Source organism: Stylophora pistillata, chromosome 9 (assembly GCF_964205215.1).
Source record: "Stylophora pistillata chromosome 9, jaStyPist1.2, whole genome shotgun sequence".
Classification (NCBI taxonomy): domain Eukaryota; kingdom Metazoa; phylum Cnidaria; class Anthozoa; order Scleractinia; family Pocilloporidae; genus Stylophora; species Stylophora pistillata.
In genome coordinates, this window is record NC_142527.1 from 10657701 (window position 1) to 10717700 (window position 60000).

At 38.6% G+C, this 60000-nt stretch overlaps 2 protein-coding genes, 1 long non-coding RNA gene and 4 pseudogenes across 9 annotated transcripts; 2 read left to right on the forward strand and 5 right to left on the reverse strand.

The window, feature by feature from the left end:
• Nucleotides 1-4439: 4439 nt before the first annotated feature.
• Nucleotides 4440-10072, forward strand: LOC111342085 (procollagen C-endopeptidase enhancer 2). The gene is made up of 6 exons (XM_022949124.2): nt 4440-4639; nt 6254-6292; nt 6938-7082; nt 8078-8313; nt 9030-9410; nt 9660-10072. Exons 1-6 carry the CDS (start codon nt 4591-4593, stop codon nt 9740-9742), a joined length of 933 nt encoding a protein of 310 aa, XP_022804859.2. The 5' UTR covers nt 4440-4590; the 3' UTR covers nt 9743-10072.
• A 5354-nt stretch (nt 10073-15426) lies between these two features.
• LOC148723247 (uncharacterized) lies at nt 15427-17016 on the reverse strand (annotated as a pseudogene).
• Nucleotides 17017-17479: 463 nt separating this feature from the next.
• LOC148723248 (uncharacterized) lies at nt 17480-20997 on the reverse strand (annotated as a pseudogene).
• Nucleotides 20998-24979: 3982 nt separating this feature from the next.
• On the reverse strand, nt 24980-43121 carry LOC111342082 (dorsal-ventral patterning tolloid-like protein 1). 7 transcript variants are annotated; one of them, XM_088733358.1, is made up of 13 exons: nt 42967-43110; nt 35844-36061; nt 35219-35296; nt 34254-34286; nt 33391-33771; nt 32446-32820; nt 31737-32171; nt 30398-30778; nt 29453-29827; nt 28760-29179; nt 28007-28471; nt 26718-26921; nt 24980-26249 (listed from the first exon to the last, which is right to left on the reverse strand). In XM_088733358.1, exons 2-13 carry the CDS (start codon nt 35953-35955, stop codon nt 26137-26139), a joined length of 3372 nt encoding a protein of 1123 aa, XP_088589484.1. In that variant the 5' UTR covers nt 35956-36061; nt 42967-43110; the 3' UTR covers nt 24980-26136. The 7 variants fall into 7 exon arrangements, with proteins under 7 accessions (XP_088589484.1, XP_088589483.1, XP_088589486.1 ...); XM_088733357.1 differs by lacking the exon at nt 42967-43110 and adding an exon at nt 37394-40583 and having other exon boundaries at nt 35844-36309; XM_088733360.1 differs by lacking the exon at nt 35844-36061 and having other exon boundaries at nt 42967-43113.
• LOC148723249 (uncharacterized) lies at nt 40645-43780 on the forward strand. Its single transcript, XR_015991762.1, has 2 exons — nt 40645-41679; nt 42388-43780. It is a non-coding gene; the product is annotated as an uncharacterized LOC148723249 (long non-coding RNA).
• Nucleotides 43781-44943: 1163 nt separating this feature from the next.
• Nucleotides 44944-48247, reverse strand: LOC148723250 (uncharacterized protein KIAA1958-like; annotated as a pseudogene).
• Nucleotides 48248-54945: 6698 nt separating this feature from the next.
• LOC148723251 (tolloid-like protein 2) overlaps nt 54946-60000 on the reverse strand; it is a 14922-nt pseudogene continuing 9867 nt past the window's right edge.

Sequence of the window (60000 nt, forward strand, 5' to 3'; positions counted from 1 at the left end):
CTTCGAGCGCCGGGACCTGTTATTTACCAATGAATTAAACTTTTATGAACTTTACGAAACAAAAAAGATGACGCTTAAGGTTCAATTGGCATGCAAGACACGTGCTCTGTCATGATATACTTTACAATTACATGCAGAATGCGAACAATGTCCTATTATTCCTCGAATCTGTCTACTGATAACCGCTGAAAGACGTACGTTTCGCTAAATCTCAAGTTTTTCTAGAAATAGACAATGATAAAAAAAAAATGGTTTGCTCGACACAGAGGCCGAACCTTTTTTAATTTTTTCGATCTTGAGCCTTTTGTAGAACATTTATAATTTGAATATATCAACAAAGTTGATATATTCAAATTATAAATCGAATTATAAAACGTCAGCTTTTATAATCGTAACGGTGGCCAATTTACCATTTCAACTTTGTTGATATGTTCAAACTCTGAATCAAATTATTTCGTTACCACCACCGACGCAAATTATAAATCAAATTATAAAACGTCAGCTTTTATAATCGTAACGGTGGCCAATTTACCATTTCAACTTTGTTGATATGTTCAAACTCTGAATCAAATTATTTCGTTACCACCACCGACGCAGCCCCATACAGTTTCTTTAGAAACTATCAGCCTTTATTCTTTTGTAGAACATTGTTCGACCATATGATGTATTCATAGAGAATTTTTGCTCTGTCGAGATGTACGCCGAATCCTTTTTCAATCTTTTCGATCTTAAGCCGTTTGTAGAACATTGTTCAATTAAATGATGTATTCATACAGATTTTTTTAGACTGTTGAATAAATAAAGTATGTATGTAATCAAAGACCAACTACAGCTGGGTCAGTGTTGCAGACGACAATCGACTGACCACACTTTGTTTCTTTTCCTTTTTGTTTGGTCTTATATTCCTGATTAAAAAAGTTAACAATGTAAAGATTAACTGCTCTATTGCGCAGCTCTATTGCGGCCCACCGACCAATTACCGTTACCATGTGAGCATATCTAAATCTAAATCTAAATATCGTTATGTCGGCAAAATCGTTTAGGACATCACGCCAACTCTAAGATAATAATAAGTGAAGCTATACTAAATATACAACACTATTAAAAACTATTGAAAATTATTAAAAACTATTTAAAACTACCGATAAATAAATTTAAGTTAGTTTGCTTTTAAATATACGGAGGGATTGGCTGGAGACAGTTTCTTTTGGGAGTTTGTTCCATTCAGTTATTGTCCTGGGAAAAAAAGAAAATCTAAAAATGTCTTTATGTCCTTTCGGTACAATAAATTTAAAATCATGGCTTCCTCGGGTTCTCCTTTCTTTGTTTGTTATCAAATAATCCCCCCAATCCCCATCTAGGAGGCCGTGGCACATCTTGTACATAGTGGAGAGCCTTGCATGTCTTCTCATTGTTTCAAGTGTGTCCCAATGTAGGTCTTGCAGCATTTCCGTCACGCTCGTTGTTCGATCGTAATTTCCAGTGACAAAGCGGGCTGCTTTCCGCTGTACCCTTTCAAGAGCGGCTCTATCTTTCTGGTAATGTGGGTCCCATGCGCTACAGGCATACTGGAGTTTTGGCCTCACAAGTGTCATATACACGGTTTCTTTCACTGACTTTGGACAATTCCACAGGTTTCGTTTGATAAGTCCCAGGACCTTATTTGCCCTAGATGTGATTGTTTCAATGTGTGGTGACCACCTCATTTTGTTATCGAGCATTACCCCCAGATAAGGGTGAGATTCCACTTCTTCTAGGATTTGTCCACAGAATACGTATTCTCGCTTTGGTGGATCTCTCTTGGTTGTAAAACACATGATCTTACACTTTGAAGGATTAAATTGCATCTTCCACGTTTGTTGCCAGTCTTCTAATCTAAACAAGTCCTCTTGGAGATCGGCTGTGTCTTCATCACAACAAATTGTCCCATATAACAATGCATCATCAGCAAAAAGTCTAACAGTAGATTTAGGAGTATCAGGTAAGTCATTTATATACATTAAGAACAGTAGCGGTCCTAAGACAGTTCCTTGGGGAACACCAGATGTCGTAACTACAGGGACAGATGATGCCCCCTCAATTACCACTGATTGGGTACGCTGTGTTAGGAACGATTCAAACCAGTTAAGTAGTGGGCCACGAATTCCGTAATAATCAAGTTTCTTCAAGAGTCTGCGATGGGGAACTTTGTCGAATGCTTTTGAAAAATCAAGGATTGCGGCGTGAATTGTTTTGTTAGACTGGATAGCACTTGCTATGTCATGAATGGTACATATGAGCTGTGTTTCTGTTGATCGTTTCGCTCTAAAGCCATGTTGACAATCAGTGAGCACCCTATATCGTGAAAGATGCTTCATAACATGGCTATGTACAATATGCTCAAGTACCTTTGATGCAATGCAGGTAAGTGACACGGGCCTATAATTTGAAGGATCCGATTTCTTTCCTTTCTTGTGAATAGCGCATACGTTGGCGTGTTTCCATTGGATAGGCACAGTTCCGGTATGAATACAATCTTGATATATGTCAGTAAGGACCTGTGATATTTCATAGGCATTTTCCTTTAAAAACCAGGGTGGAATTCCATCCGGGCCATACGCTTTATCTACCTTCAACTCGCTAAGTTGCTTTTCAACTCCACGGGTTGTGATTTTTATTGTTCCAATAGTCGGGATAGGGCTTTCGCCAAGGTCTGGGATATTCTCTAATTCTTCGATGTTGAAAACACTGGAGAACTGGCTATTTAGCACTTCGGCCTTAGCTCTCGGTTCGATAAACACTTCATTTCTAACTTTGAGGTCCTGGGTATCTGTACCCTCTTTTCCTAGTTTTTCGATGTGTGACCAAAAAGCCTTCGGGTTTTGTTTTATGGAATCCCCGAGAAAGTCAGAAAGATAACTGTTCCTGGACTCATTCAAGTTCTTATGTAATTGTTTCCTGACTAATTTAAATTTATTCCAATCGGATTGGCTTCCAGATTTCTTCGCTCTGTTGTATAGCCTTTGCTTTTTCCTTATCTGTCTTCTCAAGCTACGATTAAACCACGGTAGGTTATAGCGTGAGGTAGTATACTTGTGTGGTATACAAGAATCCATAATTCCTGTGAGTCTTTGTTGAAATATATTCCACTTTGTGTCTACGGATTCGTTCTTCATTTCTACAAAGTCGTTCGCAAAGTCTTGTAATTCTTTCTTTATACGGGTGGTATCTGCCCTTTTCCTCATATAAATCTTGCGTCTCACTGGCTTTTTCTTTCTACATGCCAGGTTCACTTCAAAAAGAACCATATCGTGATCGCTTATTCCCGGGATTACCCTAACATTGTTAATGATTTTGACATTATTTGTCAACACAAGATCGAGAACGTTATCATCTCTAGTAGGTTCCTTTACTAGTTGGGTAAGTCCATGTTCATCGATGATTTCAAGTAACTGTTCAGAATTGAAGGAAGAATTTGTCAGTTTAAGGCCGTTCCATTTAAGGTCCGGGGCGTTGAAATCTCCCGCCACGATTACATTGCTAGTATTTAATCTATCGCCTAATTTGAATAAAGATGAGTCAAATTCATGTAGACTGTTTATATCGGTCTTGTTTGGGCGGTAGAAGGAAGCGAAGAATAGAGATTTTGATCTTTTATTTTGGATCTGACATTGGGTCCAAATAATCTCACAGTCCGTATTCAAATCATCGCGATGAGTAACGATAATGTCTTTCTTCACTGCTTGGAAAACGCCACCATGGTTGTCACATATGCGGTCTTTTCGATAGATGTTATAATTATCTGAGAAGATTTCGCTGTTCTCAATATCTGGGTGTAACCAGGACTCATTGCCGAGAATTATATCTGGTTTGTATTGATCGACGATTGCAGCAATATCGGCGACTTTGTTCTTGATGCTTTGACAATTTACGGCAAGGCAAGTCAATTTGCATTTCGTATGCTTCTGATTTTTCCTTAAGGTCTGCTCACATTCTTGACATTTTTGCGACTTCTTTGGGCCTGGGTTTGCTTCTATGTCTCCACAACGTAGAAGAGAAGGACGACAGCAGGCACAACAATTTATATAATATAAGCAAGGGCGGCGAGATCATTTGCTTCGCTTGGCGTAAATAATGAGACAGGCTTTGTTGTTGTTGTGTTCCTCAGGGACGAAATGAGCTTTGTTGTTTGTTTCTCTGGGAGTGTCGTACACGCTCAAACATATGCAAATATCCCATGTGCTGGAGTTTTGATGATCCCAACTTGAAAGAAAGCACGGCAAGAAACATTCATTCGCAGAGCCATGGCAGAGACCCTCCACCCTCAAGCAATCCAAGTCGAAGCTCCGGGTGCTTACCCACCTTTGTACATCGTCAATTTCCCTAGGAGGTCTTAATATGAGTAGAAAACAGGAAAATAAGACGTAGCGCAAGAGAACGTGACTGGTCGGCATTGTTAATTTATTGTTTATTGTTTATCTGTGCTAGGTAACGGATTGAGATAACAATGTAGCTGTCGTTTTGCCAACTTTGCGGGCATTTGTCCTATTCAACTCAGTGGAACCTGATCTTTTACTGTTGTAGACAAAATTAGCTTGGCGCTGTTGAAGAATGACGGTATCTAAATCCAGCCAACTCGTAACAGCTGTTTTTTCAATTGGTAAGTTGTTTACCCTTCCGTATACTCGGACATTTATGCATGATAATACTAGTTTCCAAATAGCGACGCAATGGCATCACTTTTCTCGCTTTCACGTTCAATTTGAATAGACCTCACTTCTTTGGATTTCCATTCACTTTAGATCTTTTTTGTGTTATCTTGTGAAGAATCAAAAAGATCGTCCTCAGGATTTCATTTCGTGAATGCCCTATTATACAAAAGTGCCCAACCTCGCCAGACCGCGTTCAGCACGGCAAGGAGTTTAAAAAACTTTCGCAAATGTGATGATATTTAAAGTGAAGGATATCCTTTTGATAAATTGCATTTTGATAAGCTGGAGCTAAAAATACGAACTGAATGCAAGAAAGTCAATCGTCAGATGAAATCCTTTCGAGAAAGGAAATTTCAAAGCTTGATTTTGAAACGAGAAACAACTCAACCGAGAAATTGCGGCTCGGGGCGGCTATAATGCGGACAAAGAGCTTTTCATGCGCTGCACCCTATGTCTGTGTTCTATTAAAGGTCCGAGCAAACGGCTTCAACATTTGCTTCAACATCCTTTCGATTTTGTTGAATGGCAATGTTGAAAGCGTTTGCCACCCCCTTCAACCGTGTTGAAATGTGTTGAAACGTGATAAACAAGATATTAAGGCGAAAATAGCGGGCCTTGAGGACGCAACTTGGTCGCGAAATTGCCAAAACAAACCCTTGGAAGTCAGGAAAAGCAACCAGTGAAAAATACAAGCCCTTGTAAGTGTCTCAGGCGTGCAAAGAGCTGGGCCTGAAACTAATTACCAGACCACTCGCTAAGGTTTGTTGAATGAAATGTTGAAAGCGTTTGCTTATCCCACCGTTCAACATCATTCAACAACCTTTCAACAGCGTTGAACAAAATCGAATGGATGTTGAAGCAAATGTTGAAGCTGTTTGCTCGGGCCTTAAGGAACTTAGGTCCCGATACTATTTGAATTTCATGCTATGTAACAACATCCTTTTGGTTTGTCTATACTCTTGCGATAAAAATCCTATCGCTTCCCAATTCCTTCTCGCCTATGTTCTAGCGTCATAAAGAAGTACAGATAGCTAACAGCTGCAGTGTACACGGCCATATCTTGTCTTTTTGTTCTTGTTTTCAGTTGTTTGTTTGTTTATTTGTTTACAATTTAATGACACCTGAGTTTTTTGATTAATTGCATCTTCATATGCTGGATCTAAAAAGCCGAACTGAATGCATGAAAGTCAATCGTCAGATGAAATCCTTTCGAGAAAGGAAATTTCAATGCTTGATTTTGAAACAACGAGAAACAACTCAGCCAAGAAATTCCCGCCTCGAGGCGGCTATTATGCGGACAAAGAGCTTTTCATGCGCTGCGCCTAATGTCTGTGTTCTATTAAGTATTTTCACATCAATTAGGGAACAATCCCTTCTCACCTATGTTCTAGCGTCATAAAGAAGTACAGATAGCTAGCTGTGTACACGGCCATATCTTGCCTTTTTGTTCTTGTTTTCAATTGTTTGTCTGTTTGTCTGTTTGTTGGTTTGTTTTTTTGTTGTTGTTGTTGTTGTTGTTGTTTTTTTCAATTTAATGACACCTGAGTTTTTTCTTGTTTCAGTTTTAGCAGTTTTCCTCAAGAACGGTCAGTGCGATTCAAGTAAGTTTTAAAGGCTAGTGTAAACCCACTTGCCTACTTTAAAAAAATACCGCAGTCTGATTGTATTCGCTATTCACTCGGCTTGTGCGTGATAAGTGGAGAGTAAAGTGAGCAGCCTAACGTCATGTAGTTGTAAAAAATAATAAAAATAGAAATAAGGTAATAAACACGGACCTATTACCCTTTGGTAATACGATGAAATTCTACGCAATAAAAAAAAACTAAGTAGTTGCCAAAAACAATGCGGTGAAATCATACAAATTTTGTGTATATTTCTGAGTATTCTTATAAACTCAACTTTAGATATTCCATTTGGTACACTTGGATAGGTGAGGCTTTAAAGCGCTTATTGCTATGAATCGATATGACAATTTGTCACACGGTTATGTGCGAGCAATCGATGTCTCAACGACTACTTTCTCTGGCGGTGGGTTTACTTATTTTTCATCGCACTTAAAGTTATAATGAACAAGAGCAAAATCGCGAAGTAACGTTCCATCCATTGGTATCGACGTGAATCAGTGTTAATTCGTATACGATCAAATAAGGTACACCTATCAGGAAGGGATTTGTCTCCTCAATTTGCCAAATCACCGGGTGACAAATATAGTCAATATGTAAAAATAATTTTTGTTTTCACTTCAGCATGTCCTAATGGTATGAAAAACATCACAGCTACAAGTGGTAGCTTCAAGTATCCTGAGTCAGGGACTTATGGAAAGAACGAGACCAAATGTTGGAGCATTACGGTTCCCGACACTTATGTTGGCATTTCCTATCGTCACTTAAGGTATGATTACATTTTCCTTTTCTGTACCTTTCAACAGCATACACATTTTATGGCTTAGAGGCGATGCCTTGAGTTGATTTTATGCTGTTGTTAATCGTTATCGTAAAAATAGAAACCCATAAAATGGATGTTCGGTTTTTCTATCACGAGGAAGGTTACAGTCTGAATTGGATGACATGAAATCCTTTTACCAATTAATCACAGCCTTCACAATATCGGGAAAGAAAAAACAAACACATTTCTCAAAGAAAATATCTCTGGTTGGGACATTCTTTAAAGAAAATGAACCTCCACTTTGGAAATTCCCTAGTTTTTCGGGGTATTCAGTTGTTTCTAAGGTTATTTTAATGAATTAAATAAGTGGATTCAGCTGAGTGGACTTTTTAACGATGTTTTAACTGTCCGGTGACACTGTCCAATAACAACTCTATAGAGTAATTAGAGAAAAACAAAGCAGCTAATGCGCCACGCACATGTGAGGAAATAGTAATGGTTATGATCGTTGAGGGTATATGAAATAACAATTCGAACAATTAAACTACCTTAAAATCTCATTGAAATATGTTAGATGCCTTGTGTAATCTTTAGGAGGCGTGTAAAGTCTTTTTTTAAAATAACAAGAAAAATAATAACATTAGTAATCAGGATTATAATCATTTTTAATCGTATCATTTGATCAATGCTGGGGTGGAGCTTGTCAGGCCCAACACGAAAGGCAAAGGAAAAAATATTGCAAGTAAATTTAAAGAGGTAAAGAAATATTTTGGATTTAGACCGGTTTGGCATCATACAAGGCACAGGAAAGGAACTTGTATCAGCTTGAATAGAAGAGGCTACACTATCACAGAAAAAATGTTGCGATTGTTTCATATTGATTTGCTCTTGAAAAACAAAAAACACTGTGACCCTCCATTGCATTTATCTCCAGTTTGCTTTTTACGTTAGTTTGTGGAAGGATAAAGCAGAATTTTTATGCTGCCTATTTTTTTCTCCAGCCTCGACATTGAAGTATGCTCTGGTTGTGGATGCGACTATGTCCTATTTAGTTCCTCTTACTATAATATAAAACAGCAACGAAAATCATGTGGACGACGCAGTTACAATTATTTACAAGGATATCTTAATACGTGGGTCAGTTCTCCTGGATCGACACTCTACTTTCGTTTTGTGTCTGATGATACCGTACATTACAAAGGATTAAACTTCACCTTCATAGCCACGTCCTGGGCATGTAAGTTAAGAATTAAACAAAGTGACCAATATTGTTCATATTATAAAGGTTTACACATGGAAGAAAAAAATTGTGGACGATACCATTACGACTATTTACAAGCCTTAGGATATCTCTTCAACGTTGATTAGGGAGCTTTGTTACTCGGCGGTGTTCCCGGATCGACGCTCTACTTTCGATTCGTGTCAGATGACACCTCACATTACAAGGGATTTAAGTTAACCTTCATAGCTTATTCTTTGCCAGGTAACTGAAGAAAGAACTATGCAAACAATCAAACAAGGAAGCGTAAAAAAAGTCGTCGATCAAACAAGTGAAAGAACTCTCAAAGTTTTTTAAACAGGGGCCTTAAAGCCTGCTCTGGAGATAATATTGTTCATCAAAAATGTTTCTATGTAGGCAGGGAAGCTGGGTCGAGAGAAAAACATGATCAAGGTTGAAAGATAACCTTTCCACGAGAGTTATTGCTGAAATAACGTTGTTTTTATGATGCACTATTTCACAATGAAACGTTTTCTGGTAGAACTTGATTCGAAGTAAAAGCGCCCCGCACTCAGTTCCCTTTCCCCTTACCCCCTTGGGCCCCATTCTTAGGACAATTCTCCCTCAGTTTCGTCGTCATTTAGTGTTGCATGTTAATCACTAAATCGACTCGAGATTAAAGAAAAATTTCTCAGGATATCGAGTGAATGCAAAATACTACTTTTATTTTACAGCGGGTGAAGAAAACTTTCTAAATGCAACCGAAGATGAAACTATTGAGTTTGGCACACCAAAAGTTGGCGTCAAGAACTATCCCTCATACTACGCAGAACAATGGTTATTAATTGTTCCTAAGGGTCGGCAGGTTCAGATAGACTTCGACATATTTGAACTGGAGGACAGTGAGGATTGCAAACATGACTATGTTGAGTTCCGTGAGGCTGACGATCCCACAACAACATCTGGAGTAAACGGTGCAATTCTGACCAATCGCTTGTGTGGAAATTCAAAGCCGAGTTCGATACAGAGTCAAGGGAACATGGTTTGGGTTCAGTTCCGGAGTGATGGAAACTCTTCCACAGTTTACAAGGGATTCAGAGCTTCCTTTAAAGCAGGTGTGTTATAAAAATACGCTGTGTTAAGTTCTCTATAGAAACGCGGAACAGAAGTTCTTTTACACTTGACTCCTTCACCGGTAGGGCAAAATTTTCAAAACTAGTCGCTGGATGTAATGATTTTTTTGTTGTTACTGAGAGAGAGAGTTCACTTTTGTACTTAACCTATTCAACTAGCCGTGGAAATAAATGGTTGACAAATTGTCTTGAAGTCTTTCTTTTCTTTTTTTTTTTTTTTCATTGTTCTAGGTCAAGGAAAATTCTCTGCCAGCTATCCATTGACGCTGCTGTTCCTCTCAGCTCTGATCGTGGAAAAAGTCAACTTGTTATAATCATGTGTTGAGAGTAGTTTTTTCTGCGATGTAATTTTTAAGCTTTATTTTTTGTTTCATTTTGTTACTGCGAAGCGTGAGTTTACAAATATTGCTATCTTCCAGTGGATCTATATTCCTTTTTAATGTTCTGTAGTTACGTTTTTGTCGTCGTTAAGGATTTTTCAACCAGTTTGAAAATTGTATTCATTTTAAAAAAAACCACAGGGGGCACATACAATCTGTTTGTGTAGCCGACCGTTGTTTTATAGTGAATGTACCAGATTTACCGTTTACCTCACCGCAAACTATGTACATAAATCATTGATAAATAAACGTTGAATTACTTTACCTGTGGTGCATAGTCGTCCTTTTGCCTTAAAAATGTCTTTTTTTTTTTTTGAGCGATTTTGAATAAGTCTGACTTCGTCGTTAATGTAATGCATTAAAGAAAGACAAGGGTGGAAGCCTTGTTTTGAAAGGGTTCAAGCGCCTGAACGATTTTGACCCCGAAAATCGCATTGCTCCGCTTTCAAACTTCGTAGCATTAAGGTCAAAAGATGCACGATTCTCCTCGTACCTTCCAAATGAAAATCCATCCAAACGGACCGGAGCTAGCCCTCGAAGAAAATCAAAATCCCACAGTATTTTAGCGTCTGGAATACGTAGCAAGATTCTCACGTGCCAGCCAGAAACCGTCACGTTATTGCCCTTTTCTGATTGGACGACGTTAAACGATGACCAATTCAAAATATCTAACAAGGGTGGGGAACCATTGGGGTTTAGTGACCCCTGAACTGTTTACCCACTGGACTCAGGTCGTGTGTCTTGACGCTCACCGGAAGCAACTTACATTTTCGCCCATTGTTCGCGTCTGCCAATATTCATTGACAGGGAAACAGATTGTTTAGTATTCAAATATTCCAATCCCGGCTGATCGGTTAAAAGACTTTGAATGCACAGACCGAAATTTTCGCAAGGTAGAAGGGGCGGCGCGGAAAAAAATTACAGACAAATGTATGGAAAATTACAAAAATTAATTGAGCGTCTTCTATCCAACCCACATTCTTCAAGCCTGGTGAATACAATCTTCTGCTCAGTGTTTTAACGTTGCGAGTCATAAATTGCGTAAATTCGATTTTGGGAAAAGTTATTTCCCATGGGATTCCCATACAAACACTTTAATTTCTGACCGCTTTGCTTACCCGTAAAAATGGCGCCGTGACAAGGCCTAGCTATTCGTCGCCTGTCTGCCAGAGGTGCGCATGGGAAAGTGCAGCGGTATTTCCTATGCTTTCATCAAAAGCCTGGCTCGGCCTCTTTCAGATGAAATGAAAGAAACAGCGACTCTTATTTTCTTCCGGCGCTTACCAGTACAATTTTTTAGTTCATAGGTGCTGTTTATGTTGCCGGGTGACCTGTTTACTATTGATGCAATTGATGAAGGAGATGCGAACAATGGGCGAAAATGTAAGTTGCTTCCGGTGAGCGTTAAGACACACGACCCTAGTTTGGTGGGTAAACAGTTAAAGGGTCACTAAACGCCAACGGTTCCCCACCCTCGTTAGATATTTTGAATTGGACATCATTTAACGTCGTCCAATCAGAAAAGGGCAATCAACGTGACGGTTTCTGGCTGGCACGTGAGAATCTTGCTACGTATCCCAGACGCTAAAATACTGTGGGATTTTGATTTTCTTCGAGGGCTAGCTTCGGTACGTTTGGATGGATTTTCGATTGGAAGGTACGAGGAGAATCGTGCATCTTTTGACCTTAATGCTGCAAAGTTTGAAAGCGGAGCGATGCGATTTTCGGGGTCAAAATCGCTCGGGCGCTTGAACCCTTTCAAAACAAGGCTTCCACCCTTGTCTTTCTTTAATGCATTACATTAACGACGAAATCAGACTTATTCAAAATCGCTAAATAAAAAACATGGCAAAAGGACGACTATGCACCACAGGTAAAGTAATTCAACGTTTATTTATCAATGATTTATGTACATAGTCAGCAATATATCACTCTAGGTGAGGCAAACGGTAAATCTGGTACATTCACTATAAAACAACGGTCGGCTACACAAACAGATTGTATGGGCCCCCTGTGATAAAACGAGACAAGGAAAATTAAGGTAAAGCTGATTTAAAATATTTTAAAACCATTAGGAAAATAAAGGGCACAAAATTTCTAAAAGAAAATCAAATATTTGGATAAGATCCTCTCTGACTCATGTACATGGTCATACAAACACTGATAAGATCAAAGAAAATTCCTGTCAGTTCCTAATATCAAGTAACAACGCTCTCCTACCTATCATCTGGAGCTACGTTTATAGAATATAGTTACGTAATCTAGAGTATTAAAACGAACAATTTCAGCTGTGATACTGACACTTAAAGTTGTGTAAACATGGCTGAAAAAGGTAGCTATGCAAACCGTAAACTAATCGTTGTCGGTATTTGACAAATAACTTGAAATCGCGCATTCATGACTAAATTTACACACAAGTGACCACAATTAATCATGACCACGAGTGACCATTGGTGACCACAAGGAACCACGATGGACCACGAGTGACTACGACTGACCAAGAGTGACCACGAGTGACTACGAGTGACCACGAGTGACTACGACTGACCGCGAGTGACAACGAGTGACCACGAATGACCACCAGTGACCAAGAGTGATCGTGGGTGACCAAGAGGGATCACGAGTGACTATGAGTGATTACCAGCGATCACGACTTATTACAATGACTACGACAACGACCCCTACTTTTGGAAAAGAAGAAAATAATGTTTTATTTACAGTTTAATCGTGATAATTAGATAGAGAGACTTAATGACACTGTAATCATGACGTCCTCCAAATCTTTTCATGACTTCTTACCCTTCATAGCTTGTGATCACTCTGTGTACTTTTAAACACGACCCTCGATATAGTTGTTGTGGTGCATTGTTAGGTGATGCAACATAAAACGTGTTAAGAATGTTCTGTATTTGACAGTCAGAGCTCTAGAAAAGGAAGGTGCCTTATCTATCTTCCTAATGTTTCCCTCTGACGTCATGGATTTTGCAAAGTTGCGGACGTTTGAGGGGAAACAGTCTCATTTTTTAAGTAATATATATAACCAATGCGAGTGTGCACTGTAAGAAAAAATTCCAGACGCATACCAAACGATTCATTTCATACCTTCTAAAATCAATTTGAGTTTTCACGAATCTCTCGTTTATAGGTTTTGATCTGTATGTTATTTCAGCAAGACATTTCCGTTCAGAATTTTTTGTCGCTGTCTCTGCATATTTTTTATCACGATTCTTTTTTTCCGGGGCGATCATGTTGTTCTAACCATAGATTACAAATGTTATTTCTGGCATTCTAAAATGGTGCTTTGGTTTTTTGCTGACTTGGAGACTTTTGACAGGAAAAAGTCCATTATTAGATGCGATATGATCAAAGAGAGCCTGGGAAAGAAGTCCAACCACTTACGAAACTGATTACTCGGGCTTCCGTAGGAAAGCCCGAGTCTAAAAATGCAAGCCGTTCTTGGTCGCCAAAAGGGAGGTCACGGTCCCAGGCGTTCCTTGCTTAAACCGCGGAAACTGGGGATGAGAGTGCGACAACCTTGTGTCGTCATACACTCGCTCTCTGTATCACATAAGTTACAGAATGCTGTGTTTCGCGAAGATAGCGTTGCAAAGATTCCTGTCTTATACGCTCATCTCACATACAAACGCCAAACAAATGAGCCATATGTGAGTTCAAACGACGAATTTCTGGCAAAACTGGAACAGCCGTTATAACAACAAACTATGATGCTGAGACGAACATCTCACTTGCTGAAAAAATTAGAATGTTCGCGAGCACAACTTCGAAGGTGGAGTTAACAACAGCGAATTGGATTAGGATACTGACAGCAGCAACTTGAAAAGTAAGGTTAAACATTTAAGCTTAGCTCTTCCGTTAAATATCCTGTTTCTCTTATTGGCTTTTATTGGGTTCAATAACCACTATTATTATTATACAAGCGATCGTGAATGTTGGTTTGCTCTTCGCATGGAGTTGTTAGTGCTTAATAGAAGATATGATTACTGTGATTAATAAAAGATATGATTATTATGATTACTGTGATCTACTCGAAAAGTTGTCAACATGACTAATGTACAGGAACATAAAGGCTGATAGTTTCGAAAGAAACTGTTTGGGGCTGCGTCCGTGGGAGTAACGAAATAATTTGGATATATCAACAAAGTTAAAATGGTAAATTGGCCACCGTAACGATTACAAAAGCTGACGTTTCGATCGTTAGCCCTTCGTCGGAGCGAAAGGCTCGTTAAATGCGCTCGTGCACGATGCAAAGCGTGTCCTTTTATTCACAACACTGATAAAATATCGGGACCTAAACGATCCATTAAGATCACCGATCGCTTCACGTGCACCTCCGCCAATGTAATCTATTGCATAACTTGCACTTATTGCAAAAAGATATACATCGGCGAAACAGGCAGAGGACTAGGTGACCGATTCCGAGAACACCTTCGAGACGTGGAGAGGAATGACAAGGACACATCGAAACCAGTCGTTAGACATTTTAATTTACCTAATCATTCTCAGCAACATATGGCAATCTGCGGTCTTTCCTTGCACTTAGGTGGCACGGAAAGCCGTAAAAATCTTGAACAAAAGCTCATCTTTCAAACCGGCAGTCTAAATCCCACAGGGATCAACGAACGCTTTTCATTCCACTAATTTATTCATGTTTTTCTCGTTGCCATGCTCCCACCAATAAAGTAGCTCCATTTTCTGCCTTTAAAAGCACACACAACCTATAATTCCTCTATTCGCTCCGACGAAGGGCTAACGCTCGAAACGACAGCTTTTGTAGTCATCACGGTGGCCAATTTACCATTTCAACTTTGTTGATATATCCAAATGATAATTCAGATACAATGAATATATGAAATTCATATATTTTGAACTGCGGTATTAGATACGTATGATGCACGATCCTCGCAGTAGATAATTAGATTAAAAGATCCTCGCACGATCCTCGCAGTTCAAAATATATGAACTTTATATATTCATTGTATCTCATTTATCACTTTCACGGGTTTATTACGAATCAACTTAACGGCCTGCTCCCAGTTGGCTTGTTAGCTCAATTGGTAGAGGGCTGCACTAGTATCGCAGGGATCAGTGGTTCGAGTCCCGCACAGGCCTGATTTTTTTCAGGTCTGATTTTCGCTATTGCATAAATAGCGCTATCTATTGCGAGGATCGTGCATCATACGTATCTAATACCGCAGTTCAAAATATATGAACTTCATATATTCATTGTATCTCATTTAGCTATCTATGTCTGTTAGCAGACTCAAACAGAAAATCTTCAACAAAAATACTTTTTAATTTGTTGTTAGACACAAGAACTTTCACCACTTGATTGTAGCATTGTATCTGTTAAAATGTGAGGATCATACCTGTGCTATCAAATATAGACAGAGAGTTTCTGTTTTAAGGTACCTGAATAAAGTTAAAGTTAAAGTCATTTTTGATACTGGTGCAATACTGATTTTCTTTGGCAAGTAGGTAGCCATATCACACCCTGTTGCCTGTTCTTGATTAATAATGACACTCAATTGTTAACTTTACTGCCTACACATCTTCCATAGCAATTGAACATGGACACATGATTTAGCAAAAAGGTGTTCTTAACTGTTTTCAACACTCTCTTTTACTATCTGGTGAATGTTAGTGTATATATCTATGCCCATTTGCATCAATGACATGAGTGGATCGATCCGCTTGAGAACCCTGACTTGAACTGACTGGTGTTCAACTGGTAATGTCACGGGAGGAACAACAACATTGTTGCTGCTATCTTCAAATGGAGATGGCCCATCTGGGTCAACACCACAGAACTCCAGTTCATCAGGATCCTCCTCCAATTTCCCATGTACCAAGGGGTTGTCTTCATTTAACATGCCATTGACCCACATCTGATATGGGGACCAATGGTTTGCTGTCCTTACCTTGTGATGGTTGAAGGGCTCCGTATATTCGTGAAGCGCACGATTTACTCTTGGGAGTAATGTCAAATGTAGTGCAAATATATCCGTTGCGTTATCAATGCTAAGCAGGCCTGATATCTTCCATTGCGTAAAACATGTAATAGAAAAGATGACACACACATCTGAAGACGTTCCTCCAGAGTCTTTTAATTCTCTGATTTCTCGTGGAGAGACCAGCAATGAAACTCCCTCTACCTTCACCTCTTGCCTCCACCGTGGCATCACAAACTATTACATTTTCCACACCATAATCCACACGAATACGTGATGGCCACAACCCCTCTTTTTCAATTGCTTTCAGAAAGAGTTCCAGAACAGTTTGTGAAAGATTGTTATTACTACATCTGAGAAACACAACTCTTCTAGAGAAACTGTGCATCCGTGGATTACAAAACCCCAACGAATGAGAGAATGATGACCATCTAAATGCCACAAAGAATTTGGCCATGGGACGAAGTATTGCCTACGAGAAACAACAATTCCCTACCTCAAGGCAGTATTCGCTGGATCCACCCTTGCTAAACACTCGCGAATTCTTCTTCTTTGAATCCTCAGTCCAAGTGACTTAACCCGGCTATGTATGTTCGTCCGGTTGTTAATCCGTGACGACCTGTTCTATTACTCCAAGAATATCCCGTTCTGAGAATTTTACATTTACGTCGAGAAATTGATGAAGGTTTTACTGCTAGAGTTTTGAGATGATTTTCAATAGCCCGTAGTACTTCTGCAAAAGCAGTAGCTAGAGATTCCCACTCACGATCCGATCTTGCTCAATGTCAGGTAAGGCAATAGAACTCAAAAGACTAACGGTTCAATCGAGAACTACAGATTGTGCTTGCAAGTCATTGATATCAGTTTCATTTTTATGTATACACTGCTCTGTTCTTTCGAGCACTGACGATAAAAATTCAGGTAAGTCTTTCCTCACGTCAAATAGGCTCCTTGCACTAAGAAGTCACGTGATCGTTTCCGCCATGTTGGAGGGCAAACAAGTCGGTTGCTACGGGAAACAGTGGCTGCCTCGTGAGATGACGAAGGTTGAGTTACGCAAATATTTGCTCTACTTGCTTCTTTGTTTCGGACCAAAATGATCTTTATCCACTGAGAACTCTCAAAAAGAGCGACTGTAATAGTTGCAGACCTACTGATGTTTTTGATTTGTCGGAAAGCTCCGTATTTGCTTGTGTTTTCGCGTTCGTATAATCCGCACTTTGCCAACTGGTAAGTCATATCATTTTTTTTTTAACTCCCATTCAACGACGGTTTTGTTTATTTTTTAAGTTGATATTGTTAGGTGATGATAGTCGAGTCAATGTAGTTTTCCAGAATGGTAGCGAATAAAACATTTCTGAGTGAAGGTGAGAAAAATAAGTTTGTTTACTTGTATCCTCACTATATACTGGTTCTATTTCAGATAAAGAGATTATAAAGTGTTGTGGAATTTTAGATCTTTTGGAGCCTAATAATAGTGTGATGGCTGATAAGATTTTTAATATTGATGATCTATTATGCAGTAAAGGGGTAAAGGTAAACCTTCCACCATATCCTTTAAATCATGCATGTCATGTATTCGGTTTTTATTTTTGAAAAGCACATGGAATAGATAATGCGCACATGTGCGCATGCTTACGAGAACCAACCGCATACATTACAACAATGCACAGTTTACACCAGAGGAAGTCAAGGAAACAAAAACCATAGCCAAAGTCCGGATTCATGTGGAGAGGGCCATACACCGAATTAAAGGGTATCATCTTTCGACAATGAAATTCCTTTGTCACTTTTGGGCACTGTCAATCAGATGTGGACAGTGGGATGTTTGCTTGTAAATTTTCAGGGAGCATTAATTTTGAAAAATAATTTGTCTTAGCAGGTGTCACAGGGTGTTCTCATTATAAATATTACAGTGATGTAACTGTTCTCACAAAAAATAGTTAAAATAAAACATGTCAACCTTATCCTTACATTCTTGGAAAAAAATACGATCAAATACCACTGTTCTTCGGCAAAAAAACAAATCATCATTGATGTAACGAAAAAAGTAACACCAATCCAGGCCAGAAGTACCTAATTGGCATTGTACTTGTAAATAACATGCATGTTTCTTGTTTAGGGTTAATTCATTTGAAATGGGTTCACGCTTGGGGTAAGCCACATCATCTAAGCTGGTTGTTCCTTCCTGGACAACCCTTTTTCTCAAACAAGCCATAGGGACTTCATGAACCATTTTGAGCTGCCTCAATATCATAAACCTTCCTGTCTGGGGAACTTCCTAGCCAGGAGCATTTTGGATTTATTACCAGACCAATTGAGTACAAGTTTACCACCCCTTTCTTTGCTTTAGTGGCATATATGGATGCTGCTCTTCCCCCCATTTCTATGCCCCACTTCGTAGCAGCTGTGTGTACAAGCCTAGATGGCTGAAGTTGTTTACCAAGAGTATCAAAATTAGAAATTCTCTTTGCCACTGTTCCAAACTTGTTTGCAGTGATTCTTTGTTTTCTTAATGAATGCCAAAGGTCACTTTCATCCTGTTCTCTCATTTTTTCTTATAAAGCATGTGCTATCTCTAAAGTGACTGACAGTGACTCTAACTTTGCTGATTTTGTTGTTGTTCAAACATTGTTCTTAAACCTTTAACCTGCATTTGGAAGGGGTAGCTTGGGGAATGAGGTGTGGGCATAACAATTTATGATATTTTTCTGTGAACCTTTGTTGGTAAGATATTACAGACCCCTTTAGCACCATCCAAATTTGGTTTATACAGAAGGAAGATGTGAGCTTGGGAAGTTTTCTGGATCTGGTAACAAACTCCGCGGCAAAGGCTCAGGATTTAGATTTTTGATTTTAGCTTTTTCATCAGGGCGCAGAATATGATACTGGGATGCAGGTGAGTACAGAGTGGTTTTAATGCATTTATTATAGTTTGCACCCTCCTGAGGCTTCTTCACCATCAAGGTGTCCACACATTGAGGATTTATGTGTTTCCCTCTGGGAACACTCCATCGCTGTGCCATCATAGTACATGTCAGATCATCAGGTAAGCTCTTTAGCCCAAGTTGCTTACAGAGTGACAAGTAAAAAGAAAGGCCCACAACATGGTGACAAATCCTTCCACCACCTGCTACACAAGAACAATTTCCAGACACTGTCGTTTGATCCATACCAGTTATCACTCGAAGGGAATGTGGTGTTTCATTTTTCTTCAGCGGTCTGTAGCATCTGGCCAAAACAAATGCCTCCGAGTCACTATATGTAACTGAAATTTGTAAAATTAATTAGGATCTGTCTTTACCACATTTTAAGGAATGGTGTCTTAACATGAAAGGCGAAAACATCAGCAACTTTCAGGAGACTACACCAATTTATTTACCAGTGCACTTACTTTCGATGTTATGGAGATATCCTGGTTCAGCAAAATATTTGTAAGCTTTTGCAGTGCTTTTGCATCCCGTTGAACGTCTTGCATATTTCTCTACATCGGTGAAGGTTATACTCGGTCAATGTGAGGGTCCACAGTTGGATTACTGAGAAAATCAGTCGAATCAAACAAAGCTAAATAGCGTCAACCTTCGGTAAGTTTCGCGTTTTGTAGACATGCAACTAGACTACAATTCTTGACCATCTTTACCTAACCCAAAGCAAGAGCAGAACTCTTGCGAAATATCGAATAAATGAATCAATCAATCAATCAGTAGATAGGCTTAGCTTAATTATTAAGCTTAAATAAACTTTCGCCTGCCATTCGTTCCTTCCCAACGCGTTAGTAGTAAAAGTGAATACAAATGCTCGATCACAGAAGCTCTTTAGGCATTATGCAAATTTGACGAGTGGATAAAGGTCGTTTTGTTCCAAAATAAAGCCAATAGTGCAAATATTTGTGTAACTGACCTTTCGTGACTGCACGAGGCAGTCACAGTTTCCCGTAGCAACCGATTTGTTTGCCCTTCAACATGGCGAAGATCACGTGACTTCTTAGTGCAAGGAGCCTATTCTGGCTCTACGTCCGCCATGATGCTAGTTAAAACTTACCGCACGAAAATATAAAGCCTGAAAGTTCCCGTATTCTAGTTATCATTTCCGGTCACTAACCGGAAGCAATTTTGAATGTATTTTTTTCATTGAATTGAACTTGAATTTTCATTGAATTGAAATTGAATTTTCATTGAATTGAAATTGAATTTAATTGAACTTGAATTTTCATTGAATTGAACTTGAATTGAAATTGAATTGAAATTGAAAATGAATTGAAATTGAATTGAAATTGAATTTTAGTATTGAATATTGCTACAATTGGCTTGCCATATTCAAGTAGATTTCTCTTATACATGTGAGAATTTTAACAAATGGACATTGCTGTCATATGTGTGGGAATAAAGCCTACAAATGGACAAAGTATGAGCGAAATTGAATTTTGAGCTGTGTCCGCGATTCCTTTGATTTTTAAGGGTGTGGACAAAACCTGGCCTACCCTGTGGCCTACCCTATGGCCTACCGGTGGTCAGATTTTTAAGAGGATAGCATTATTGGAAACCTTTCAACGTTTTCCAGAGTACTGTCTTACCAACGACTTTCTTCTGCTGTTTTGGCGGCCACATTCCGATCAAAATTTCTTAATCTTCTGATAGAATAAGGAAATCGAGGAACAAAAGCCGGTTAACCGCAACTTTTGGGCAAACATCATCATATCAGCTCTCCTTTCAAGTTAGTGCAATACTGGCCCTTTCTTTGGAAAAGCAAGTAAAGTTTGCGAAATGTTTACGACGGCGATGCGTGCGTGTCCCGGGGTGCTCGTTGCAAATTCAATACTCTACAGCACGTAATGTTTACATTTTCTTACCTGGATATGTATGCTCTCCAATATAACGCCGTTCATTACATTTTTACACCAGCACTCCACTATACGTTACCAACTGACAGCCTGCATAAAGCCGCCATTTGTATATCCTCTGCGACCACGCAATATTGGCTCCTCCTCTCCCCTCCCCCTTAACCTACCGTTATGGTTGAGTGCTGTGATATTTGCAGTGTTTCGTTCCCTCGGACGTTGAAAATCGTGTTAGCGACCTCTTAGTATACCCTTTTCAGAGACAGAAAATTGTACACCAGCGTATTCGTTCGACTCTTACTGATTTTATTTTTATGTTCTAAAAAATCTGACCACCGGTAGGCCATGGGGTAGGCCATGGGGTAGGCCATGGGGTAGGCCATAAGGTAGGCCACAGGGGGAGATGACAAAACGCGGAGCCCTACTCCATGGAGTACCCTATGGAGTACCTGAATGGAGTACCCCTAAAAATCATGCATTAGTCAAATAAAATACTTAATGAACATGGTGAATCGTTTAGATGTACACATCCTGATATATTTTGAGCTTGTCAGCTCTCCGATCGTCGCAGTTCGATGTAGTACACGAATCGACCGCCATCTTGAAATTAACATTAAACTGCTGACCACTTCCAACGGATGGCTTTAACGAAGCAAGCATCCATGAACGCTATCGTTAATAGGCTGACTTCCATCTATTTTCATATGATCTTCAAGAGGCCAAAAGGACGGACATCCTTCATTCTGCAACGAGTTTTACGTCTTTCAAAATACCTGTTTAGGGGTGTGGCGCCCCATTTAATAACACAAGGCCTCATTGGTTTCTTAACTGTGCGAAGCGATGAGGATACAAGCTTACATTTCTAGGTTAAGGCTTAAAAAAGGTAATCCATATCTTTAAACTGAGCTTCTCCTCACCCATCTATTTGTAGCGTAATAAAATGGAGGTGTAAACAAACCAAAAAAAAAAAACGGTGACGGGTCGGCAAATAAATCCGACCGGGGCCGTTGATTTGGGAAATGTAGTAAGCTTAAATATTTTACCTTGTGCAGAACTCGAAACAGTGGCTTTTGTTCATCACATGGAGTTTTTTGTCTTCCCATCAAAGGACTCATTACACAGCGGTAAAACCAAAATGGAGGAACCAGTAACACTGAGAGCCCTAGTCACCTGTCCCCCAAAAAACTGGATTGTATCGAACTGTGACATTCGGAGAGCCGGTAAGCTCAAAATATTTTAGGATATGTACATCTAAACGATTTACCATGTTTATAAAATATTTTATTTCACCGATACATGACTTTTAGGGGTACTCCATTAAGGTACTCCATAAGGTACTCCATGGAGTAGGGCTCCGCGTTTTGTCATCTCCCGGCCACAGGGTAGGCCACAGGGTAGGTCACAGGGTAGGTCACAGGGTGGGCCACAGGGTAGGCCACAGGGTAGGCCATGGCCTGGGCCTAGGCCAGGTTTTGTCCACACCCGATTTTTACTGACATTTACTCATAAGGCGCAACTTTTTCTGCATGATTTCGAAAATGGCGGATGTGTCGAATGTGTTAACAATTTGTCTCATCTTTCTACGCTCAAACATACAGACCCACACAACGTTCGCGGTAGACCCTCTCTAAAAGACGGCGTGTATAATGAGCGTATATTTCGAACCAGTCGTCCCGCGAACTTAAAATAGCAAAAGAATCAAATGATTTAGCGAAGGTCTCTCTAGAATCAAACCAGAAATCGAATGAGTCATCAGTGAACAGAAAATATGGAAAGAGTGACAGGAGAACATTTGCTGATAAATACAAGGTGCCTCGTGATCAAACTGTAGGAAACAACAACAAAGATGCCATGTTGGACTTTCATCAGTGAGGATAAACGTAATTGTTATATTTATGTGACCTCTATCATGATTAAAGGCTGATAGTTTCGAAAGAAACTGTTTGGGGCTGCGTCGGTGGGAGTAACGAAATAATTTGGATATATCAACAAAGTTGAAATGGTAAATTGGCCACCGTAATGATTACAAAAGCTGACGTTTCGAGCGTTAGCCCTTCGTCGTCGCTCCGACGAAGGGCTAACGCTCGAAACGTCAGCTTTTGTAATCATTACGGTGGCCAATTTACCATTTCAACTTTGTTGATATATCCAAATTACTCTATCATGATTATTAAGCTTACATAATTTTGTTATGCTTTTGCTCAAACATAGTATATTATCTGTTGTTATTTTTCTGTTCGTTCCACTAGTTATGTCGCTTTTGTGCGAATATTAAATTCACGTATTTGTTATGCAGGAATGTTTGTTTGGTACCAAACAACGCGGTGTCAAATGAATGTGAATAATGTATGATTTGGACAAAGTAGCGCGATACCTACAACAAAAGTGTGACGAATCAGCATTGTGTGCACAACAAAATGATAATGCAAACGAAATAAAGTATGCAAAAGATTGAGATCTCATCATGCGGTGTTTGTTAATCGTTGTGATATTAACACTGTGATTCAATAATTGTGCAATATCAGTACAGTATGTCTACAGAAAGGACTTTTGAATCACTCTTGTCACAAAATTACTCTTCATTTATTCAGACAGTAGAATGTAAATGGTCTCAGTATCTATCATACTGATAATGGATGTTATGAGATACTTGATTCTCATGCAAGAGACGAATATGGTAGAAGCCATCCCTCAGGTACATGTGTACTATTAGAAGTACCATCTGCTCAGGGCTTTGTACAGTATTTCCAGACTATACACTCCCTCAGTGACAATTCTGAAGTCAGAGGAGTGCAGATAAGTACGTATGAAATAACTGCAGTGAACAGTTTGAGAGAACACAACTGCTCTTGAAAACAATGCTCTGCTGTAGGGCTTTATGCAATGCGTTACTGAGTAACAAAGTCTTGTAGTTGTTAGAATTCCAGAACCCTATGTTGCATAGCTGACCGAGGAAATAAATTATATCGTAACATGGGCATCAACAGGCATCTAAAAAGGGAAGATTTATACACGAGTCTTAATATTTGTGGAGTTGAGATATCAGTCCAAATTAAAGCTCAAAGCTATGGGATGTTGTCCTGTGGTTTAAACTATAAAAAAAAAGTTGGAAAACTTAATTTTCAACAACTACAGTGGAAATACAAGGTTTTTAAAGTGGCTTGCAAGTTACTGTTAGGTACTACTTGTATTATTCAACAAACAGTCAGAGCAAAGTAGATGTTCTCCTTATTGACATATGAAGATACTTGTGAACTTGCAATGCAACAAATGAAAATAAGTGGTAAACCATCATTAGAACAAGCTATTTCTAACATTAATATTATCACAAAGAAACTTAAAACAGGTATTGTTCGCTATAAAATACAATTTTTCCCTTGCTCATCTAACATGGACCTTCATCAAATCAAACACATGCAAAAGCACAGACGAAAATATAATTATGATAATTTGGAACCCGCTCCAAAAATGAAAAGACTGCTACAGGTAAATTTTAGAAACTAAAGCAAATCCAAAGTTAGACAACAGCATGAGAGTGAGACAATCCCAACTATTGATATCTGCATTAATTAATTCAAGGAGAAATTCAGGGAAGGTTTTTATTAGGTATATAATTAGGTACATATTAGGTATATAATTGTACAATCAGTTGAGTATAAATAATGATTATTGCTTAATGTAATTTTTATTGCTTAATGTATTAATTTTTATATTCCTTTTTCCCTCTTTTGTAAACCTTAAATATAGTATGCTAGCTTTTAATAAATATTTTCCTTGTGAAATCATGTGGTAGTGACCATCTCAAAAGCAATTGCTACTATGGTCACTACACACTTCTCCTTTTCCTACAATATGTAAAACTCTCTTCTCTCTATTTTCTCCTTTTATTTTATCTCACTTGTAGTGATATAAGATAATGCAAAATAAAGATGATGATGATGAGGTATGCTATGCATACAATGTTTTCACGATGAAATATACCTCCTTGCATTCAGACCACTATGATTACAATTTCATAATATATCTTTTTAACACGTGCACCAATTGGCATGCACTTATCACCCTTGGGAAGGGGGGGGCTCCTTAAATAAAAGGGACTGGGGTGCTCATTGTACCTTTTAGGAGTTAAAAAAGGTGGGTTTAATTACCTCTTAGGCTGTTCAGCCTCAAAAGGTCCACAGTAGTAGTTTCTGTGATACCTTTTAGGGCATTGCACCAAAAATATGAGAGAGTGCGTTGTTGTAGAATTGGTGTCTCTTTGGGGTGAAAAAAAAAATTTTAGGACCTTGGTATCTCCTTAGTATTTCTTTTAGAACCACTTCACACCATGAATGGTCAACACTCAAAACAGCACGTCTCCCTGTAGCCCGACTTACGATCTTGGATCGTCTTGTTTATTTCAAATTATTTTCATATAAGGACCAAACTTTGTGCCAGCATGCAGTTTGACATGATTTCTCACATACCAAGATGCGTTTTGAAGGCTTGAAGTTGCTCGATTTTTCGCTTTTTGGAACAAGTGTTTGAGAGTACTTTGTTAAAAACCATGTAAATTTTACAATTAAACCAAAGCTCCTAAAAGTGCGACAAATAAAAATCGAATGGATTGTATTTGAAGTAAAAACACCCCCGATTTCTTACGAAACATCCTCCTTCAGTACTAGCACACTGAAGCTGCTCAATTTTACTGTATTTTTTGCGTAATTCATTAGATAAAGACCCAAATTTTCGTTTTTCTCCATTTTCTCGGAAACATTTGATTTTTCAGACTTTGAAATATTTTTTTCTAATAATCTCCCTGAAAGGGTTTTCCAGGCAGATAATCAGAATTTTCGATTTTTTTAGCCTGGCCAGCGATTCTCGATATTTACAGTCATGGGCTCTTTAAAAATGCGTCTCATTTTTACTAAGAAAGGTCTAAGACAGTAAATGGTTTGAACCCGGGGGTAACATGTGAAGGTGTAGTCTGATCGTCCGGGTGAGTGTAGTCCTGAGAAGGACTGTTGTCGGTGGTAGTGACTGACGTTTCGACAACCTGTGCGGAAGTCATCATCAGAGTCAACTGATGATGACTTCCGCACAGGTTGACTCTGATGATGACTTCCGCACAGGTTGTCGAAACGTCAGTCACTACCACCGACAACAGTCCTTCTCAGGACTACACTCACCCGGACGATCACACTACACCTTCAAAAGTCTAAGACGTTACCTATAAGAAGACTATGGCGAGATTTTTTGGCTGTAGCGGCAAGTGATCTTCTTTGAACCTACCCTCAACTGTTTTAAATTCCTTATAATTATTCAATGATCTAGCTGGTTCCATTCTCTCAGTTCATGAAAATGAGCGAAAAAGTGAGCGCGCGAAAAACCACAGAAGGTCAGTAGTAAAGCAGCTGCTGCCTTAACAATAAGAACTGTTTGTTGCCGTGCGTTCGTTCTTTTACTCGTTTCTCTGACTGAGCCTGGAACGGGCTATTCATAAACACAGTCTTCAACTCGCTTAACTTCACTCATATCCTTCGTCAGGGAAAGTTTTTTAACTCATGGGACTCACTGGCATTAGAATTGCAGTTGCCTTGGTTCTTTGTGCTTTGTTCATCCCATGTAGCCACCATAAGCCCGGTCTTGTTTTGTCCTATTAAAAAAAGAATGGCGTTATGATAAGGGAAAGAAGTCTGTTTATATTGTTGAGAGAGTACGGGTATCGCTGACCTAGGTATCCAAACAAACGAACGCCCTAAAGTAATTGCTTGCATTACCATCACTTCCTAGCTAGCCACTCTTCCTTTTTTTACTAAAATAGTATTTGCCCCATGTAAATCTCCATTGGTCCCGTCACCCTGTCGGAAAGGTGACATTTTTGGGTCTTTAAGTCGCTTGCTCGCCGCATGTTTAACAAGTGCATCTCAAAACGCTCTCCCGAGGGGCACAGAAAGCGTAGCCTGCCAGTTCTTTTTGCTAAATATATACAGAGAGTAATTTGGCCTCATCTTTCATCTTCGTAATAACAAGTCTCAATACTTATGGTCTTCTCTCCAGTCCATGATACACTGGCGCCGAAGCCACTGCACCACTTTCAAGAAAAGGAAGCGATCGTACTCACCGGGACAGCAAAGACAAAGAGAGCGGTGACAATTACAGCGGTGACAATTGCAGCGGTGACAATGACAGCAGTGACGACGACAGCTGGGACAAAGATAGCACAAAGCCCCAAGGACGATGACCAGAATAATAACACCCACTACCATTGCCAGGACGACGCCTGCCGATAAGACTTCCTTTGATGATAGCGCTCGATTATGATTGACTGATAAGGTGAAAAGATTATGATCAGCTAATGATTTCAATCAATTATGTAATCTGTCAACCCTCAGAGACCACAATAATTCATTACCCATTTCACGCGCCACTAAAATATTTCGAATAACTGATTCTCAGCCTCTTCATCGACATGAATTTCCTTTCATGGGTCAAAAGAATAAGATCAGCTCTTTTATTCAAATAACTCACATTTGCTTTAAAAGCTAACTGCTTTTCATCCCCTTTTATCGATTCTTTCTCCATTTAATTCATTAGTATACACCAGACAAGTGAAAAGTACCTAGCTTTCGTGCGTGCTGATTGGCTAGTTCGCATTCGGAAGTGAATAATAAGTAATATTCCCCTCTGAGAAGCCGATGAGACATGGTGCATCAGGAGTTTAATTTCCGACGATATTTAGGTATTTTGAAAAACATTAAACACGAAAACAGTGAAGCGAAAGAGGTGGATAATTACCTCGCAACTGCGCGGCACATTAAATATCCACCACTACGGAGTCACCTCTAATCCGGTGAATACTTGTTAACTATTTTTAAAAGTATTTGCTATCTTTAACAGACTAACAAGTTGTCTTTTGATTGGAACCAGTCAATAAAAGGGAAAAAAGTACAAACGATGCCTTCAGCGATTAGGAGTCAAGTCGGTCGTAAAAGTTTAATCTATCTCCTAACAAAATAGCATTGATTAATTTTGAATATTCCACACTTAGAAAATTCACAAGGTACTTCAATGGTAATTCAGTTGTCGCTACGATTCACCTATCGGTTTTGTGTCTGTTGAAGGTGGTGATCAACTGTTTGTCCAGGATGTCCCATCATAAACATTTGGCTTCCAGTCGAGAGCTGAGGCTCATTCCGGGGCGACCCCCAACAGAATTGCCTTTGCGAAGGAGAACTTGTTGACCCACCATATTAATCATTGAACATATTAATCATTTAACAGGAAAACCCAATGGATGACTCCAGCGATTGAGAAGCAAGAAAAGTTATAAGAAACGATGGTCAGTGGGGATAAAATTTCTCATAAAGGATTGAAACAGGATATTCAAAGATAATTTTATTGGGTACCTACCACCAGTCGTTGTTGATGCACCAGTCGTTTTCGATATACCGGTGGTTGCGGTCTCCCCTGTTGGTTTTGTTTCTGTTTCAGGTGGTGATGTTGTAGTGAGAGATGACACTGAATATTCCGCCTTAAATCCACGATCAACTGTTTGTCCAGGATGAAACATCACAAACAGTTGGTTCCCAGTCGAGAATTGAGGCTTGTTCCATGACGACCCCTGACAAAATCGCCCCAGCGGAGAAGAACTTGTTGACCCACCATCATAAAGCTCCACATAAGAACAAGAATCCGAACAAGGTTTGGCTGAACACTCACTTAAGGCGAAGTCAGTAAACACAAACATTACAGTCTTGCCAGCTGGGGCGGTAATTTTCCAGGTACAATTCCTGGACGCAGTGTAGTTACTCTTTGGGTAGTTTGTGCTGCTTATTTTCCCACTACCTGAGAGAGGAATTGCTACCTTTGGACAAACTGTAAAAATTAAAAATGCCCATGTGAGTGTAAGAGAATTATGATGGACTGGTGTGGAAAAGATTGGTTGATTCTTCCAGCGTTACTTCTTTGGCAGAGTGGAACATAACTCCCCTATCACTTCGTGATGTATTGATGTGCATGTATCTACTGAGGTATTCAGATGCTGGACCGCTAAGTACAGTAAATACAATGACATCTTTATCATGAACTAATGGTGGATGCATAGCCTAGGCCTTATTTGGAGTGCGAGAAACAAAATAAAAATCAAGTAAAAGTGATAATTACTGGTTTTTGGTGATGGGTCATCTAAAGTCTCAGAGTATTGTACTTCAAAACCAGTGCCACGATCATTGGAAAAGCCAGATTCAAACTCCACAAACACTTGGTTGCCACCTGACACTGTCACTTCCATAGCAGAACCAGGACAGAAACGCCTCAATTTAGAAGAGTTCTTAGAGTCACCATCATAGATGTCCAGATGTGTACATTGAGTCTTCTCTTCACTGGGGCTGCATAGAGTAGAACATTGACCAAAACTGAGAGAAGTAAAATTCAACTTAACACGTTTCCCAGCAGTTACAGTGATTTTCCAGGTACAGGCCTGATTATTAGCCGCATCTAGACCAGGAGGGACATCTTGGGGGTAACCAGGACTGCTGAACTTTCCATTTGAAGCCGTGAACGGGACTGCAGCTTTGGGACAATCTGGAATATATTGAGGAGTTCCATGAGAGAACACACAACAGGAAAACAGTCAAAATGGTAAATTATCAAGATTTACAAAGAACTAGGAAAAATGTTTCATTCAAAATTTGTAACAAGGATTAAAGTACTCTATACAAAAGGAGTGGAAAAAAAAACAGGTGAAAACATCAATCTCAGACTTATGATTCTACAGATGGACACAAGTAACTAAGTTAAAGGTAATGGATACTTAATTTCTATCCCGATGCAAGTAAGTCCATTCCTGACACTTACATCTAGGATTGGTATCCAGTTGGGTGTAAACCGCTCTGAAACCCCTATTCTGGAATTCAGATCTACCATCTGAAGAGAACTGCACCCTGAGGCGATCCTGAAGTGAATAATATGTTAAAGCTGTTGTGAGTGAGCCACAGTTTTTTCCACTTGGATTTCCAGTACTGTCAAAACCAAACTGGATATCCAAATAATCACAAATACATGAGCGACAATTTGGAATGTCCATAGTCTTCTCAATTTCAAGCTTGAGACGCTTTCCGTCACTTGCAATAATTTCCCAAATGCAGTTCTGGTCATTTGGATAAAATCTGGGATAGAATGGAGAGGTAATAACACCTGATGCATCAGTCAAGTTGGCCATCGCTGGGCACACTGGAAGACAAGAATTGACCAAAAACACATTAGTATTACACGTAGCTCAAAACAAATCAAGCATGCACACTGAAATACTAGAGAGGATCCCAGATTTTTAGTTAAACCCCTACAAAATGCACATCTAAGAGTGGCTTAAGGATCTAATTTCCCCTTACAATATCACTCCTGAAGCATACAGTACATTAAGTTAACAACAATAAAGGAAATGATCACCAACTAACGAAGCTCTTGATTGTTAAACAAATTCTCCTTGTCAGCACCGTACAAAATGTATACAGAACAGAATGGAGAATATGCATGCTTGAGTGTTCATGTACATCTGTAGTGGATTAGCAGCAATCAGTAAGAGGTTTCTAGAAAGAGGAGGGAGCTGTAATTCAAAAAGTTATTCAAGTTGAGTATATTATGTCTCCCTCCTTGATAGTTTTCTGCTGCTTGAACGGAAAATTCCAAAATCACTTGAACAGAAAATTCCAAAATCAGTTCCCAACTAAAAAATGGTAGGCATCTAAATATCACAAAAATTGTTTCTAAAAAGAAAAAAATGGCTAATACACCAAAACTTACACACATCAGGTGTGATAGCCTCATAAGATGCATTAAATCCAACAACTCCATGCTGAATTACTGTCCTCAATCTCACTTGAATGGAGTTCGTGGAAGTGTACACAGGATCAGGAATAGACTGTCCACAGAGCTCAAAAAAGTCTCTTGACTGTTCAGTTGATGCAACATTTGAGATGAAAAGGCGGGCCCCTTGTGCATCCCTACAGTCAGTATGTGAGTCACCTGGTGACAGTGAAAACCTGTGGAAAGTTATTTTCAACACAAATCCTGCTGGTACTGTGATATTCCAGAAACAAGTTGAGTCTGCAGCTGTCTCGCTGGGAAAATTAAAGCTTGTAAAAAGCCCAGAACTTCCATTTATGACTTGTGGAGAGGCACAGGCTGCAGAAAAAAAAAAAAAGAGTCAAACCTCAATAGCTGCAATAGCAAGATCTTACATTCATGAGGATATTTACATTGTAACATTTCCTTTGGTGTTGATAAAATAACAGTCAAACCAAGTGAACTGTACCCTTCAAGAATTTTAATCAATCTTAAGGTTTCTTACTACAGACGAAAGAATTCCAGTGATATAAAAATTGAAAATGTGTTTCAAACTTATAACCCTTGTGTTGCCATATCCCTAATAATAAGAAGAATTCCTGTCCACTTAAACACAGACCAAATTTTTTGATTAAAATGTAGAAAGACTATAAGTACTTACGATCACTTGTCACTAGAGTCAGGGAGGCAAATGTAACAAATACAAAGAACGGACATGTGAACACGTTAATTACTTAAGGATCAGACACAGTTCATCCCAAATGCTAACAAGTTCGAGGTCATCTGAGCAAAAAAGGAGAGCAGAGAAAGTTCCCTGAGCTGCGATATTTCTTTTTGTAACTATATGGAATTCTTAGCTCATTTTTTACTAGAGCATTCAACAAAGTATCGCGTATCTTCTCAGAGCTGCCTTAACGCCAAACTAGTCAGAGGCAACCCAATTATATTTTTATGTGCGAGTGTGTGATATCAATTCTCGCAAGATTTTAAACTCGGCTGTTGTTCCTGTAGGGAGAGTGAAAAATAGTTTGTACGTGCTGCGTGACTATAACTGACTATATTTCCAATATGAGTTCCCAAAGTTGATTTTTCCAGCGTTACTTCTTTCGCAGAGTGGAACATAACTCCCCTATCACTTCGTGACGTATTGATGTGCATGTATCTATTGAGGTATTCAGATGCTGGACTGCTAAGCACAGTAAATACAATGACACCTTTATCATGAACTAATGGTGGATGCATAGCCTAGGCCTTGTTTGGAGTGCGAGAAACAAAATAAAAATCAAGTAATAATTACTGGTTGCTGGTGTAGCAATTGTTGGAGATGGGTCATCTAAAGTCTCAGAGTATTGTACTTCAAAACCAGTGCCACGATTATTGGAAAAGCCAGATTCAAACTCCACAAACACTTGGTTACCACCTGACACTGTCACTTCCATAGCAGAACCAGGACAGAAACGCCTCAATTTAGAAGAGTTCTTAGAGTCACCATCATAGATGTCCAGATGTGTACATTGAGTCTTCTCTTCACTGGGGCTGCATAGAGTAGAACATTGACCAAAACTGAGAGAAGTAAAATTCAACTTAACACGTTTCCCAGCAGTTACAGTGATTTTCCAGGTACAGGCCTGATTATTAGCCGCATCTAGACCAGGAGGGACATCTTGTGGGTAACCAGGACTGCTGAACTTTCCATTTGAAGCCGTGAACGGGACTGCAGCTTTGGGACAATCTGGAATATATTGAGGAGTTCCATGAGAGAACACACAACAGGAAAACAGTCAAAATGGTAAATTATCAAGATTTACAAAGAACTAGGAAAAATATTTCATTCAAAATTTGTAACAAGGATTAAAGTACTCTATGCAAAAGGAGTGGAAAAAAAAAACAGGTGAAAACATCAATCTCAGACTTATGATTCTACAGATGGACACAAGTAACTAAGTTAAAGGTAATGGATACTTAATTTCTATCCTGATGCAAGTAAGTCCATTCCTGACACTTACATCTAGGATTGGTATCCAGTTGGGTGTAAACTGCTCTGAAACCCCTATACTGGAATTCAGAACTACCATCTGAAGAGAACTGCACCCTGAGGCGATCCTGAAGTGAATAATATGTTAAAGCTGTTGTGAGTGAGCCACAGTTTTTTCCACTTGGATTTCCAGTACTGTCAAAACCAAACTGGATATCCAAATAATCACAAATACATGAGCGACAATTTGGAATGTCCATAGTCTTCTCAATTTCAAGCTTGAGACGCTTTCCGTCACTTGCAATAATTTCCCAAATGCAGTTCTGGTCATTTGGATAAAATCTGGGATAGAATGGAGAGGTAATAACACCTGATGCATCAGTCAAGTTGGCCATCGCCGGGCACACTGGGAGACAAGAATTGACCAAAAACACATTAGTATTACACATAACTCAAAACAAATCAAGCATGCACACTTAAATACTAGAGAGGATCCCAGACTTTTAGTTTAACCCCTACACAATGCACATCTAAGAGTGGTTTAAGGATCTAGTTTCCCCTTACAATATCACTCCTAAAGCATACAGTACATTAAGTTAACAACAATAAAGGAAATGATCACTAACTAAAGAAGCTCTTGATTGTTAAACAAATTCTCCTTGTCAGCACCATACAAAATGTATACAGAACAGAATGGAGAATATGCATGCTTGAGTGTTCATGTACATCTGTAGTGGATTAGCAGCAATCAGTAAGAGGTTTCTAGAAAGAGGAGGGAGCTGTAATTCAAAAAGTTATTCAAGTTGAGTATATTATGTCTCCCTCCTTGATAGTTTTCTGCTGCTTGAACGGAAAATTCCAAAATCCCTTGAACAGAATATTCCAAAATCAGTTCTCAACTAAAAAATGGTAGGCATCTAAATATCACAAAAATTGTTTCTAAAAAGAAAAAAATGGCTAATACACCAAAACTTACACACATCAGGTGTGATAGCCTCATAAGATGCATTAAATCCAACAACTCCATGCTGAATTACTGTCCTCAATCTAACTTGAATGGAGTTTGTGGAAGTGTACACAGGATTAGGAATAGACTGTCCACAAAGCTCAAAATGGTCTCTTGACTGTTCAGTTGATGCAACATTTGAGATGAAAAGGCGGGCCCCTTGTGCACCCCTACAGTCAGTATGTAAGTCACCTGGTGACAGTGAAAACCTGTGGAAAGTTATTTTCAACACAAATCCTGCTGGTACTGTGATATTCCAGAAACAAGTTGAGTCTGCAGCTGTCTCACTGGGAAAATTAAAGCTTGTAAAAAGCCCAGAACTTCCATTTATGACTTGTGGAGAGGCACATGCTGCAAAAAAAAAAAGAGTCAAACTTCAATAGCGGCAATAGCAAGATCTTACATTTCCTTTGGTGTTGATAAAATAACAGTCAAACCAAGTGAATTGTACCCTTCAAGAATAAATTAATTTTATGAATTGATATTTGGATACTGCATGAACACACTAGTCACTTCAAGAGTTCAATAATGAATTTATTATTTGAATATTGAACCCCAAAAGCCAATTACTGGTTTTGAAAAGGTTCATATCATTGTTCACATCAGAAATCAACTTCTGATGATTTGAACAATGATCGATATGCCTTTTCAAAACAAATATATATAATGGCTATCAATATTCAAATAATCAATTTAATATTGCATTCCTGGAACAACTAACAAGTTCAAATAAAAATTCACTCATGTAATCCTGAGGGGTATCCTTCACTTGGTTTAACAGTAACCAATGCATGAACTTCATAACAATCAATCAATGTGAAAATATCACTTACGATTACATGCAGCATGCTGAACTGTGAAGAAGACTGCAAAAGAAGGAAGACTTATGTCATGACTAAAACTACATAAACATTTAATCTTTTGATATCAAACAAAAAGAAAAAGCTCTAAATCAAGTTTTACTGAATATTATGAGTGCAATAATGTTTCGTCTTGTTCATGCATGTGAAATTAACCAAATTAGCGCAAATAGCATTGTTTTTAGTACAAAAGGAAAGACAACTGTCAGCTTTACACCACAGATGTAACAAAAAACTGATGAGAGCAAAGGGTTGAATACTTTTCCAGCAGCCTCTTCACCACACTTTACACTGTATATTGTCTCAATGTCAAGAAAAACTGATCTAAATTTTTGGATAGAAGATGAATTTCTTGTTGAGTTTTTTTTTTTAAATAATTGTATGGGGGCTTTTCTAAGATTAACAGATTTAAGCTCAAATTTGTTGGATTAGTTGTTTGTTACCAGACTTCCTAGGTTCTAGGACCCCGTTGCAAGTTGGGGGCCATGTGCTTGGAGACCGCCATCTTGTGTGTATGTTAGTTTGCATTAGGAATAAATTCCTTGTTTTGAGGCCTTAATATTACAAAATTAACATAAAAAAAATATTAGTGTAATGGAAAATATTCTCAATTTGTGGTGCTGTAGTTTCTCCTTGATTAGACAAATAGTTTCAAATTGAGCACAATGGCTAAGAACATATTGAAAATTTTTCCTATGAGTAAAAATATTGTGCCCAGTTTTCAACTGTTTTCATAAACAGTATCATGTCTTGGCATCTAAATCAACTGTAAATTTAGTGGCATCATAATTTTGAAAGGATTTAATTTATTCAAATTCACTCAGCAGTGAGGCCTTATCCCAAAAACAAAATCTTGAGGTTATAGGAAAGTTATAATGTCAAGGAATTTCGGAGACTGTCCCCAAACTCAGTTCAACAAGATTTCCCCATAACATTACCATTATAATAGTGATCACCATGCCATGCCACTATTTGAAACTTCAATCTTTTGTTCAACATGAGAGAAATTGGTTCAACTGCAAAGAATGAAAGTTGGTTTTCAAGTGCTTTGAATGCAGTCAAAAAGATGTCTTGAAAAACTGTTTCCAGCTACACTAACTGCTGTGGCAATCGAACATGTTCATGTACCAAACTTTATGGAAGATCCCTCTTCAACATTAAATTAAAATTTTGACATTAGCAGGCAAATACTGACCCTAAATAAACTGTTATGTGCGAGCTTTATTTGAAGTGAAGTAGAAGCTCGGTAAATTGAATAAAGGTAGGAATATTGAACTACAAAACAAACAGTAGCAAACAATACAGCAGCAAAAATATCACATCTATGTGCATGATGAACAAATGTTTTCATAACAACCAACAACCGAAGTAACCAATCAATAGGTCCCCCCCCTGGCCTTCTAGTGAATGTCAGGGAGGTGCAGGACTCTTTATCAAGCCTGAATATCAGGAAAGCAATTGGCCCTGACATGACACCTAACAGGGTCTGAAAAGAATTCGCACCTGAACTTGCCCCACTAATGATGGACATTTATAACTGCTCACTCAGGGAGGGCTATGTACCTGATCTACTGAAGCAATCCATAATCAACCTCCTGCCCAAGGTTTCCCCGCCACAAGAAATCCAAATGGATGTGAGACCTATCTCCCTGACCTGCACCCTTGCCAAAGTCATGGAAGGGTTTGCGCGCAGCAAACTTGTAGCGCAAATTTCGGAAAAACTTGACTCACGCCAGTACACAAGGGAGGGGCACTCCACCACGGACGCCTTGATTTATATCCTACAGAAGATACACGAGGAAACAGATAGCGGGAACTGTGGAGTTAGAATGTTCTTTGCTATTACTCAAAGGGCTTTGACTTGATTGACCATTCCATTCTTCTCAGGGAGGTAGCATCTTTTGATATAGATACTGTGTTGATTAACTGGATTAGGGCCTTCTTGACTGAGAGATCGCAAGCTGTAAGGATTGGGAACTCTCTGTCTGATTGGAAATCACCCAGGGGAGGTATCCCACATGGGACGAAACTGGGTGTGATTTTGTTCGCTGTGATGACCAACAATCTTTTACCTGACTGGCATTTGAGAATTAAATTCGTTGATGATACCACAGCATTGGAAATTTTACCAAGGAATGGTATTAGCTTACTAAATGTAGCTGCCAATGACATCCACAAGTTTTCCATAGAACACAATGTGAAATTAAATCCGAAAAAGTGTAAAGAAATGTTAATTAACTTCATGCAAAATGATAATTTTACTACAAGACCAATTGTCCTAGGTAACAACACAGTTGAACATGTGACAACTTATAAATTACTCGGTATTATCATCATTAATGATTTAAAGTGGAGTGAGCATATTGATTACATTTCGAAAAAGCCTCGAAGCGCCTGTATTCCCAAAGGATTCTAAAAAGAGTTGGTGTTAATAGAGGTGGAATTCTTAAGGCTTACCTGACAACAATAAGACTTATATTAGAATACAGCATGCAAGCCTGGCAAGATATTCCTGAATTTCTTTCTAATAAGCTGGAATCAATTCAAAAGAGGGCTCTACATATTATCTATCCATGCACATGCCATAGTTATTTAGATGCCCTTAATATTACTAACCTTGACAGCCTGAAAGAAAGACGAACTCAGCTCTGCTGTAAATATGTTCAGAAGATGTCTAAATAATCCCACCCCATAAACTTTCTTATACCGAGAACAGCAACGAGTGGTCATAGTTACAACCTTCGATCTTCGACAACAACAGAAGTATTGTTTATGCTCATAGGAGTCGTTGCCGGACCCAGCATTCAGGTTCCTTTATCTCTTTCAATAGTGAATATGCAAACATGTAAATAGTTAATTAAGATATTTTTATTGTTCTTGTAGTTTTAACTAATTATTGATTGTAAATTTAGCCCTTTAATTCAGTTAATTCTGCAATGTGGCAAATAAACGGTATATTATATCATTATTATAATATGGGAGACAACAATTGATGATGATGTCAGGGGAATTATGGGAATTGCTATCTTGAATATTTACAAAGTTTAACATAAACTCAGGAAAAAGTTAGTTATTTTTCAATTCAATTAAACATTGTCAGTAAATTACTACACTCAGGGCTTTTTGGAACATTTAAATAAATAAGAAAAAACATCAACAAAACATGGTGTTTAAGTTAAAACTACTGTATAACTGTATTGACTTGCCAGAAACAAACTGTACCTGATTAAAATGATCATAACTTTGCCGGGCTTTTACACCACAAATGTTAGATCAAGACATACAGTACACAAATTCAATGTACAGGGATAAACCACAGCATTTATTGATCGAAGGGTAAACTGTCTGCAAAGAAGTTCAACTTTCGACAATCAATGAAAAGTACATGTAAGCCTCCTTATTACATACGTACTCCATAAAATATCTGGTTCAATTCACTTGTGCCCTTAGATCACGAAGTGCACTTGCATTCACACAATTTCCTGTGCATGTTGAAACCTAAGGGAGTTGTTTATAATGTGCCTTTCACTAGATTTCAATCTTTTTTCAACAAAATTGCTACTCTTTATTCACGATCAACTTTTTTGTGGTGGAATGGCGGAAAATGACCCCAAATCCTAAAACATGGAACGGCGGAAGAAGACCCCAAATCCTAAGACACAGAAAGGCGGAAAATGACCTCAAATTCTAAAACAGAGAACGGATGTCAGGGCATGTTGCACAAATTTTGAACAAAGACACTCAAGCGTTGGCTCATTCATCCCCACGACGATAACGCACGTGACTAAAATTAAGTGTTATTTTTTTTTCTTTTACTGAATGGTAGGAATAGTAATGAACCCCTATACATGAAAGATAGCTGCATTTTTGCATTGTAAACCTGTTTAGTTACCTTTTGTTATGCTAAATTTGCCATGAGTTTTAGTCGCGGCATAAAAAGTCGCACAGCATGTGAAAACTAACTTGACATACCACATTACAATAAATGATTGTAACATATGTTTCCTGGTCACGTCTGCATTGATTTAATGAAACAATAATATCTCATATGCTTGTAAGTGTGAGAAGATCACAGGAACGTTTTCAGGCTTCTCAAAATATAACAGTGTTCTGCACCAGCTCCAAACTTAGACTAGTGTGAGAGCAAGCCCTCATTACGAGCCCTTCAATACGAGTGTTTCGTTGTCCACGAATAAGTTTTAGGTCTTGAGTAATATGTGCTAGGTAAAGAGAGGTTGCATGGGGTCATGCACTTGGAAATTTCTCATGGCACGAAAAGAAAAAAGAAAGTTAGCAGAAGGAACCCGTCAAGAAGAATTTGAAGAATTTCTTCACACTGGGTTTGCCTGAGTACAATAGCTACTAGTCCTAGAACTGTCAAGGTGTGTGACAGCTTATATCAAAACGTAAGCACAGTTTCCATTGATCATTCATGTCGCATGCTGTTGTATACTGTTCTACAGTCACTTTTTCTAACAAAAGAGAGCAAAAGCAAACAAAGTCAAATGACGGTGGTTTGTTTGCACTGGCATTTGCCACAGATTTATGCTATGGCTTAGACCCCACAGTGCAGTCATATGACCAAGATAACATGCACAAACATTACATCAACTGCCTGGACTCACATAATGATATGGTTCCTTTCTCAAGAACGTCAAGACGGGTACCATATCATGCAATCAACAAAAGAAAAGCAGTAACAACCTACTGTGTGTAGAATGCCATATGACAAAAAGAGTCTATGTGTAAAGCGTTGCCAGTGTAAACGCTGGTATCAGCCAACATGTGTGACAATTCCAGCATGGGCAATCAACGCTAATCGGAAATGGAGATGCAACAAGTGTAGAAGTTTGCCTGCTACAAAAGCAAATCTATACATACACTGTACAGCTAGTCATGTAAAGAACAAAAATATATATTGGGAGGTCAGTAAACACATCTGGACACTTAAAGACAACAACATCGACTATTCCATCACCTGGCGCATTGTATCTTCACACCTGCCCAACAACAGCTCAAGCAAACGATGCAACCTATGCCTTAAAGAGAAATTCCTGATCATCTGCCGACTCGACCTATCTACACTCCACAAGCATAACGAACTCGTCTCTTCCTGCCAACACAGAAACAAAGCCCTCCTATGCAACAGCTGACTTGACACTTTTCGCACCAAATCAATTATATTAATTAGTATAGTATATAAGCAACGGTACTGCGTTCTTCTGTCATAAAAATCCCCTGATGAGTGGGCAAGTGATTTTTTCTGCCTTTCACACATTATACTCGCTCTACAAAATGTATCAAGCACTTTTTAAAGGAAAGCAAGTCTAACCCTTCTATTAGAAGGTCACATGTTTTGCAACAATAAGTGCAACAATAACACAATTGCAAAGTTATTAAAATGTATCCAAAAATCACTTTCATCGTGTTTTCTCGATCAGAATTTTAGGAGTTCATTTATGAGCTTAAAATTCAATATACTAATAAAATTAATATAATTGTAGTTGATTCCAACCACACCAATGTATTTTCTAAACAGTCAAGTTTGATCATCAGCAGTAACCACACAAATAGTAGCAATGGTCTGAACGAGTGTAATTCAAAACTATTCGCATCCTGCAAAACAATGAATTTCTCCGTCACTTTTTGTCTGTGTAACTTACTTTTCCTTGTTCTTGAAATTGTGGTGCTTCAATGTCATGATGAAAATTGCCTGTAAGAATTTCGTGGATGATACTTATAGACCCACATATAATTCATAGGTTATAGGCTACAAGTTCAAATTGAAATACTTAACATTTAGGAGGAGCATCAAGCTGAATATTCAAAGGTTGACAGTCGGTGTACTGTCATCACACAATCATCTTAAAACTGTGAAATATGTACATCAATTTATTTAAGACAAGTTTGAGCGCTTATCATTTTACAAACTTCTGATTACGTACTTGAGAAGTTTCTGTACATATAAGTTCAACGCAAATGCAACTAAAATTAATACTTATCCTTCCCGAGTATTCTGATGTTATTGTTCTTCTGCTCACTAGGCAGCTCTGAGGTTTAGATCGATGATGTGTAGGATTTCCAAGGTGTTGCCACGCAATCAGATCGACCGAAACCAGGCCGACAGCTTACGAACCCGCCAAACATTTCGTTAACAGCGTCTTCGATCAAAATATCATTACAGTCCAACAAAGGACCTGTTTTTCTGTTCAAGTCTGCCAGAAACTGGCTCAAACGCACTACGCAAACTTCATAATTCATGAGTACACTGTGAATTCGTTTCGAAAAGAATAAGCGGAAGTCAGATTATAACCTGCGGATTCTCATAAAAGATGCCGCTGATATATCATGGGCTCATCTGGTTTAGGACGATGATACGTACGTATGTATGTTATCGTCCATTAAGGAGAAAAAGCGCTCGATCTTTTGTCTAAAAGACGCAAATTGAAATCCTAAGTAGTCCTTATTAAAGCACTGAAGGCTTTCTCAATGTTAAGTCTTGCCAATCAGTGCTTATCTGTTGTTCAAAGTGAGTAATGTTTTATTTGTGGCTTTCCTGAAATTGTAGTTTCTAGTATTGTAAACCAGAATAGTTTGCATGCAAACTGTTTCTCTGGAGTAAGTTTGACTTTTAAGGTTGTTTGAGATAGATGTAAACATTGAAATAACCAGTACATCAGAGCATACCCATCGAAGCACTGAAAGCTTTCTCGATGGCACATCGAAGGTTGGCAGCTGGCAAAATGGCACATTTTGCCAGTCAGTGCTTCTCTGGTGTTCGGAAGTGAGTAATGTTTCATTTGTGGCTTTCCCGAAATTTAACTTTCTAGTATGGGAAACAAGAATAGTTTGACTTTTAAGGTTAATTGAGATAGATAAACCTTGAAATTACTAGCTAATTGGAGCATATACCCATGGAAGCACATTGCATTGCAGTTTGGTGGGGACTTCTATACAAGTCAATGCATATTGGAATTAAAAAATTATATACCTTTGGCAGGGAGTGAGCCCTGCCCCTCTTGTATCTGGTTTATTTCATTTTCAGGGCAGAATTTTTTGTACCAGAATATCACCTATTTTGTTTTCTATTTGGGGTTGTGTTTCCTTGCATATCCCATAAATATCAATGCACTGATTGTGTACTTTACTGAAAAATTTAATTATTGGGAGTGGATTAATTATTATTGTTATTGGGAGCAGTATTGATGAGTGTGACTTCTATTTTTTTAGGGACTGTGTAATTTGGGCACCAGCAAATGGTGTTGTAACCCAGTGTTTTCTTAGAGACAACACACAGGCTGCCAAAAAAAAAGAACCGACTAGAAGTGCTCCTTGAGCTGTTGCAAAGGGCTGCTCTTAATGTGACACACATGAGTGTAGTGTATACCTATTTTTCTAGGTAATTACTCTAAGGGTCCAACTATTTTGTTCTTTGGGGAAGGGGTTGGCGATTCATTTTGGCAAGGATTTTTTCCCTGAGTGATTTCCTAGAGCTGACTCATCACTTATAGTGATGTATCTGGTCTACAAACATTAATACTCAGATTTCTCTTGATGCTCCATCAAATTTTTCCAACCTTTGAACAAAAGAAATCATTGTTTCAAGAGCCAACCATGTGGTAAAGCAATGAGAAAAATCACTATATGAGTTAACGTCGCCGTATCAAGGAAACCCAGTTCAGTTGAAAATATACCCATTTCGAGGGAGTAAAACCATCAAACATTTTTGGATTGTAGGTTGTCAAAGCACTTTAAACTTACGATTGATCTTCTAAAGGATTTGCAGCCACTCAGCTAGCATTATTGGGAAGCAATACAAAGTACGTTTTGGCTAGAACTCATGGCCTAAAATTTCGTCTGCAAAATCTAAAGAGACGAAATTTCTTTTAAACTGTCTTCATATACATCCTAATTTTTTCGTCCAGTGAATTTAGGACTAGATAGTTCACGAGGTCCACGTAAGTTATCGGTAGAAAATCGCTAACATTTGACGATCATTCCTTATTTGCGATCTCAAACGGATCAATGTTGTCTATACAAGCTATTTTTTGCAAATATTTCTCTTTATCGAGCGGATCGAGCGTTGAAAATTAAGTTTTTTTCGCAGACATGGTCAGAATCGCTTGTTAACACTGGAAGACCTGACCTTCAAGATGGCGGCCAACATGGTTGCTACGGGATAAATGACGTCAGCGGAAAACCTCTATTGCTTTCCGTATCACACACGCACTCCAGGAATTATCTGGTTCAATTCACTTGTGCCCTTAGATCACAGAGTGCACTCACATTCACGGGATTTCCTGTACGTGTTGGAACCTGAGAATGGATTACAACGTTCCTTTCCCTTGATTTCGCTCTTTTTTCAACAAAATCGCTAGTATTCATTAATCATCGACTTTTTTGTGTGTGTTTGTGAGCTGCGTTATAGGCTTTACCATTAAAACCATCGTCAATAATAACGCAAGGTTGGTACGTGCCAAAAAACTATCATCGATTTTCGTCCGAAATTTCACCATATAGAGATCAAAAATCGCTGTTACTCGCGCTACGCGAATTTAACACCCAGGTGGTAAGTTACAACTTCGAACCCTAAAGAAGTCTTGTACAAACCTATCGCTTAAAGTCTAATGCTTTCTGAACATGCTGATTTCGATATGAACGCAGCACGTTTGAATGATATACTCACGAAAGATTTGTACGGCGTACATCGGAGACATTTTGCTGAGCCCAAAAAACGGATCGTTGCCGAGCAGAATCCTGAAACTGTATCGTTTCTGACGGAGAAGAGCTATTTGTTCGGATCAATTTATTCCGCTTTGGGTCTAGAACACTAATAAGAAATTCTGACGAATGAATTTGTATAAATAGAAATGACTACTACACAGAGCTGTGCAACCGCGCAATTATGTACGCTTTATAATTTGCGCTGAGCTACCGCCTAATAATCTAAATATAGCAGTGACGTGTGAATATGATAAAGAGGTAATGAGCTAAAATGTGGTTTAATAGACTAAACGGTGTTGACCGTGTACATTATCTCTTTCCGCAAGAATCTCTCTTCCTTTTGAGTTTACTCTTACGACTTTCATAAATTTCTACCCTACTAAGCGATTATTCTATATTTCAAGTTCTTCACAGTTATTAGGTATTTAATGAAACCTTGATAGGACCCTAATTAATTTAACAACCCACTCAGACAAATTCTTTTTCCAGTATTTCAACTGGTACTTTAAATATCATACATTTTGAAAATTACGTCTCCTTGATCTGGAATAAATTCAAAACTGCAACAGCAACAAATGTTATCTCGAAAATTTTTGGTAAGAAAAATTAGGGGAACATAAACCTCTTTTAAAAGTTAACCACTACGAAGTTTTACATCTTCTAAGATCGTTAACATTTTATTCTTGTAAATAATATTACTCTTGTAAGTAAAGGTAACAAACTAAATTTAATTAGTAGTTCACATGTCACATATTACAACTGTTTACAGCTACCTACTACAGTGTTCTGCATAAGTTTGCGGCCTACAATACTATTTACCTAACTTGTCACAAGTTCCAAACAGATTTTAACAGCCGAGCATCCAACCATTTTGGAGAGCTGGTTCGATTCCTCTCAGGAACTCAGAATTTTTCCCGTCCCACTCCCCTGAGGAATGAACCGAAGTCTTCCAAAACATGATCCCGGTTTTCAACGCAATGAAAGACAGACTTTGCTATCTTTAACACACTCGTTTAGGAGTAGTTATTGCAGAGCTACAGACCGAAGGTAACTACTTGAAGAATTAAACAGCAATTTTGACAAGTAAAAAAATGAGTCGGAACAAGTTCTCACAAGATTTTCTAGACATCGACATCAGTTGACTAAAACTGACCATGAGTTTGGAAATATTCATCAGTCGAATCCCAACCCTTACAAAAATGACTGGTTTGAGGAAAGAATGCCATCAAATGACAGGATTTGTTCAAATCAAGAAAGGGAGCCATTGAACTAAGGTAAAAGGCTTCTTCTAAACAAGTATACAAAATTACCACTGCTTCACCCTGATATGGCTGAACTGAGTATCATCACAACATTCTATAGACATAAGATGCCAAGGAGGCTCGAGTTAGATAATGAATAATTTTACATATCAAAATTGTTCAAGCGGATAGAGTTCACCAATTTCTTATTCCGTTAACTACATCAATTTTCACAGCATTATCGTACAAACAACTTAAGACGTAGTTAAAAGAGCATAATCGCTATCCAAATATTATACAGTCGAGCCTGATTTATAATGGTAATTGAACTGAGTGGAGTGCAATTTGGGCTGAAATCATACGCGTGATTTCAAAATCGAACGAGCGCGCAGCGCGAGTTCAATTTGAAATCACAAGTATGATTTCAGACCAAAATTGCACGACACGAGGTTCAATTACCACTTTATTACATCCATTTTGAAATCGCCCAAATGCAGAACTTGGTCAATTCAAATATTTTATTGATTCAGTGCTGAGCCGGTTTTTAAATAAAACGCGGAAACAGAGATGCATTTACATCTTAATTTGTATGCAAAACAGAAACACTGACGTCATGTGTCAAAAACTCAGTCAAGCGTATCAAAGGAAAGACAAGTTTCATTCAAGAAATTCGAGAAGTCCTCAATAACTCAGAAAAATGGTGAAGCGTTAAAGTTCAATCCTCGTCGTCTGACTCAATGATGTAAGCCCTTCGTTTCTTCTGTGGTTGGGGTGGAGAATTCTGGCTGTCTCTGGAGAAGAAATTGAAGGTATAGCCTGTGTAATTATTCTGCGATGGAACGGGAGCAGCACATGCAACTGAAGGCCTCCATGCGGTACTGCATCCTCGGAGACCCAGGGGCTGAGTCGATTTCAAGTTAGGGCATGAAGAGCCCCTGGGGACATTGTCTTCTAAGACAAGTTCCAAACGGTCGCAGTCGTTCTGCCATCTGATTGGTGCCAGAAAATCTTTGTGTTTTTCTGCCCAATCAGAGTGAAGTGTGCTTTAGAGTCCTTTCGTGTGCTTTAACACGGACATATACTACCAGCTCAGTTGCTCGCTATGTTTGTTTGGACCGTGCGACGGAGATTTCCTTGAGGTGAAAAGTTTCAGTCTCGGGCCTCCCGGCACACAATGTAAGAGAAATCGATCAGATTGTCAGCGAAAATCTTACCGGAAATTATACTGAATACTTTCGCAGGTATCACTAGAGAACGTGTTTTAAAGTTTGAGAGGTTTGTATACAACACGATGGTTGCAGTCATTGATATGTCGCTTTAAACGTCTAGAATTTTTGCATAATTTGCTGTGACTGAAACTTTGCCAATCCCGTGAAGTTATTTCGTCGCACGGGCCACGCAGGTGTGTCGAGCAACTGGCGCTTTCGCCTACGTAGCTTTCCGCTTTCTGTGCGCGCCAAAATCTAATCTTAGTGGTAAAGTCGTTCACAATACGGCCAAGGTTGCAGAGAACGTTAAGTTCGTGGACGACATCCAGCAAGTGCTAAGAGAAAGCTTAGCTGTGTTTCCGGTTAGCTAATTAAAATCTGAACAAAAACTTATTAACGAGAACATCGTGGGAAGGAGAGATGTTTTCGGGCAGTTACCGAAGGGGTTTGGAAAGAGTTTAATCTTTCAACTGCTTTCTAGAGTGTTGAAATTCTTGAGCTAGGAAGGTCACGGATTCTCTTCTAGTCCCTTGGTCATTGTCATTTCACCTCTCCTGTCGATTGTTCAAGACCAAGTTAAATACCTTTGATCATTGGAAATCGATCCGATGCTGTTTTTGGTGGGAAAAACAAAACCAAAGACCAAGAAATATTGGATGGGAAGGGCGGGTTTGCTTTATTGCAAATGTCAGCTTAGAAGTACAGGGTCATCTACCCACATCTAATAAGCAAAAGTTTCCACGCTTAGCTTTTCTTTTTTTTCAAGCGAAGATGAGATTAGATTTTAGCACGCACAGAAAGTTGCGAAGTACCAATTGCTCGACATACCTGCGTGGCCCGTGCGACGAAATAACTTCACGGGATTGGCAAAGTTTCAGTCACAGCAAATTATGCAAAAATTCTAGAAAGATTTAAGCTTAAATCTCGTTTAACGTTTAAAGCGACATATCAATGACTGCAACCATCGTGTTGTACACAAACCTCGCAAACTTTAAAACACGTTCTCTAGTGATACCTGCAAAAGTGCTCAGTATAATTTCCGGTAAGATTTTCGCTGACAATCTGATCGATTTCTCTTACATGGTGTGCCGAGACTGAAACTTTTCGCCTCAAGCAAATCTCCGTCGCACGGTCCAAACAAACATAGCGAGCAGCTGAGCGAGTAGTATATGTCCGTGTTAAAACACACGAAAGGACTCTAAAGCACACTTCACTCTGATTGGGCAGAAAAGCACAAAGATTTTCTAGCACCAATCAGATGGCAGAACGACTGCGACCGTTTGGAACTTGTCTTGTAAGACAATGTCCCCAGGGGCTCTTCACGCCTTAACTTGAAATCGACCCACAGCCCCTGGGTCTCCGAGGATGGCGGTACTGCGGAGACTGCAATGGAAAACGTGGTTGAAATCCTGAAAATTCAGCTGGTTGAAAACCAGGATTAGAACTCGTGGCCTGATACATTTGGCCTTGTTGTTGGATGTGATAAATAGGAAGCAGAGGTGTTCGTTTATGTTGGAGTGCAATCTCTTGATTTGATGATTGATTTGCAGTGTTTTGGCGGGTGACTTCGTTTGCTTGATTTTCGTTTGACACGTCTTTATATCCACTGATAATGTGAGACAGTTCTTTCCTGTGATTCTCGTCTATTTCATCGTAGTCGTCTAACGAAGATTCACATACATGGCCTGTTATTTCACAGATGATATTGCGCGGTTGACCTGAATTCTTCAGTTTTGATACCAATGTTCTCCTCATGCTGTGGTTCGTCAGCTTCTTATTCGTCCTGAGACAGGAGGCCATAGATTTCATTAAATTGCCGATGGTGTTTTTTCCCATTCGAACTTTGGTACACCAAACATCTCCTGATTTAGGACGATCTATGATGCTTAGATAGAGTGGCCCTGTGTTCTTCATTCCTTCGGGTCGCTTGGACAACCAAAGCTTGAATCGAATAGCCGCACTGGATCGCTTTTTCCGCCATCGGTGCTGAACATTGCTTGTGGTGTTGTTCTTCGCCTGATGCATATGGTAAGACCACCGCTCCGTGTTTTAGTGGGACCTTCTCTGAACTCAACAACTTCAGTTCCATCTTCTCGCTGTCTTATAATTACGTCTTCCACGTACGCATCGTAGTGTTCTTGGCGACCACGAAATCCAAGTTGTTCCGTCAAATTTTTAAAGTTGACATTGGTCAAGACCTTTCCATTAAAATCACCCAACTGACCTTTTTCCCACAGGGCTGACTCTTCTTCAGATGTGATTGGCTGAGCTTTGTTGGGTCTCTTTCCCTTTCCTGGTTGACGCAGGGAAATTGCGTTCGCATTGAGGATTTCTCGTGAGGAGTGAAATTCTCTCGATCGCACTGGATCTCTCGATCAATGGATAGTTCTTCTCCTTTAGATATCTTTCTATGGCACTCTGCATGATTTTAAGGGATTCTGGCTCGTAATCATCTCCGTCCTTTTTTTTTACTTCGGCGTAAAACTTACTCAGGACTTTGTCAAGTTCTTCAGGCGCCATTGTTTCGATGAAGACGTATTCAAGATGGCGGCATTGACGCCAGCTTCTGAAAACATTCATCCATTGTTTTGTGGAGCAGGACGTATTTTTATTGGAAGTGACAGACTTAAGCTCATGTATTTCATCGCTTGAAATGATGGGAAATCTTGCAACATCCAACTCTTATAGTGGCTTTTGATTTTCTTCGTTTGTTGTTGACTCGGTGGACTCGGGATCGCGCGGATTTTGAGCTTGAGAAGGTACAAAATCGTCAAAATATTCACCAAAATGTAGACAAAAAGTAGGAAAGCCCCTGGCATGTTGGTCTTCAGGCTGAAGAATCTCATTGTCATCATTCAAAAACTGGAAGAAATTAAACTCGTCCAGTTTTGGGGGGAAAAATAGTAGTTTTGGAAACAAAAGTTGGAAACAAAAGTTGCAAAATTTGCCAGATGATACCCTTTTGTTTTTCATTTTCCTGCAATTTGATTGGTCACTTTAAACAAGCCTTGAAATCTGATTGGTTGTTTGTTTTAAGTGTAAATTCCTCATTGGCTGGAAAAAAGATGCGATTTAGAGCAAAAAATGGTGCGATTGGGAATAAGTCGCACCAGTTAGAGCCAATCAGATTACAGGGACCACCAGTGATTTCCAAATGGATGTAATAAAAGAGGAAATGTGGTCAAAAATCGAACATTTTCAAAATATAGTGGCAACAGCCGAAAAATCGATTCGGCTCATATTCTCAAGTTAGGTAGGCCTTATGGTGAAACAAAGCACTGTCTACTTCGTTTGGCTGAATATCGATTTATTTTCGAGAAAATGGACAAAAGCTGAATTTCGTCCAAATGCGTCGCACCACGAACTGAAAACACTTGGCCCGATAAAAACTACTAAATCTTGAAAAACAACATCAATACATAATTTGACAGCAATTTGAGCAATTCTTGATCATTTGTTTACTCAACGTAATTGAATTTATCCGACCTTCTTCTAACAAGATTAAAATAGGTCAAAAGTAACCTGTTATTTAACTATGTGCTATACAAAATAATCGACTGAAAATCTGGCTTTTGGAAGGCGAAGTGTGGTTCTTTTCGATCTCCAAAGGATTTTTTGGGGAAATGATTCAGTGCGATTTAATCAAATTTTAAAGTTGGGTAAAATGAGCTGATTTGATGAAAACGTCAGTTATTCGAAAATGTACACATATTCACACGCAAACTCGATTGTTTCGCATTTTACATCCAATCTACAGATTATCTAATATAATATCACATCTTACCGTCCATATTTCTGTACCACAAACGGGTATGACAGTCCTGAAATTGTTGCATTGTTCCCATAATAGCGTTATAAGTTGGCAGGATAGTCAACACCTAATAATGATTGTTTACAAAGCGTATCACAGCGTTTCTCTTTCCATTTCGTTGAAAGGGAGGCTGTAATTACTTCAAGGGAGAGATCTTTGTTTAAATATAAGTCTTTAAACTAAACCGCGAACCAAATGTTGGCGAAATGTTGCTAGTTCAGAAACGTTTTTCTCGTGTGCAGAATAACGCCAATTAATTCAAAATTAGGGTCCACAGAAATCGACAACTCCGCAAAAATACAACTTTGGACTGTGAAGCACGTGGCTGTGGGTACTAAGGTCGAGTGTTACTTAAAGGAAACAGGAGCAAACAACTATTTAACTCCGATCTTTATTGAGTTCATATTTTTATTTTGTAAATCATTGTTTAGGTTGATAAAGCTCATTTTAGGACAAAAAGAACGAAAGATAAACCTAGTTCGGTGATTAAAACCTCTGCTTGGTACAATACTATTGTATTTTACTGTTGATAAGTTTTCAACTTCCCTGCACTCTTAATAAGTTTTCTTCCGTTGACGGTATGTAATATTCAAAATGAGTTACAGGCCTACCAAATGAAATTCAGAGGGGTGTTTTTATCGTTAATCGCTGAAACCACACTAAGTATTTATAGAAACACTTGGTACTTACTTTGTGTAATAATAATAATAATGTTTATTTCTTATATTGCGTAGTCTAACATGCAATAAAAGATATGATCGAATGCGCATTACAACAAAAATCTTACAGCAGTGAGGCTAATCCTAATAATGATAGTAATAATAATAATTTACAATTTTTTGGAAAAACAATAAAGATTAAATATGAATTAATAAAAGGACTAATAAAAATTTAAATTAAAAAGATGTGTCTTTAGTAAAACTTTAAAAGTATCCAACGATTGACACTGTCTAATTTCCAGAGGTAGTCGGTTCCATACTTTGGGCGAAGCATGTTCGAACGCCCTATCCCCGAGTGTCTTTTTTGTTCTGTAGGTGTTATCGATTAGGAGTATGCCACAGTTCCGTTCTTAGCGCATCATCACGGGGCTGAAGCAACGTCTCGGTAATCGCAACCAAATCATATTTACGTTCACAGACATAATCTACAAAATCAGCTGTCTTATTGCGCACCGATTGAGCGCTCATGTGACAAAATGACCAAAAAAACCCATTCACGAAGTTGGCAGACAAGCAGTGCACTTTAGTGAAGTTCGAGACATTCCTAGTTGTTAATTTAGAAAATGAAGAACATAATTGAGGCGCCCATAAAGCTCCATTATTTTGATGACGTGATTTCACAATGGTTGATATACCCCGTGACGGATCCAGGGGGAGGGTCTGACGCTTACAACTTTGAAACTGAAACTCTTACATCGACGACAGGATTGTATATCACTTTTTAACTCGCTGATTTTTTTTCATGAATCCAAGTAAACGGTAAGCAGCCAAGGAATTATAACGTGCAACCGCGACTGGGGGGGGAGGGGATGTGGGGGGTGTGGGGGAGAAGTAATTTCCCTCAAAAGAGTCCAACAGTCCTTTCTGAACCAAAGTTTGTACGCCCCCCCCCCCCCCCATCAACAATTCCTGGATCTGCCTCTGATACCGCATCCCTCAGGACCAGGATTAAGTTTGAAGACCAGATCGCCTAGTAGCACTTGATGGAATGAGGCACATGAATTAGCATAATAGGCTAATGGACGCCTGTGCCTGCCTTGTGTAAGAAGGAACCGGTCGAGATGACAATTGCCCCGAGTAGAGGTAAGGATTTTAAATAATTTACAAGTATTTTTTAAGAGCTGAAAAATTTAATCGTATCTGTTTCCTCTTCCTTACTATTTTAATGTTTGATTAATTACAGAAATTACCTTGAAACTGGCATTTTCGTTTACTAATAAAATGAATTGCAGAGAAAAGATGTGAACTATGCAACAGCATTTCGTGTAGTTCTCCTCATAAGGATACCTGCTGCTCGTTCAAAAACTATAGTAAGAATACACTGTGACTTCGACAGACGATCCAGAAAACGGGAAACAGTAATTATACCTCTTCTTGCCTGTTAAAGGCCGATTGAGAGCAATTCCGCTAGTCTCGGTTTTTCCGTGCCAAAGGAAGAAGTTGACCTGGTTAAAACTTAGCTGAGCAGCCATATTCTCTCCTCATGCTGACATACATTCCATGACAATTTGTCTCTCGCTTGGTGCAAAGCTTGGTTTGGGGTGAACGGGAGGTTCTAGTTCGAGGTGCAGAACTCCCTCTGATATATCAAGCCATGCTCAATAATATATCGCCATATGATGCATTGATTGGCTTTGGACTTCTATGAGAAGTAGTAAAACAATAATAATAATAATAATACACTTAGCTAGAAGCTATTTTACAGGTTTTCCACCAAACAACTGAAACAAATAATTCAAATTGAAAATAACATTATTAAGAAACTGGCCGAAGGCAAACCAGTTGGCTGTATTACAAGGATAGCCGAGGATTTGAAACTCGGGGCTACCGTGAAACAAATCCAGATAGTTGCTAGTGTGGGACTTGAACCCGGGAGCGGCGGATCGCAAGTCTGACACGCTGACCACTCGACCACGCTGCCTTCCTGCAGTCATTCACTTCTTAAATTTATTATGTTGGAAGGAAGGATTTAAGGAGATAGGCACAATATGGGTTTGTTTACTTTCTTTTCTCTGGTTAAATCTAGATGTCAATCTTTTCCCGATGGGCGTGAACATTCTGGTCTGAATAGACAACAGGCTCATGTTAAATTTTTTATTAAGCATCAGCCACGCTCCAATATTTCACCATATAATGCATTGATGGTTTTGGACCCGACCATATTTGAGGGGGATACATCATTACTTGGCTACCTTCTTGGGTAAGAATACTAAATAACTAACAGTTGAGTTGATTTTTCAAAGCCACTGTTTCCAAAATGCAAGTCGGATTTGATGTGGGTATGCCGACTCGCACTCGAGTCTGCTGTGTCAGCTGGTGCAATGATTACTCGAAGCGTTTCTTGAGTTCCGAGATACCCAGAAATGGTTTTATTTCCAGATGTGAGCTTTGCTTGGACCGCTACCGGGAAAAGGTGGGTGTGAAAAATGTGAACGTGCTACCTGGGTCGTAGTCTTACTACCGGCACGAGTAACTTAACAAGGCACAGTAGCCTCTGGAGAAGAAATAATATAAATATAAAGCTGTTGAACGTTGGCTTTTACAAACATTTCAGCGAAAGTTGTAGTTTTCCAGGTTTGATCCTTATAAAACTTCCCTCAAATAAACAAATATTCAAACACTACACTTTTCTTTGTCGCACATCTGCAGTGATGTATAATGGGGTATGCCCTTTGCAGATCTTTCGCGCTTTTTTTGTCCTAAAATGGGCTTTATCCCCCGAAGTACCATGAAACATTCAATTATGATACATTAAATTATGATCGGAGTTAGATAACTATTTGTTCCTGTTTCGTTTATGTAACACACGACCTTAGTTCCTGTAGCCACGTGCTTCATAGTCCACTGTGGCATGTTTTATTTTTGCGTTTTATTTTAGTAGACCTCATTTTGAATTAATTAGCGTTATTCTGCACGCGAGAAACATGTTTCTGAAATGGCAACATTCCGCTTACATTTGGTTCACGGTTCGGTTGTAGACTTATATAATTAAACAAAGATCTCTTACGCGAAGTATTTCAACGAAATGGGAATAGGGAAACCCCGAGATACGCTTTGTAAACAATCATTATCAGGATGTGTTGACTATCTGCCAAGTTCTATTGCTATTTAGGGAGCAATGCGACAATTTTAGGACTGCAATCCCCTTTTGTGATACAGCAATATTGATATGGACGGTAAGATGATATTATGTTAAATAAGCTGTAGATTGGATGTAAAATGCGAAACAATTGAGTTTTGTGAGTGAATATGAACATTTTCGAACAACCTTTGGAGATCGAAAAGAACCACACTACGCCTTCCAAAAGCCGGATTTTCAGTGGATTATTTTGTATAACACATAGTTAAATAACGGGTTACTTTTTACCTACTTTTAATCTTGTCAGAAGAAGGTCGGTTAAATTCCATTAGATTGTGTAAATAAACGATCAAGAATTGCTCAAATTGCTGTCAACATATGTATTGATGTTGTTTTTCAAGATTTGGTAGTTTTTATCGGTCCAAGTGTTTTTAACTCGTGGCGCGACGCTCGGAGATTCGTTTGAATTTTGAGCTTCAAAAGCGGCATTTGGTCGAACCTCAGTTGTTATCGATTTTCTCGAAAATAAATCGATATTCAGCCAAAGGAAATATGCAGTGCTTTGTTTCACCATAAGGCCTACCTAACTTAATAATATGAGCTGAATCGATTTTTTGGCTGTTGCCACCAAATGTTTAACCGTTGGTAACATTCGCTCTTAAGCGTCACTTAGTACGGAAATTGGCGGGGTGACCGCTTAATACGGATTGACGGCTTAATACAGGTTCCACAGAATAGGGGTGTCACGAGAAACAGTAACAAAAGAACATCAGTTCATGCCATAACTGACCACTTAATGAGCAAAAACTCGCTCAAAAATACCACTTAAACTGATTTTCTGGAGATAAATATGAATTAAATCTTACTTGAAAGATTAACCCTGGTTTTATTAGACTGGTTCCGCTCTACTCTGCTCTAACTGACCATTCAATAAAGCCTGGTGGAAGACTATACAAACAAGCCATTGGGTCTCGCTTAAGGGTAGCCACGACTACTTAATAGAAGTGACTGCCAAATAGAAGAGGAAAATTCAGTTTAAAAAGGGGCAAAAAACAGAACTTTGACAACTGACAACTTAGTACCAGATGACCGCTTAATGCTCAATACAGGTTCGACTGCAAAAGAAAGTGACGTTTAGTGACTAATTAATCAAAAAAACTTTGCAACTTTACACCTTTAAAAAAAGAAACTAGACAGCCTGACTTTAAGAAAGGGAGAAAACAAAGCAATTCTTAAAGGCAGAGTCAAAGGCATATATATTTTCTCTGTATACTCTTCCCTTAATCGACTGGCTTTTGTACTTAGCCCTTCCATCTCAGCAGGGGGAAGCTCTTGCTTTTTCTGTATCTTTTAATCTGTTGAAAGAATTATGACCATCATGTTTAGTCAGCAAGAGACCAGGCTGAGTGTAAAATTATCACCACTGACTTGTCTAAAAGGGCAGGTTTCCTGAAAATTTAGAAATATTTCTGTGTCATATAATCCTTACCCATTAAAGGACTGTGTTTGTTTTTGGAAAAAGGTTATTGAAACGTACCCTTGCATGACCTTCATATTTGATTCAGGGTTGGAAAAATTAGAGCCTAGTCACTCTTAGCCAGTAGAGTGCAACCTCATCCTCTGACTGGAATGTTAATTAACCCATTAATATGGTTAGCCTCCCTTTGCCGCTGCCCGATTTTACTCCTGGTTTGAGAAAGTGATTGTGAGAGTAGAGTGTCTTGCCTATAAAAACAACTCAATGACTTGGTCAAATCTTATAACTGAACCCAGATCTTTAAACCCAAAGTTCATCTTGCTTACTGAAATGCTATTGTATCATCCTTATAGATCCGAGGGCAAAATAAGTGGATTTCTAGTGTGATATATGTCAGTTTAGCTTACTACTGGTGGGTTTTGGTACAGGCGCTGGCGTTGATCCAGGCGTTGATCCAGGAGTTGACTCTGTCGTTTTTTGAGTTGACTGCCACTGAATATGCTGCTTCAAATCCACGATTGACTTAAGTATCAGCATGAAACATTATAAACATTTGATTTCCTCTGGAAATTTTGTTTTGCAAAGTTGAATCCTCACAGAAACGCCCCAGAACAGGTGAGCTTGTGGAATTAGCATCATAAAGCTCCACATAGGAACAAAGACTGGAATTGCAATTTGCACATGAACTAAAGACAAAATCAATCAATTCCAACTGCACCAATTAACCAGCTGGAACAGTTATGATCCACATACAATTCCTAGATGCAGTATAGTTACCTACTGGGTAATCGGTGCTGCTAAGTTTTCCACCACCATGAAGATAAATTGGCTCTTTAGGACAAACTGGAAGTTTTGAGAAAAAAAAAATTCGTGAAAATGAAAAATTAAAATAAACCTACTCATCTGCCGCTACTACAGCCTAGTTATTGGTGGACATTAGTGTCCAAATTCATGAGGGACAGAACGCTTTAAAAGAAATCCCAACAAACTAAAGGAAACAAAATACAATTGACTGACTCTTAACCCATTGACTAAGTCCCTGACTGACTTAAAGACTAACTCGCTGACTCCCTGAAAACACGAGGCATGCACTAACAAGTTTCAGGTGTATTGAATCACTGAACAATAACTTTCACTCTGTGAAGGGCAACTATTCAATTTACAAATAAGTGTATGTTATAGGACTACATGCTGTCCAATTTGGAAATAATTGGATGGAAAAAATTGCAAGGACAGCCAAAATTGGACAAGGTTGAAGGCTGAGTCCATTTTGGCTGTCAAAGAAATTTTTCTTTGTGTAGTCTTCTTACTTACTAATCATAGAGCTAGTCAGATCAGTTGTTATTGGGCATTGCTCAGTCAACCTATCATCTTTAATTTTTTAAAACTGTTCAATTAAGGATTAATTTGGATACTTTGAACTATCCAAATTTATCCTTACATGTAAGTGGACTTTTAAAACATTAAAGAATAATAACTATCCTCACAGTTTCAATTAACCACCAGCTATGCAATTAAAACAAAAAGTACAGAATTTACTGAAATAATTGAGACTGGAAAACTTTGTATTGCTGATATATTTCAGAAATAGTTAATGAGTTAATATCCTCACACAGGATACATGGAGATGCAAGCTAGGGATCCGAAAGACCTCTATACTAACAAATACCATCCACCAAATAAAATATTAAGTTTCACTTACAGATAAGAATGCTCTCTTTTCCCTTTTAAACTGATTGTGCCAAATGTAAAAAGATGGAGTTTATCTCTATTGTTATTCATGGTATGCGTTGAAATTTTCTCTGAGTTCTATCGATACTTACTTGGAGGACTGTGGTTCAACAGCTTGTATGTTGCCAAAATCCGTGATAATCCATTTTTGTATCATCAGAAACAAACACCACCCTTAAGCTTTCATGTACTGAATAGAAAATTGAATTAACATTCCTTGGTGTACCACAAAGTTTTCCAACCTGGGAATCATCACTGAAGCTCTTTAACCTCCAAATAAATACACGAGCAAGCAGCTTCACATTGGTGAAGATTGTAGTCTGGTATTGTGAGCTCAATACGGTATCCTTGTTTCCCTATAATCGTCCAGCTACATTTCTGGTTGAATGGATTGTTTCTTGGATGGAAGGGAGAGGAAAAATAACCTGATGTTTCACTGAGGATCATATCTGTAGGACACACTGAAAAGAGTAACAAAGACTGTGTCAGCTTTAGGAATAAACATCTTGACTACTATATTCTCCATCACATACGGCTAGTTTCACGCATTGATAACTGGCTCATATCTTAACTGAGGTAAATAGGGGAGACATTGCATAAAGAGCATAGAAAAGTTTTTACTATGTTTAACTTTTTAAGCCGTTGACCGAGTGTTCATTTTATCATTTGCAACGTAAATCCAAAGCAAATTTACACTTCCTTCTATTTCTCTAGGGGTTACTCGCTCAGTAGGGACTTGCATACTCCCTAAAAAAACTACTAAAGGCTAAAATCACTCACATGAATCTCCATCTACCGCCTCAAAAGATGCAACGAATCCTTTGTTTACAGTGCCAGTGCGGGATTCAAATCTCACTTGAATGAAATTTCCCTTGGAGTACACAGGATAGGGAAGCTTTTGACCACAAAGCTTAAATTCATTAGGATCTCCTCCATGTGAGGCAACGTTTGTGATGAAAACTCGGGCACTTGTTGCCGCCGCTCCAGAACAGTCTGTGTTTTCATTTATTACCAGGGTAAAGTTGAAGAAGGTCAGTTTGATGATTTTCCTACTGGGTACCGTGATATTCCAGGTACAAATCGTATTTGTATCATAGTTGTTGAGAAAATTGCGGCTGGAAATGTGACCACGTGAAGCACTAATAGATTCTCCAGGAGGGACGCAGGCTGAAAAAGAGAGTATTTTTTATTCACTTTTTCATTTTTTTAATTTGAGACAAAAGAGTTCCAGTTAAAAAGAAATGGAAAACAAGGATAAAGTTCAAGAAAGTCAGTTTTATGATTTTTGCAATGGGTACCATGATATTCAAAGTATAACCTGGCCTGTTTGCATCATAGTCGCTGAGAAAATAAGGGGTACAAATGTAACCATTAGAACCAGTGAGGGACCCAGGGGTACAAATTGAAATTGCAAGGAATTATATGAAAGTAAACACTTTCCAAGGTTAGTCATCAGCAATGAGTCCTTATATAGAGAGAGAACCAAGCAAATCTTAGCCCTTCAACTTCTAGAAGAGATTAATACATAATTTCTCCCTATAATATCTATACACTGTCAAGCAAACAGATAATGAGAATACTCAAACATCAGAAAGTTGATACCTTAATCGACTTAATCTCACACCAACTTCAAAAACTCAACTTGAAGGAAAATGTGTCGCAGTAACGGGGAAGATGATTTTCAGAATCTTAAACATCAAATTATAATGATTTATCATTATAATTATTTTGTCAGTTATTTACACTAGGATATGAGAAAGTTAATGCACTGTAAATTATTTCTGTGTTGTTAAAACAGATCATAAAATGATCAAACTATCTTTTTTGGAAGTATGACAATTTGGTTTTCCTTCCACTGAAGTGGAACATTTTAAAAAGTACTTTAAAGGATTTCGTGTTTGTCATCATCTTTTATTTTTCTTTCATTCAAATAAAAACGTAAACAAAATATGCAAATCAAATCCCTGCAGCGTTCACAGAACGCTCAGTGATATATACGCTTTGATAAGTTTAGGCAAGACTGCTCTGCATGTTAAACACATTCCTCACGAATGTCGTCACGTTATAAATCACAAACAAGGCCATCAGTGTAGGGTGCTCGAGTATGTTCAACATTTCAAAGCGCCATATTTCGTGTTTTCGTGCCTTACGCTATGTCTGTCCATTCAAATTCCATATGTGATGATCATAAAGCACTCTTGGGGAAAAAAATGCCTAAATAATAGTAAAAGCGGCTGACTGACAGTACTTACCATCGTATGCGTTCACCAGGTGTAGAAGTGAGACAACTGTGTGTAGGAAAAGATGTTAATTTTTTACAAATTCAATTTAGAGCTAGCCCTACCCCTGTGCCGTTTCAACACGAGTTGGTGCATTGTTAAAAACTGTGTGCCTCGAAGTACAAAGATTGAAAAAAAAGAACTTACTTAAAAAATTTCGCGAACAAGCATCGGGACGGTAATATGTTTATATATGCACGTCGAACTTTATTTCTGAAATGGAGATCTTTATGGTAAGGAGAACAGTTAAAACAACTTTTACAGTGACACGAACTCAACCGGGGCCACCCAACGTTTTTTAGCCAATCACAAGACGAGTTTAGAACAAAAAAATTGAAGTTCGTTCATCAGCGGATCAATCACTACAAGGGTCAAATTTCACTGTTCGTTTGACTAGATCAGATGTGAAGGTATGCGAAAGCTTTTAGTTTTTTTAAAGCAAAAAAAATATAATATTTTTTCATTTCTATTACGGTAAAGGTGAATAAATATTTACCGAAGGGCGACCGGTAATTTCGAAGACTAAACTGACTAAAGTTAAATTTACCAAATTGCGGCCGACTCACTTTATTCAATATATTTTCCGAAACACGGCCTGGAATGCTGAAGGCGAGAGCTTATGTAATTTACTGAATATTGCGGCCGCGAATTTTGAACACGAAACGGGCTTGATCAATGTAAATAAATATATCAAATTACGGCCGGCTAAACCTCAAGGCGAAACCGGCTCAACACAAGTATATTTTTAAAATATCATTGAAAAACGGCCGTATCTACAATTTTACCGGGAATTTTAGTAACCAATCACAAGGACAAAGAAAATTTCAAATTTAGTTTTTGCATGTATTACCGGTGGTTGATTCCGTTTTCGTTGTAGTTTGAAAGTCGGGAAGTATTTCAAACATTTACTGATTTGAGGTAAAACCGTTTCGTCTTCAAAATCTCAGGCCGTGTCAATTCCGCAAATACATTTGTATTGAGTCCGTTTGGTCTTCAATATTCCCAGCCGCATTATTCCGTAAATTGTATAAGCTTTCATCCTCGACATTCCAGACCGTGTTTCGAAATATATATTTTATAAGTTAACTCGTTCGTAATTTAGTAAATTTCTTTAAGTCTGAGTCCTTTCAGTCTTCAAACTTCCCGGCCCCAAAATTCGGTAAGTTATACAAGCTTTCTTCTTCAAAACTCCATACCCCATTCCGAAAAATCTTTTTTATAAAAGTTTACTCACCCGTAATTTCGTAAATTTACGTTGAGTTCGTTCAGTCTTCAAAATTTCCGGCAGCAATACTCGGTAAATTATACAAGTACTTGTCTCCGACATTCCAGACCGTGTTTCGAAAAATAAATTTCATTGGTTTACCCAGCATTATTCGTTACTTACGTACGTTGAGGCTGTTCAGTCTTCAAAATTACCGGCCGTTGTTAGGTAAATATTTATTCGCTTT

Coding starts and splice junctions, on each gene's coding strand:
- LOC111342085 (XM_022949124.2), top strand. CDS start 4,591: ATGACGGTATCTAAATCCAGCCAACTCGTAACAGCTGTTTTTTCAATT. Junction 7,083..8,077: donor ATTTCCTATCGTCACTTAAG/GTATGATTACAT, acceptor TTTTTTCTCCAG/CCTCGACATTGAAGTATGCT. Junction 9,411..9,659: donor CAGAGCTTCCTTTAAAGCAG/GTGTGTTATAAA, acceptor TCATTGTTCTAG/GTCAAGGAAAATTCTCTGCC.
- LOC111342082 (XM_088733358.1), bottom strand. CDS start 35,955: ATGACTTTGGCAAGGGTGCAGGTCAGGGAGATAGGTCTCACATCCATT. Junction 34,287..35,218: donor TGGTGATCACTATTATAATG/GTAATGTTATGG, acceptor CTTCTTTTGCAG/TCTTCTTCACAGTTCAGCAT. Junction 32,172..32,445: donor ACTGGATACCAATCCTAGAT/GTAAGTGTCAGG, acceptor AATATATTCCAG/ATTGTCCCAAAGCTGCAGTC.